The 72,089-nt window shown below is 41.7% G+C and overlaps 3 protein-coding genes across 4 annotated transcripts; all 3 read right to left on the reverse strand.

The window, feature by feature from the left end:
* Positions 1-23,952: 23,952 nt before the first annotated feature.
* Positions 23,953-27,991, reverse strand: morf4l1 (mortality factor 4 like 1). Its single transcript, XM_034141054.1, has 12 exons — positions 27,841-27,991; positions 26,960-27,006; positions 26,800-26,867; positions 26,620-26,706; positions 26,351-26,428; positions 26,206-26,231; positions 25,970-26,061; positions 25,762-25,863; positions 25,568-25,656; positions 25,266-25,438; positions 24,506-24,590; positions 23,953-24,419 (listed from the first exon to the last, which is right to left on the reverse strand). Exons 1-12 carry the CDS (start codon positions 27,878-27,880, stop codon positions 24,335-24,337), a joined length of 972 nt encoding a protein of 323 aa, XP_033996945.1. The 5' UTR covers positions 27,881-27,991; the 3' UTR covers positions 23,953-24,334.
* A 2,381-nt stretch (positions 27,992-30,372) lies between these two features.
* Positions 30,373-38,813, reverse strand: pias1b (protein inhibitor of activated STAT, 1b). 2 transcript variants are annotated; one of them, XM_034141798.1, is made up of 14 exons: positions 38,764-38,813; positions 36,611-37,043; positions 36,351-36,435; positions 36,096-36,143; positions 35,612-35,702; positions 35,371-35,505; positions 35,153-35,258; positions 34,781-34,854; positions 34,311-34,471; positions 33,806-33,939; positions 33,551-33,725; positions 33,299-33,438; positions 32,370-32,407; positions 30,373-32,271 (listed from the first exon to the last, which is right to left on the reverse strand). In XM_034141798.1, exons 1-14 carry the CDS (start codon positions 38,785-38,787, stop codon positions 31,933-31,935), a joined length of 1,983 nt encoding a protein of 660 aa, XP_033997689.1. In that variant the 5' UTR covers positions 38,788-38,813; the 3' UTR covers positions 30,373-31,932. The 2 variants fall into 2 exon arrangements, with proteins under 2 accessions (XP_033997689.1, XP_033997690.1); XM_034141799.1 differs by having other exon boundaries at positions 38,718-38,775.
* Positions 38,814-41,020: 2,207 nt separating this feature from the next.
* On the reverse strand, positions 41,021-47,018 carry skor1b (SKI family transcriptional corepressor 1b). Its single transcript, XM_034141967.1, has 7 exons — positions 45,294-47,018; positions 44,883-44,976; positions 44,683-44,787; positions 44,502-44,561; positions 44,052-44,126; positions 41,841-41,915; positions 41,021-41,134 (listed from the first exon to the last, which is right to left on the reverse strand). Exons 1-7 carry the CDS (start codon positions 47,016-47,018, stop codon positions 41,037-41,039), a joined length of 2,232 nt encoding a protein of 743 aa, XP_033997858.1. The 3' UTR covers positions 41,021-41,036.
* Between the last annotated feature and the right edge of the window lie 25,071 nt (positions 47,019-72,089).

The following is a 72,089-nucleotide window of genomic DNA, read 5'->3' on the forward strand; positions in this document are numbered from 1 at the left end:
CTTCAGTAGCTGTCCATCAAAGTTGATGAAAATTCAAATTGGGCTGCGAGCAGATGATTAGAAAGGCATTTGCCGTCCACGTAACACAAATGTCACAGCCTCGCTAGCATAACAATGACAGGGCACAGCCATCCGGACAAGCTAACGGAGAGTATTTTTTTAGTAAGTGAAGCTGTCGCCTCTCTGGGGCCTGTCAATGTCAGAGCCGGATAGATCGCATCATTTCTTGTGCCAGCAGGGTGAGCTGGCTGGGGACACCACAAGGTATCGATCTGTCTGTAATCACACCAGCAGGTTGGGATTCAGAAAAACTTCTTCCTCAAGTGTTTAGGATCCAATGTCCTTGCACAGAGCAGGAGAGACTGGAGGAAGGGGGGAGAGATATACAGTGTCAGTGATCTTTACTCCAGGCCAGAAACAGAAGAGCAGAGCGATATCGACAGCATGCTGTCCATCATCAGCCTTGGAGGTCTGACTCTGCGCCTGTAAGACCCACTGAGACCCTTTCCAATAACCAACCCTTACAGTTTGCTGCCAACAGATGGGCTTGGTTCGATCAGTATTTTCATAAAGCATCAGAGAGGCGGCAGATCTTTGATAAACAAGAATCCAGTCAGGAATGAGACGCCACATTCCTGAAATTCTCCGTCTCCTGTTTTCAAAGAGAGAGCATGCTTTCTGAATGTGCACTCATGCAGTTCTATTAACAAATGATCAGTGTAGCTGAACGGCTTTGGGAAAAATGTGAATACCTGTGAACATTTACGAAAGACACGACAGGCTTTCTGATGATGGAAATTTGAATAATTGTCTATTTTAGGAGCAGAAGAGGCGGTTTTGAGTAACAACGAATGGGTGAATGATCACACCTGCATCTTTGGATGAAGACACTGGAACCTCGACGGACAGAAAAGAGAAACCAGGAGTGAGAGAGCGAGGAAACAGGTGAAGAGGAGGTGTGAACTTATAACATGCTCCCAGGAGGTGTGTGATCATTTCTGCCTCTCATCTCACTTCTCTTTGAAGTATTCACATGAAAGTATCGCCAACGCAGACTCAGAATCTCATAAAGGTTTAAATATCTGAAAACTGATTGTGATTTTTTTTGCACTTTATTTGTGTTTATGCTGTCAAACAAATTGCAGCATTTCCAACAAGAAATCTGTTCACAAAGACTTTACAAGATGTTGTGTAGCAGCAGATGCAGAGGACTCTCCGCCTGGAGCCAGACACACAGTCTGCTGCTGTATGGCTGCTATCAAACAGCACACCATGACTCCTTCCAGCTTACAGCACGCTACCTGCATACATCCCCCCCAGTTGCCATGGTAATAGAGACCGGCGTAAGTAGTGACGGGGCCAACCGCAGACATCAGAGCGGCTCTTAGGCAGAAACATCACACGACTGCTGGCGGAGGTGATTTATTAAGCCTGTGTTCAAAGTCCATCCGAACCATAACAAGCCTATAAGCATGCAACGGATCGAATACATTACACTGGCTGAGAGAACCCTCTCCCTCTTCATTATGGTGTTCATATTACATTCCACCATGCATGAACGACTGAATGAAAGGACAAACAATAATCTGAATAAAAGATACTGGAGTGTGTTGAAAATCAAGCTCACAATCTTATTTGGAGCATATCATGTTTATGCACAGAGCGAGTCGTAATTTGCTGCTAAATAATTGACTTCTCCAGTGTTAAGATCTCAGGAGACCCTTTCCGTTTATTCATTGAATGGCCTTTGCAGCACGCGCAGCATATTAGCCTTTCAGAGACGTCTTGTCAGGCCTGCCAGCAGTACGTACGTAGACACTCTTCTCCTCAACGCCTTTCCCGGAATAATAACCTTCAACTAACCTTTAAACCACGGTGAATAATTTCAATCCTATTTTCATATCAATGGCTGACTCAGGCCAGGCAATTATCTTTTATCCGTATACTTTCTGTCAGTGGAGAGAATAATAAAGTTTTCCCTTGTGAGGAGCCGGAGAAGGAAGAAAAGAGAGGGAGCCAAAAGCAGAGCGAGATGCTGGAGATGCTATCTGAAGACATGAATGCAGCCATGAATTATTCAGTAATGACTACAAGATCTGTCATAAAAAAAAAGCTCTGCTAACATCTGCACTGTGTTCTGAGGGGGCTGAGCAGAGCAGGGCATTGACGCCAGAACGCCTCTGAAGATAAACATGACAAATTGGCAGATCATCTGTTCAATTAGGATAGCAGAGCAGGTGCGCCAGTAAGGCGCCTGTGCCACAGGATGACACAGTTACCAAGCCAAACCAGAGGCATGATGGGAAATACCTTGTTTGTGTGACAGTGATTTAGAGCGATGCACCAGAAGGATACCCCAAGAAAAAGGGAAAAAAAGGATATTCCCCTTGGTACTCATTAAAATTCGACTGCAGACGGCACCCTGCCCCTTTCCCCCCCTCTCCCCCCCTCTGTTTCATTGCTTCATCCTTCTGCTTTTGGCTCCTCAACTGCCTGACTGGACCTTCCAGGATCATTTCTTATTAATCCATAAAACATACCGCGCTGGTGATTGGATTGAAGGGAGCAGTGGAGCAGCAAAACATGAGATATGGAAAAAATATCACACATTTCGGGCGAGCAGGCAGGCAGGCTGGTTTGGGGGTGGGGGGGGTGTGTGTGGAGGGGAATAAGTGGTGAACAGGGAATGGGCTGTGTGTGTGTGTGTGTGTGTGTGTGTGTGTGTGTGTGTGTGTGTGTGTGTGTGAGAGATGATGTTGGGGGGGAGGGGGGAGAGGAGAATCATGGGGGCAAAGGAAGGAGGGGAGGTATGGAGAGAGGAAGGGGGGGTGCGAGAAAGAAACATGTTTTGAAATATTAATCCGTGGTTCTGGCCGTGGGCTGGAGCACAGAGATGAAAAACGGCAGGGGAACCTTTGAAGCGAGGGAATGTTCTCTGCATTGGTGAAGCAGACGGCCATGTTGGTGGAGAACAACTGGGGCAGGTGCAATGTTTCTCCCTCACATCCGAGAGCCCTCGCCTCCACTCTCCACCGTACGGCTCTGTTGGTGCAGCGTGTATTTAGAGTGCTGCTTCTTCCCCAGCCCTGACACAAATGAGATGAGTGTGGTACAGTATTTTAATCCCCAGTGCCTGGTAAAACCTTTGAAAGGAATACTTACTGCGGCATAAACTATCGTTCACAGTCTTACAGCAAGCACATGACGCTGTGTGCTCTGAGGGGAGGACAATATCCTGCACGCAGCATTCACTGGCTGCAGCATCATCCGATTTAGGTGGAGAGGAAAAGTGTATAACAGGATCTTATTGAACCTTAATGACCTGCTGAAACCCCGCTGAGGGACTAATGGATTCAGCACTCTGTTGTGACTGCCCCATGTGCCGGTTATAACCACGGCCTACTTACTCACAGCTCCGTGAGGCTGAGCGGCCAGCCAGCCACATCACCTCTCAGCCATCTCTCAGTGGTATCACACATGATCTCACTACACCCAAAACACCAACACTCCCTGCTCTGGACAATGGCTGTACAAGAGCCATGACCACAATGCACTTGGAGCAGCATGAATACGTCTGCATGAGCTGTGGTAAAACGAGAAGGCTCATTAAACATGAAAAAAAAAAACTCATTTAGGTGGATAACTTAATATGCAGTCCTCGAATTTACCACGGCAAACACATCCGCTATGAAGACAATACATTAAAACCCTTTGAAAAATCACATTGGGAAAAGTCATCATCATTAAAGCGTACTCAGGCTAAGTATCTTAGATGAATTATGCTCCCTGCATCAAAAGACAGCAGGAATAACATTGAGAGTGTCCTTTTCTCTTTTATTCTCTGGCAGCACCCTGCTGGGAAACTTGAAATTACCCTCTGTCTGGCTATTCTCCACTAATAATAATGATAAAAGTTTTTTCTCCCTAATTATGCAAAGAACTCTCAATTAGCATAACTCGTCCTCTGTGTCAGTACAAACAGTAGAACACCCCGCGGGCCCATGATGGTTTTATCCTCAGCCTGTTGTGTTTCTTCTTTCTCCGTGACTTCCTCTCGTGTGTTAATGAAGATGTATGTTAATAAAGACAACTGGTGGTTGTGTTGCAGGTGTAAAGGAGCTGCTGTAGGAGGTGGAGCTGTGTTTAGTATGCTGCCCTCTGCAGGCCCCCCAGAGAGGCTGCAGCACTGAAAAAGGCAGGCCTCCAGCCTCAGTGGAGAGGCAGTGACACACTCCCTCTCACACAGCCCGCAGCGAAGATTACAGATGTATGTTTAGGGCAGATCAAATAGAATGTAGAATCCACAGGCCCACAGAGAGAAAACAGCACATTAAAAATGATTTTTAAATAAAAGCCATGCATACTGTGTGCTAGACGCTTTGTCTGAGCCTGGAGTCGAGGCGGCTGATAACGTCCATCAAGCCTGCAATCATCAAAAGAAACAGGCATCGTGAAATCTGCTGCTACTGGCTGTGATTTGTGCATTTCAGGGACAATGCCTTCCTGAGGGGCGGAATGAAAGAAGCTGTGAACAACGTCTGCTGGTGCAGGACGCTCTTCATGTAAATGAGTGTATAATGAGTCTTTACGGTGACAGATAAGTGATACCTCAAAAGTGTGATATATAGTCGTAATGCAGTGTGAGTTTGAAAGTAAAGGGGAACAAAGCTTAGGAACACAGGCTGGGAAAGTACTATGTACTACTTAGTGCTGATGAAAGTGCCTGAAGTCCTTAAGGGTTTGGCAGTAAACACTACAAACAGACAATCCCCAGAGAGGCCTATCACCTCCCTCCTCCTCCTCCTCCTCCTCCCTGAGGAAGATCTCTTTGAGAGGAAACACTATTAACACCACACTGAGGGTAAAGACACAGCATTTCCTAAAAAAAAGTCAAACCCATATGCCAGGCCAGCAACCCTCGAATAGATCCACTGCTTCTGCTGACTTGTGCTCTCTCAAGTATCCTCAACACTGGAAAAAGTCACAGCTGAAGGTGTGAAGTGGACACGAAGCCACCACATGACACAGCGATATCCAATCAGTGGACAACGTTTTGACACATCAGCAGCACTCCAGAGGGCCTGTGTCGTCTCAAGTTTCCACATACCTTCTCAGTGTGGGCGCTCGGCCCGGCCAGGAACACACACACACACACACACACACACACACACACACACACACACACACACACACACACACACACACACACACACACACACACACACACACACACACACACACACACACACACACACACACACACACACACACACACACACACACACACACACACACACACACACACACACACACACACACACACACACACACACACACACACACACACACACACACACACACACACACACACACACACACACACACTGCACAGGGTGGAGCAATGTTTCCTGTGAGAAGTGGAGATGAAAGGTCGCATTATGGTGTCAGATTAGACATGGCTTTGAGTCCGGCCCTCTCGGAGTCTTGGGCAGACACATTAGAGGGACATGTTTTCCCATCGCCTCATTTGAGGTGCGCTTGTGAGCCTCGTGAAATCCTCTCCCCTCCTTACATCCCACTTCCACCGCCTCAGGCACTCACAGAGAAAGAGAGGCGAGAGTGCGAAAGAGAAAGAGTGTGTGTGTGAAAGAGAGCGAGGATTTCACGAATGCCTTCATCATTTAAACGGCTGTGCTGTCGCTGGAGCGCAGCATGAATAATTCAGTGAGACTGCTCCTTCTTCAAACAGACAAATAGAACAGGATTACGCCTCCACAAAGCAAACGGTAAACACCACAATCAAAACAACAGAATTAATTAGGTAATTAGGGAGACAAAATAAATGTGAAATAATGATAAACTCTTCTGAGACCACAGCTGCAACTCTGTTACAGTATGCAAATATGCAGATTCAAGAGTTCAGAATACATTACAGGCTCAGAGGATTGTTTCAAATGAATGGCACTGGCAACCAGTTTTTTAAAATGATGAGATTCAACACATAATCCACATCCCAACAGGATGGAGGAGGAATTTCTAAAGTGTATTTGAGAGACAGCCTTACACAAGTCTATGTGAAGCCAATCAAATCAATGGTGATGAATATTCAATGCCTTTCCCAGGAGATCATCAACAGAGAATGTATCGCCTACTTAATGTTTGTATTGCTTTAAAACCCTGTGCTAAACGGACTCATACTCTTTATTAATGCTTGTATTTGATAGTTGAAAGAGATTATAAACCGTGTCAGGCGAGAGTATATTTGTATATACACACTGACACCGTTGAGTAGGGTAAAAAAACAGATGGCGGCTTACATAATTGAAGAATGAAAGCAATCCAGCTCAAGGATTTGTAGTTCATTTGCAGTCTAGAGTTAAGGCATTTATCTCCTCCTTATTCCAGCTGGAGTATTTCACTGCTCTATAGCCGATTAAAAGTGTAAGCAAAGAGAATCCCTCTCATCTCTTGAGAAATTCAACCATGAAGAACAAGGGACAAAAGCGTGCGGAGTAGCGGGCCTACAGAGAATTTTGTTTGCCTTGTGATCTGGAAAGGTCAGGGCTAAACCTTCTGCTCGCAGCAATTAATGTCTTTGACTCAGAGTGCAGGAAGTATAGTGATCATCAGCCGACATCCTTCGCTTTCATCGCATGACAGAGACTCACACGGGGGGCTTAGGTGAATATGAGCTATCCATTTCAAGCAATATTTAAATCACATTTCCAATTTGCAGCCCTTGAACAGCAGTTAAGAGCGGAATGAGGAGGTTGAGGCATAATGACAGCTTCTCCGGGGTTTATTGAAAGTGATGAATGCTCCAAAGAGGGGATTGCTCCATGTGAATTCATGAATTTGAAAGAGATTATTTAAGCAGAGATCAATTTGAAAGTCCTACAGCTCAACATTGATGCAATGCTTCAAGAGCATGCAAAAAAATAAGAAATACTGAGCACGACCACGAGCACTGAGCCCTTTTGCCGCTGGAACAAATTAGCTTTCTAAATCTGATAATGCCTCCATCTTAACCAGTTTCATCAGAAATATCAGGGCAAGGCGGGGGGGGGGGGGCAGTACATGACACACTGGAGTGGAGAGACCCTATGCAGACTAATCTACCAATGGTATGCGGCAGCAGCGTCTAATGATGTATGAGCGAGAGGACGGAGAAAAAGCCTTGATGTCCACCGAAGCAGCAGGGGTCACAAAAATAAGGAACAATCAGTAGCTGTTATGGCTCAGATGTAGCACTAATTTACAGCCGAGCCGCCTCTAAACTGCTGGGCCTAACTGCATTAGCCATTGCTGAATACAAACCCCTGAAGACAGCATTAAAGGCTCAAGAAGACTACAGCGTAGCTATCAAAGGACCACAGAAACACATCCCCTGTGTCGGAGCAAAGAAAAGAAAATCACACATCACTAATAAATGAACATGAGATACAAAGTAAAAGGAAAATCTGGGACAAAAAGAACGAGGCGCACACATTTCGTGTGAATCCGGGAGTCAAATGGAATAACGAATGAGGAGCTGCTGCTGTCCTGCAGGGGCAGGGCGGCTGTTTTTCCACGGCAGCACATCCCCGTCTCTGCCAGCACTCATTTACTGATCTCATTAATATCCCCGCTCTGAGGAGGAGAGAGACAGCAGCCGTGAAACAGCCTCCCCCATCTCCTCCTCCCTCCATCCTCCATGTGCCTGTTCCACTGGGTCCCCCTCCCTCTCCTCTCATCTCCGCCTCTCTGTAGTTCAGTAATTGGGCTCAGCTCATTGTTATTCAAAACCCTGTAGAACCAATTAGCTGCAGACCTCCTGACCCTGGGTTGCTATGTAATGGTGCAAGCTAAAGACTCTAAGTGAGGAAGCCAAGAGCAAAGGTTTTAAATTCCTTTAGTTCCTGATTAATAATCCTGTCAGGGCGATCAGAGACATTAAGGAGAGACTCTGGTTAGGCTCCTGCTTTTATAGCTTCTCCCTCATTTCTAGGCTGTCCATTAAAGCTTAATGATGCCGGGGGTCGCTCGCTCTCCTCTGTCTTGTCAGATAAATGTACAGTTAACAGGATGATGAGGAATCCTGATCCTCCCGCTATCTGGGACAAAGCTGGGGGGGGGGGGGGGGAAGTAGGGCAGCAGGGGAAGAAGAGCGTGCAGGACAACAGAGGCAGTGGTGGCGCGGAGGGTGGACCGAGATGTCCGGCTGCCCTGGAGGATAGAGATGAAAGAGCGAGGGCCGATCCACCTGGGCTGGAAGGCAGAGATGAGAGGGATGCAGATAACACCTTATGCAACATTGATGAGGAGGCCGAAGGTAGAGGAAGAGTAGTGGAGGCTGCAGAGACGGGCTACAAGTGATTTGTTCAGCAGGGAGGGCAGATGTTGCAGTGCAGATAAGATGTTAATTTATCAGCTAGGAAGATTGTTTGTATACATCCAATTATGTTCACTTCTATGTAGTACCATATGTCCATAAATTGCTTTATTTTGCATGAGTTTGTCATATATTGAGGAAGTATCTATACTAAACAGCTCTCCAAGGCTTAATGCCGCTTTAGTTAGCATTTTCGCATATTAACGATGAATCACATTTCTACCGGCATGTTAAGGTCTCACTTATAATGATGAACCACCAGAGAAATATCATCTGGCTTCGCAGTTCTCCTTATTTCTAAGGAGCTGTACTGTTTAACGTCTTTATGCTTTTTGTTTCACAGCCGACAACTTAACTGCCTTATCTCAGTCTCACTGCTTTCATCAGCAACAATACATCACTGCACATTACCGGCCCAGCACCAAACTGCAGGCATACACCGTAAGCCACTAGCTTGTTATTTTAGTTGAGCATTTAGCAGATAAACTGGTCTTATATTTCACTAAGTTGGTAGCAAACTAAAACAGTGCTCCTAAGGAGAGTGAAGCAAATATTCAACCTTTATGGAATATCACTCATTCGCTCGCTCAAATAAGCAGCTAAAACAGGCATGTGGTTAGCTTAGCTTAGCTTAGCATGAAAACGAGGCAGCTACTGGCACATAGCTAAAAAATGTTTACCTTTGCTAAAAGCCAGGCTAGCTAGTCTGGAGTTTCATAAATCGCAGACAGTTATAAGCAAGGTATCAATCTTCTTATCTAACTCTAAGAAAGAAACTGAATAGGCATATTTGATCAATGTCAAACTATTTATTTAAAGAACACTGCTGAAATATCTAAGACGAATCTATTCGTTACACCAAAATGTAGCTATTGACTGTCGCTGTGGTTGTTAGTTTCAGTTCAGTACAGCGTGTAACTGTGTCAAATCCTCACGAGGGGCCAGAACCATCTTTTTCTAATCGATCCATATAAGGCCACTGACTTGTCTTGTTTGTGAATCATCTCTGCAGGCGATTACAACTTTTGAAGCACGAGGACGCCGAGTTAACACCTGTTTTCTGAAACCTGTTTGGAAAAGTTGTGATGTTTGCATTCCTAGAGCTGAAGTGCTTATTTGGTTCAGTCCTCCAGGCTTGGCCGAGAGTTGTGGGAGGGTTCACATGCGATGCTGTAAACACTGGCTGCTTTAAGCCCTCTGACACTGATGCATCGCCTCCGAGCTGCTATAAATCCTTTTACAACAAACTCCATAAAGCTCTTTGGTGCCTAAATATTTATGGTTGCCTGAGTTTCCCTCGAGGGTTGTTTTCTGTCAAAGTACCAACAGCACTAAGTCATGTGGAGCGATTCCAGACATCTTATCTGCGAGTCAGCATAGAGGGCCTGGTGGTCTGGACATTTCCACCAGAAGAGGAACACACAAGGAGGAAGGGCCGCTAATGAGTGCTTCTCCCTTCATCACTTCTCCTCGCCTGTTAGTGGAGTCAATTGACCCGGAAAACAAATACACTGCTGCGTGACCTCTGCTGACCAGACGGACACACAAACAAACTGCTCCATGTCTACGCCACCTAGCCAGCCCCTCCCAGGGACCACAACGCAGTCAATGTGGGACAAACTTGCTGGGAATATCGATTAATGGAAGACAATAACAGACAGATGGCTGTAACACGATCTGGCTGCTGGCTGCCTCATAGATCAGCAGGTCAAATGGTGTTATCTTTGGAGAACTATCAGTGTGTGGATAAGAGATGGTTGGAGAGTAAATACAGGTGTGCCAACGGTGGATTGCATAGGTGGATGCCTTCCTGTAACGTGTCATTTTGCCCATTGCAGTGTTGCTGTCAGCTGCTAAACAAGGTGGCTCCTTGAAACAAGTGTCTAAAAAAGCAGCAGCGTGCCTGATGAGTCCTCAAGCATCCTCCTGGCGCTGTGATTACTGACGTTTACCCTCTTTAATATGTGTAATTCCCATTTTCTCTGATTCATGAGTAAGGGCCCTCAGGGGGACCACAGTAAGTGGCAGTCTGCCAAAGCCCTCCTGTAGGAAAGGCTCGAAGTCACTTCTCCCTCAGCAGTTAGATACAGCGTGACAGTTACAGCGTGTCTCACTTTACCTTTATTATTGTTATTTGCATCTCAGAGCACTGATGATAGCTTGATTGTACAATGCCTAATGTTATGTGCTTCAAATGCAGGTGTGACACAATTGTGACAACACACCGAAAAATAGTATTATGATGTTTCACAAACATTGGCTATAAATGTAACGCAAATTGCTACCAATCGCACACTAGAGCCCATATAATGACCACTGCTGAGTACAGCCTGTTTGACTGACCACAGGAGACACCAAGACAGGTATTTTCTTAATCCATTTTCCAATACACTCATAAATAAAGACTTTAAGTCATAAAAACATGTGCAGTTGAATGCAATACACTACAACCTGACTGCACACATGTAAATATGCTGGAGATGTGTTATATATATTGAGACTGTAACAGAGAAGTGTTGATTTAACTGAATCTGAAGAATCAAACAAGACAATAAAAAATGAAATGTAGAAAAAACGTTGCATTCCAGTTCAGGTTCAGTCAGTTCCGAGGATGCTCCAACTCTGTTATCATTTATGAGGTTGTTTTTGCTAGAATGGAAAGCCTTATATTATCAGGTGTTCATGTTATTTTGTCTACACCCCTCTTGTATTTTAACTTTTGATGTTCAGCAGGAACCTGACCTCTTTTAAAAGTCTCGCACAGTAGCACTTCAGGTTGAATGGATCTACATACAAGCGAAGAAAAACAGCCTGTTGTCAAAATATGATTTCCAGCTTCAGTTTAACAGCTAGCCGAAATTCAGAGAGAAAGTCAATAAAATATTGGATTTCTCCCACTTCCTGGCAGGAGGTACTCTTCATCTCCACAAGCAGGGAGGATGTGAGAGGTAGTGGTTTCATGTAATGTCTAGTTAGTGTATTCTTTTCATCTCTGGGTTACAGAGTGTGCTACAGGCCAAACACAGAAGGCCCACTGTTGGAGAACTGCTACATGATGACAGACCCACCAAGAATGTTGCCCTGACCGCCATATGTAATACAGCACCAGAGTTCCCTTATTAAGGAGTGAAATAATTTCCACCAAAGTGGTTGGCGGTGCTGACAGCTCAGATTAATGCGCTCTGTAAAACAGCCAGAATAACAACTGCTCCTGCACGCATCGTGAAAACCAGTACGTTTGGCTGAGGGAAGCCTGCCAGCTCTACAAATTCATGCATATTTGGGGCTATGAACATCTGCCAGCGCAAATAATTTATGCTGTTCTCCCAGTTAAGAGGCAATGAATACCCTCTGAAAAGTTTTTCTCCAACTTCCACGGTAAGCCTGCAACCCCCCCCCTCCTCGCTGGTGTGAAGTGGTGCAGACACACGCTCCAACCACAGACCAGGCTGAATGAGGAGGATCCTGAGGCGTGTGGGAAAGTCCCAGGCACCACTTCAGTCGACCAAGAGCCAACTGTTTCCTGTCCCTCTTCAGGCCTCGGGGTTAGAGTGCTGTCAAGGCCATATCCATAACATCCTCCATGCTGCAGCATGAATGGAGCCTTGCCTTGGGTGGGATCTCCAACAGCAGCTCCAGACACAGAGCAGATATCTGAACGCACGCCTCTCTGTTGGGGCCCTGTAGACATGTTTCTCCACTGGGGCGGTGAATACCTTATGAGCATCAGAGAGGTGGATCAAAACATTTGAGCTCGCCGACACTACGGTACTTCCTAAAGCTCTGTTGTTGTGTTCCAACACAATGGTATCAGGCGATTAAACATCCGAGGGGAGTCGTATTGATATTCAAAACGCCACCACCGACAGATGGCATATTAATCATTAATTGATTCTCTGCCATTTCTGTTTGATCTACAGCACAAAATTCTGAGCTAATTTAGCTCCACTATGTGCTGCTCGGTGATGATAGTAGACTATTTATGAGCCTAGAGGGAACCTATCATTTTCTTCTAAAATCATAATAATACACTGCTCTCTGTTCCTGTAGTCAACACAGTTAGACACGAAGCCAGCTCATACTCCATTATATCAGCTTGCAAATCAAATAACAACACAATATGTTTGCCACTGACAACTAATTATAACTTGTAAAAAGTACCTGGAAGTAAAAAGAAAGTAGTAATTTAATAAATGAACACTTTGCCCTTTGACTCAGTTCAGCAGTGGAAATGTGTGGTAGGAAAGCAGAGAAAAAGCTCAGATTAACTCTGCCAAATGTATAAGGCAGGCAAAAAGCTGTCAAGAAACTCCCCTCCTCTCCTCATTACTCCCCTCGTCCTCACCCTCTCGCTAGTCCAAAGCTCTCCTCCTCTCCTGCTTAGACTGGCAGGAGGTCAGCAGCAGGCCGATCCCCAGCAGCCCCACAAGGGAGCTGCTGTCAACAAGCAGCACGGATAGTTTGAACACTGAGGGCAGCGCTGTGGCTCGCCGGGGTCAGGAGGAATCACTCAACCAGGAACTGACCAACAGCACAGTTGGAGGAGATGTAACTGTCAATGAGATATCACCATTGCAATCCGACCAATGTTAAGTATGCTGCTGCCTGTCCTATGGAGAAATTAATTTACAAATAGAGGGTTTTTGGAAAGTTGCTATGATGCTGTGCACTTTGTTCATTGTGTATTTTGCTGTTTTTTTATTCTATTTTGTTTTATCCAGAGTATGTGGAAACATTATATTGTTTCCTTGTTGCAACTACAAGTGCGCCTTGTCAAAATGAAAGCAGGCTAATGAACATTTCTGCATTAAATCCTACCTTTAATCATTTATATCCATTTGTTTAAACTGTTTTGGATGGGTGCTAATTCAAACAGTTGAATTTGTTTTGGGGCCTTTTGTGGTATCTTAAAATAAGAAATGTTTCTAATATTTTGTTACTAATACTGAAAATTGCACATTTCCAGATGGTAAGATTTTTAGCAGGGCTGTTGTATTAGACTACATTACCGGTAGTTCAAACTAGGTGTACCTGATAACTGAGTGTGGCTTCTGCTCCTCTCTGATCTGATGCCTATTTCTCAGCTGAGTCTGCCATCTGCAGGTTTAAAAAGGACAACTTTGCCTAAGTTTATTAAGAAAACTGATTAATTTGTATCATTAATAAGTTGAATAAATAAATACATCAACAAATCAACCAGACACTAAAATAACGTTTTGTAACATCAGTCAAAGGCCACTTATTCCAAATCATGTGACTGAAGTTAGAAACAGTAAAACACAGGTGTAAACAACAACAACAACAACACCTGCTCACACAGACGATCACCTCCACACCCCAGGGCTTTGTGGAATTGTCCAAAACGTCTGGTTGAAGGTCATGAATGATCAACATCAACATTCTCCACTTGAATATTCTTTGGACTGGAGCTCTGAGACATCTTTCTATCAAAAGTCACCATCAGCCTTTCCTTTTAAATGTTCCTAAGCAAAGTCAAGAAGACAATATATACCAAAAAACAATAATTACTTAAACCTGATGACAGATCACATTTGGAGAAACATACAGCACCAGGAAGTCCAAATCTAATCATCCATCCTGCCTCCAGACCTGCTATGAATTCTACTTTTTGTGCCACATATTCAGGGTAAAAATAGAAGTCCTGCTAGTTTTTGCAATATGTGTTAGTGTTTACATGACCATTATAAATGATGTCGTATTATGGAGATGGTACACATTTATTTCGATGTCATGTTGTGTTTCTAAATTATGATTTAAAAAAGAAAAAAACCTTACTTTACTTTTTAAACTGTTGATAAATGTGTGTGTGCACGATGCTTTCTGAGATCCAAGCCTTTTTAACACCACGAGGCTGCAAGATCCTGGGAAGAGGATCCAACCCTCTCAATTGTCAAAAGGTTAAATGACATATCTACCCTGCTTTTATTTTGTGAAGAGGGCTTTCAGAGGTGTCTTATCAGAGAATCTAAATCAACATAGAGACAAATCTACAGCTCAGAGGTGCAATCATACCCAGACACTCAGACGTGGATCAAAGCTGTGGGGAGGCACGAGGGAATAGCAGATGAAAGAGGAACACATTACGCTGTTTACTAAGGTGACATGAAAAGGTGTTTTAGCCCAGTATTCAGCCTAATGAGGGAGGGAGACAGAGGGTTATCTTATTAGATATTCAGAGCTGCCAGTTTGCAGCCTTTTACATCCCTTCTCGACATCAAAAGAAAACTCAATTTTCTGGCAAGGTGAAGTCTAATAATAGTGAGGTCCCTGTAGATTAAATTAACATTTAACTATTTCATTGAAGGGCTCACTTGCCCTCGGGCACTATCAAGCTGAGGTGAGGTCTCAACACTTTTGCATTAAGTGGTGTGTATTGTGAATCAAGGACACTGGTTGCTAAACTGGGGGTCGTGGCCCACACAAAGGGTCACAAGATAAACTTGAGGGGTCTGCAGATAATTGACATAGTAGAAAGAAATAATATCTTTATCAGGGTTTTGTCTAAACCGGGTAACAGGGGCGCTGCACCCTCTTACCAAAATGCCAATTTCCCCCCTAAAATGTTGCCATTCAAGTGATGCCAGAACCCAATATTTCTGTTAATCAAAAACAGTATAATTAGTAAAAAAATATGAAAATGTGTTAAATAGACCACCAGACCGCATAGACAGCTATGTTTTTACGGAGCGCCGACGCCGCGTTGTTGTTAAAGGCGGCGCCATTTTGTATACAAGTGTCATGTTCTTGAGATAATTGATATATCTTATAAACAAGATCAAGGCCACAGTATTGCCCTCATACCATATTTTTCTAGAAAAAACCCTGTTTATAGAGTAGCCATGTTTGTGGTAATGTCGGTCAGTCTTTCCACCACTTTGATCCAGACTGAAACACAATGAAATCTTGTACGGACATACGTGTTCTTTGGAGGTCGAATCCTGACTTTGGTGATCATGAGGTTGAGCTTTTTGGTTAATTAAAATCTCAAGTGCAATGAAATATACAAACATTCATGTTCCCTTAAGATTAGATTGTTAAATTCCCCTTAAAAACACTTAAATGTGGTGTAGTAGAAGTATGAAGTAGCATTCAATGCAATTACAAATGTACTTTCCACCCCAGTTCTGTGGTGGTGTCTGTTTCAGTGTACATGATAAAGTCTGAGTGTAAATTGAGCCCCTTCATGCTCGGAAGCCTTCACAATTTCTTAGTCTCCCACTGAGTTGAGATCCTGTGCGCAAAACCACTACTACGCTGCATTGGAAACAGATGGATCATGCAGTCCTTCCCCTTCACTTGGACTTCTCTCTGTTATTGGAAAGAATTTCAGTAAGAATTACCAAATCTGGCCGTCTTTCAGGAAAACAAATGGACACAGATGTAGTTTTCCATTTTACAGGCTGTTTATGTCTTGCAAATTCCTTCTCCAGAAGAGCGGGGTATGTTCTTTCATGTTTTAATGGCTCAGAGTGACCGCAGCCCTTTGTGGCAAATGCACTTTTCCAATACTAATGACATACAGTCACACAAGGCTCTGGCAGCAGTGTGCTCCCGGGGCTGCGTGCCCACTGTGTAATTAGTCTACCACTAACTCCTAGTCTGGGGAAACATTCACAACCACATTAAACACTGACGGTTTTTCACCTCAGAGAGTCTTAAGCAGATGGATACGCTCTGGAGGAATCATATAGAGCACAAATGTCTTTCATCTGTCAGTTAAACTGATACTATATGGGAGGGGGGGATGTCAGCGGACCCCCTTGAGGAGTTTGTCTTAGATTTAAAAGACTCTGTAGGGCCAAGAGGGATTGAATGACAATCTTTTCATTGTGGTTACTATTTCTTATGTGTTCCTGGTGGATGAAACAAATCTCTGTAAAAATCTAAATAAGGAAAGAGTGTCACATCTGACAGTAATATCACGATTGTACTTAAATGTGTACATTTTGGGGAGGCCCAACTGTGTGGCTTTATAATTGTTCTGTCCAATCCTGCCATCTGGTGGCTTTCACACAATATTACACCAAATTAAGCATCTTTTTTTTTTTGTGGTCGAAGAAAAAGAACACTGTTAATTAAAAAGGTTGTGATTAATCTCTTCAGTGAAAATCTCTTAAAGCCCAGTGTACTCGACTTAGTAGTTAGCGATTACCTAGTGCACCATTTATTTCCACAGCCATATATTATTACTATTATGATAATGGTCGACAAAAACATTTGTCATGTGGCCAGAAACACAAATGGAGGATAGTGTTCGAACTTCTCCATAACTTCTGTGTTAATAAGCAATTGTTCATTACAAAGGTGATGTCAGCGTTGTGTTCACATCTTCTCTTCGCTTTCCTGAACAGGCCAAAACAATAACAACGACAACAACAACAACAAAAAGATTACTGCAGGTTGAATGGAAAGGAATTTTGGAAAATATGCTTATTCACATTATATGAGGGTGTACCAGACTATTTCCTGTTCAGGGGTCAGCATCGGACGGAGGGTCCAAGAAGATAGCCTACTGGTCCCAGTCAAAGATAGCCAACTGGGCACATAGATGTTAGACAGTTACGGCATACGTCATTTACCACTTAAAACCGAAGAGTAGTTGAGTGATTTACCGTTTGATCACTGTAAACATAGACCCAAACGCTTATTTGCTCTAATATATAAAACAGATCCATACATAGATGTTAAAATATTCAGTAAAATCCTATGATCATCCCCGAAGGACTATGAACTCAAGACATTTCTGATCCAAGCAGTCCCTGCAGACCCGTCTGAACTGTGTCTTTTGGCTGGCGTACCAGTACAGACCAATGGGGACAGAAACCTGGTGAAACCATCATTCAGACTGGAAGCAGCCTCATTAGTTGTGGCTGTATCATGCATATGTCTCTCTCATCTATGGAGTAATGACAGCACTGAGGCTCTGTGTCACCAGGGTCACATGAAAGCCCTCACACCAGAGAAAGGCCTTGTGGTGACCCAGCCTGTAGAGCCCGGTGTTGAGTGTTAATCGCAGCAGTGAGAGGAGCCAACAAAGGAGCAGGCACCGAGCTGTCCCCCTGATCGGATCTGCAGAGGAGTCCAGTGCGTGTCAGTCTTTCTGATGTGCTGTTAAAAGCCATCAGGGCACTGTGATCTAAGAGCACACTCCAGTGAAAACACATATGGTCCTGGTTAAGGTTTGGGGGAAATTGGATTAAAGAAATTCTTCTTCAAACAATCTGAATTGTTCTTGCCATAACATCTGCGAGGAGCTGACAGACAAAACCACAAATCAGTCTGAAACTAATATTATGCTTCTCCAGCAAGGAACAACAGAGGAAAAGGGGGAGTGAGAGGTGGGGGTGGTGGGATTCTGCTGAACACATTTTCAGAGAATGAGGTGAAGTGGAGAAGGGGGTTTGGCCTGGTTTCAATTGCCTATTACATTTCTTTCCTCAACAAAACTCAGACTGCACCACATGCTTTCCATCACCAGGATGTTATTCCACCGCTGGCAGCAGGAGACCCTCGGTGAATCCACACCGTCAGAGCAGGAAAATCATCTCAGACAATGTGTGAGGAAAAAGCTCACAGGTGTCTATGTTTATCACATTTACCACTTGAAATTTTCTTTTAAATGGAGTAATAAAACCTTTGCGTAAGAACTACAGCATAGGCCCAAGGACATTTCTTTTAAGTGAGTAAATTAAGACCACATTTCCAATTTATAGTAAGTAAAACATTAGTTTTATGTCCTGGATTAAAAAAGGACGGAATGTTGGCTGCAGTCACAGAGCTTCAGACTCCGTTTACACGGAAACGAAACGGAGAACGAACCGAAAACCAAAAAAAGTCTTCCGTTCACACGGAATCCGCTCAAGAAACGTGTCCGTTCACACGAAACCGCTCGACCCGCTGGAGACGCTGGAGTACATATGCCGGGCCTGTAAGTGGCGCTGTACTTCCGCCACAAAATACACCAAAAGCAGCGAAGAAGACCCCCCTGAGCATGGTTGCCCTTCTGTTTATGCTCCGCGGTTGATTTAGCAACATGTAGTTCATGTAGTTCTCCATGTCCACTTGGTGCTGATGGTTGTGGTAGAGGAGCTGTAGATTTTGCACTAACATCTGTAGCATGGTCAGTAGCAGTAGCAGTAGCTACTGACAGTAGCTACTGACCATGCTACAGCAGTGAGCAGCAGAGGTGGGGAGAGGCGGGGCTATGGCTTCATCGTTATCAGGAAATGATCGTATAGGTACACACGGAGCCGTTTGGCCCCCCAGAGTGTTCCGTCCGCAGATCTACCCACCTTGGGACCCGTTATCGTTTGAGGGGTCCGTTTCCGCGGTTCCGTGAGTTTTCAGTCTGCGCCGGAAGATGTGTAGGCTTTCTGCTGTCCTGATGTCAATGGGGAGCTCATTCCACAATTTTGGAGCCAGGATAGCAAACCGACGTGTTTTTGCTGATGGGAACTGCTGATGTTTTAAAGAGTGTATCTGCAGCAGCGGGTTGTTGCAGCGATGTTTGCGGTGAAGGACAGGTTGTTATCTAGGGTCACAGCCAGATTCCTTGCAGTCTGAGTCGGGGAAACAACAGAGGGGCCGATGTTGATTGTTAGGTCAAGAGTGGGACAATCTTTTCCAGGAAGAAAAAGCAGTTCAGTCTTGTCAAGGTTGAGCTTGAGGTGGTGAGCAGACATCCACTGAGAGATGTCTGCTAGACAAGCAGAGATGCGTGCGACGACCTGTGTTTCTGAACGGGGAAAAGACAGAATTAATTGGGTGTCGTCAGCGTAGCAGTGGTATGAAAAACCATGCGGGCTAATGACTGATCCGAGCGAGTTTGTGTACAGAGAGAAGAGGAGGGGACCAAGGACAGAGCCCTGAGGGACCCCTGTAGTTAATTGACAAGGGTCAGACTCGGACCCTCTCCAAGTTACCCTGTAGGTGCGGTCTTTGAGGTATGAGGTGAGGAGGGAAAGTGCAGAACCTGAAACTACAAGTTCTTGGAGAGTGCGAAGGAGGATCTGATGGTTCACCGTGTCGAATGCAGCAGACAGGTCCAAAAGGATGATGACAGAGGAGAGGGAGGCTGCTTTAGCCGTGTGCAGTTCCTCAGAGACAGCAAGGAGAGCAGTTTATGTGGAGTGACCTGCCTTGAAACCAGACTGGTGCAGATCCAGAAGGTTGTTCTGATGGAGATAACAGGAGAGTTGTTTAAAGACAGCGCATTCAAGTGTTTTAGACAGGAATGGGAGGAGAGAGACAGGCCTGTAGTTTATAACATCGGACGGGTTGAGAGTGGGTTTCTTTAGGAGAGGGTTTACTCTTGCCTCCTGAGACTGTTTGGAAAGTGACCAGAAGTTAGAGAAGTATTGATGAAATGGGTGAGAAATGGTAGAATATCAGGAGCGATAGTCTGAAAGAGGTTTGAGGGGATAGGGTCCAGAGGACAGGTGGTAGGACGGGCAGAGGTAATGAGGGTAAGAACCTCACTTGGAAAGAGAGGGGAAAAGGAGGTTAGTGTGTGGGTGAACGGTGGGACTGGTGACCCAGCGGTGACTAATGGTGAGTCGGAAAAAGAAGAGCGAATATCATCAACCTTTTTTGCAAAGTAGTTAACAAAGTCGCTTGGAAGAAGGGAGGACGGGGAAGGGGCTTTGGGGGGTTCGAGGAGGGTGGAGAAGATAGAAAATAGTTTTTTGGGATTGGAATAGGAAGAATGGATCTTATCTTGAAAGAAAATGCTTTTTGCCTGAGATATAGAAGAGGAGAAAGAGGAGAGGAGAGCCTGATAGGTTAGGAGGTCGTCAGGGTGTTTGGATTTCCACCATTTCCGCTCAGCTGCCCGAAGGATGGTTCTATTAGCATGCAGTGCGTCATTTAGCCAGGGAGCAGGAGGGGACTGACGAGCCTGCCGAGATGTGAGAGGACAGAGGGAGTCCAGAGAGGATGAAAGAGTCAAGAGGAGAATTTCTGCAGCAGAGTTTGGAGGCAGGAGTTGGAACGAGTCAGAGGAAGGGAGGGCTGAGAGCACCGATGAGGTAAGAGTAGAGAGGGAGAGGGAACGAACGTTACGGCGGACAGGTGCAGAATTAGAAGAGATTAGTTTGTTATGTTTGGAAAGGGGTAGAGAGAATGAAATAAAAAAGTGATCCGAGGTGTGAAGCGGGTTTACAGAGAGGTTAGACGTAGTGCAGTTCCTTGAGAATATGAGATCAAGGACATTGCCAGCTTTATGAGTTGGTGGGAATGGAGACAGTGAGAAAGCAAAGGCGGTTAAAAGAGATGTTAGTTCAGATATCTTCCCTGTCTGGAGGTTGAAGTCTCCGAGAAGTACAGTGGGAGGGCCAGTTTCAGGGATGTGTGAGAGGAGATTATCTAATTCCTCCAAGAAGTCTCCCAAGGCGCCTGGTGGACGGTAGAGAACAACAATGGCTAATTGTATAGGATGGGTTACAGTAACGGCATGGAATTCAAAGGTGGAAGGAGAGAGGTTTGGTAGTTGGTAGAGGGAAAAGCTCCATTTGGGAGAGAGCAGGAGACCAGTGCCACCTCCTCTGCCAGTGGGTCTGGGTGTATGGGTGAAGGAATATGCTGTGGAGAGAGCTGCTGGGGTGGCTGTGTTGGATGGAGTAATCCAGGTCTCAGTGAGAGCAAGGAAATCCAGAGACTGCAGGGAAGCGTAGCCAGAAATGAAGTCAGCCTTAGGAACAGCTGACTGGCAGTTCCACAGGTCACCTGTAACTAGATGTTGGATCTCAGTGGAGCATGTGGGATGGACGAGAGCAGGCCGGTTACAATGATTAGGAGATGCACAGGGCCAGTAATAATTGCGAGAGGACACATGAAGAGCAATGGAGAATACACACATGTTTTAGCATGAGGGGCTAGAAAAACACCATCGATACTTAGCTCAGTCAAAGTAGGATTTGCCTCCTCTTTGCATCCCTCGTGACTCCCGCAGGACTCTATTGTCTTCGTCTGTCTGACGCTGAAGCTGACGCTCCAGGAAAGTGCTGCCTAAAATGGACACCAGTCCTGATTGCTGAGTTGTCACAGACAGGTTTCTGAATCAGCAGTGAGTCCTATCTGGTCGAGATTGCACACTGAATTCTTTAGATTTCAGTGTCGCGTAAGTACTGTATTGGTGGGGGGAGTGGCCTCTCAGCAGAAACTCTGTCACTTCACAGAATCAGTTGAGCCTTCAGGCCTATTGTAATGCACTTTTTACAGACAAATGTCAGAATAAACCCTTGTTACAGAGGTTTTAAGTTAACCCTACTACAATTACCCCTAGTAAAGCTCTTAGTATTATAGTAGTATACTCAAACATCCCATGTTAACTAAACAAAGCAACTCAAGTGACAGATCAAGTCCCTTTTAATCCCAGCAGAGCCATGAGAGATTGGATAAACAGGCCAACAGCAGGATAGTAAAATGAAAGATCTTCATCTAAAACAACTTTTAAATCAGTGATTTGGAATAATTTGAAAGGCCTACTGTGTAGTATTTAGGGGAGTCTTTTAGTAGAAATGAAATATAACATGGTTGCACCGCCATCATATGAAAGCTATTGAAAGGTGCAATAGTTAATCAATTAAATATCTTCATATAAAAGAGGCATGTGTAATAAAGTAATACTATGCGGCATTTATCACATGACATGGAAGCTATTGAACAAAAACTGAAATGAATTCCTATTAAACGATAATAACACAGTAATTAAAAGTGGTGTGCTACATAAGACTACGTTTTTATATTTTTTAGCAACATTTTTAATAATATGGTCAGGGCATTTTTCAGTCATTTAAATGGTAATATTTTTGAGCTAACCTTTCTGTCTTTGAAACTGAGTTCGAAAATGCCTTAAAGCTAATAATAATAACTTGTTTTTACATTGCTGAATTAAATTGGGATATTTATGGTCACTTACCTTAGATCGGAGATGTTGTACTGTCACAAATTCAACCTAAAACCTGCAGCACAGAGTGGAGTGGACCTGTCAGACATTAGCATAGTGAAAGTTTGTCAGGGCAGACATGGTAGAAAACATAGACTGTATTTATAGAAGTGTTTGGAATATACACTGAACCTTTGAGCTGCCTTTTACTTTTTACCAAAAACCCTTAAAGACAACATCGTATTTATTTCACAGCCGCTAACAGTTGATACTAGCTACCAAGCTAGCATAAACATTCACAAAAAAGAGATGCTAACTAGACTTACCGATCAGATATGTCTGCAAGTTGCCCATTTTGGGTTAAAAAAAACATGCCTCATTTCAGAGTCAAACATAAATGGGGAAATCTCTGTATGGTGCACACTTAAAATATTTTCTTTTGCCAAATACACCAGAAACTGAATCACGTCAGAGCTGCCAGTTGCTGCGCGAGCTGTGAGCGCCATTACAGGTGGGCGGGGCGAGGGGAGATCCAGACCCTTTTCAGTTAAAAAACTTTTATACGTGAAACCAATTTTAAACATTAAGCAGAAAATATTTGCATTCTATAAAACATTCCCAGGTGTAGACTTGTGATTCTTTTTTTTTTTTTTACATTTAAACCATTTTATTAGCATTGGTCCATTTTGGGATTTGTCACTTATCCAATTTTCAAAAGGTTTATAAAATGAATGGGTTCATAATTGTTTATTTATTCTTACCAGATTAAGCATTTAATCGGGTATTGATTGTTTGATGAGCATTTCTTGAATTATCCCTTTCATGCATGAATTATGAAAACCTCAGTCAGGATTTTTTTACCAAGTGTTTTTATTGCTCTTGGGGCATGACAAACAAGATTTTAACTTTGGTTTCTTTTTATCTAGTTTTTTCAAATTTAGAAAAACATTTTTTTTTTATGTCCACTCAGGTGGACAGTATGCGTTAAAGTTTGAACTGAAGACATGTCAATTTGGAAAAAATTATAAAGATGTGCAAACTTAAAATTACATAATAACATAAGTATATTGATTTACGGCCCAAAAAGATATTGCAAATAAAGTATTTTCAAGAACAACAGTAGCAGTAACAGTATGAATAGTAGTTGAAATATAGCCAGTGATGCATGACGTCCACTTTACTGGACAGGTGATTAATCATAATTTCCTGCAAACATAAAATCAATACTTTGACAATTTATGAATGATATGATTCCTTAGTTGTTACTTGATGTCACCAACATTGTTATACCTGCAGGGGGCGCTTTCCATAAAAGGCAAGATATCGACGAGTGATTCGGTCCATCTGGCTTTCTGTCGTCCATAATTGGTTTAGAGAAATGTATCAGGCACTTACACTGACTTTCCACTGAGTGGCAGTGTATGGGATGATGCAATAGGGTCCTATGTAGTGGCTGATGGTGCAACCATGCCATCACCGGGTCTGCTTAAATAATAAGAGCATTAAAGATTTTAAAATCCAATGTGTCCGAGTTCATAAAGACAAAGTCCTTCAATCAGTATTAGTAACAACATTAAAAAGCACCTTACTCCGCCTGTAGATAAAGAGAAGGACAACACATCCTACCTTGACCTAACTGCAATACAAAGGCTTAAAAAACAAGATGAACCAAACATTTGAGAATTAGATTTTTATTAGAAAATGATGACAGCCTACAAGACAAATTTAGCCAGCATCTGAACCGAGACAGATAACAAAAACATATCACGATGAAATTCCTTTTCAAAAGAGCTTGGTGACAAAACAAGTATCATAGAAACTAAAAAGTGGTACTCAAAAACATACCAATACAGGAAGAGCGTACTCAGCAGCTTTCCACATGAAAGAAAATGAATTTGTCCAGGGATTAGTGTGATCTTGCCGATTCTTCCTTAATAAATCAAAAGATCTCGCACAATCCATTCTCCAAAGGCTTTTTGTGAAATCACATCCTTTTCGACAGGTAAGAATGTCGTCTCCGAACTTCAACACACAAAGGCTTCAGATCCCAAAGAACCTTAAACTGCCTTGCGGTGGTACTCTGGAGGGGCAACTTCATAGTCACTTGCATTGAAGAGCGATGCTGAGTTCTTCACAAGATACCTGGAATAGAGTTACATTTGATTTATTAAAAAAAGTGCAGATTTATCACTATGAGTCTTATTAATAACAATGTTGTGACTACTCACTTGAGGAAGTCTTGTAGATAACTGAGCAGCAGGGCAAGGCTCTTCTCATCCAGGGGAGTGTACGCCAGCATAGCTCCAATTCTCACTTGGAAAACCAAACAAAGAAAGGATTTATTATTTTATTTATTATAACCACCACATTGCCTGTGTCAAAAAAGATATATTCAAAAGAAGCAGGCTGCACTCTTATTTCTAATATCCATGTGCAGATTGAGTTGATGTGGTTTACCTGAGTATTTGTTTTTGTAATGCTCAAGAGAATAACATATAAGCAGGTTAGGGCTGTTTTAATGTTCCGAGTAGAAAACCACCTGTCCATAATTTTAGACGAAGTTGTGATTTTAATTATCAGGATTTTCAAGTCAAAACTCAAAAGAGTCAGAGAGAAGTGACTCAGCCATGGAGAATTTTTAAAGGATTAGACACAAACGTATTTTTTTATTTTTGGTAGTTAAAGAGCTACACATTGGGGTCGCATGTATTCTTTTTAATATAGCCAGACTTGTCTTTGAGGATAATAAGAATATTGACTTTTTAAGGGGTTAATAATGATAATGGCGGAGCAAAATTAAAAACCAAAACTTCGGGGCCGTGCCTCAAAAGTTGTGAGTCCATGGGAGAATAATTAGATCCCTAATTTGGACAGTTTTACTTTGACTGGGATCACTTCTACATTCAGATTGCTGCACTAATTCCACTGCATAAAATCGGATTTCTGTAATAAATACTACAGCAGGTAATGTTGTACAGGTGCTTTTACCAAAGAGTCTGAGTAGGTGAGGGGCGCCATAGATTTGAGACATAGATGTATCCGGATGGTTGGCCAGGATGTCTGCATACTGCGGCCTTTCAAATTTGTAGAGAAGTTGTGTGCCCAGCATGACACTGAAATATTCCTTGATACCAGCAACCACCTCGTTCACAGCAAACTCCCTGAGCAGGGGAGGAAAAAACGAGTTACATATAACAATGACACAAAGCAAGTCATGTTTTTGCACTGCCTGGTGATCTACAACAGCTAAGTAAGTAAATACTGTAAGTAGTAACAATGTGTGCATTTACTTGCTGTCAGAGTTTCCTCTGGATTTCTTGTAGTTTGCATAATCTTCCAGGACTGAATCAACGTTCTTCTTGGCAGGTAGGTGGAAAAGCTGAAATCATGAAACAAAAAAGAACAATGCTGATAAATAACTTTGGAAATGATATAATGCAAATACATGGGATTTTAATCAATAAAATGCTGTGCGGTTAATAACCTGTTTTTGTCGTGTAATCAGGTCCCAGTCATCAACAAGCCATGGTTTCAGTTCCTCAGGGATTTTTACTTTCACCTCCACTCGATTTATGAAGGTCTCCTCCTGAAAAAACAGGAACCAATGTCAGAAAAGCCACAAAATGAAGCTTATAGCACAATGTTTACACAGGTAATGCCTCAAAAGCAACTTGGTAGATGTATTAACTCACACTTTCAACAGTTGGGTCGACGCGTGCCCTCTTCTTTCGTGGAGGGTGGGTAGGGTCTCCTCCTGAACTAGTTCCTTCACCGGCACCAGGAGCTGCACATTCAGAAACATAACTATGTGTTATTTTATCCATAAAAACAATGACGGTGGAAACACACTTGCAAAAACCTGATGATTTGTATTTTAGAGAGCATGCATGTACACTAATATGTAAATACACAAATATGATGGACTTACTCTTTTGTTTGTTCTTTTTGGTTTTCCTACAACAACAACAAAAAGGTGTAAACATGTGTTTTTTTTAAAACATTGTCCTTATAAAAAGCTTGGCAGGAAACATCAAATCAGCTGACAGGTAGAATAAAGAATGACATCAACTCACACATCATTTTTCTGCGGGGGAGCAGGTATTTTCTTATTTGGCGCAGCACCCCTCATTCTCCCTTCTACATAATGGTCTCTAAATTAAGAGAACAAAACATGTTCAATACTTAATATATCATTCGCTTTCAGGAGATTAGAGGACACAGACAGTGGTGTTTTTATAAGGCTCTTTTTGTGGACCTTGGCCATAAAGAACTCAATATATTTACATTTTAAACATTAAAATTAGTAAATACAAAGATGTAAAACACGGGACGATAGACTTACTGATTGGCCCTCTGAAGCTCTTTCTGTTTCTGCAGATTACTGTCCACATACTTTAGCACTCTGCTTTCAGGAACCCATTCGTCCCAGCTGAAAGACAAAACACCATGAAATGAATTAATCACATTGAAACCCTATACCGTACAATTCTTAAAAATGTCATTTATTTTAGCAAACACTTACTTCTTATTCCAACCACTGTAATGAATAAAGTATTTGATATGTTTGTCCTTGATGTTTATCTTAACACACTGCAAAGAAAGACATACGTTATTGTCAAAAATGTACCAGACACAGGGAAGGACCACATGATCAGAGAAACAGGCTAACTAGGACAGCCTACCTTAGCTTCGTAGAGCAATGGCCCATGAAAACACAGCACTCTTTCACCTGAACAGAGTGTCGGTCAATTAAAATCAGCATGAGATCAGTTCGAGTGAATCACGATGAAAATGTAAGGCTGACTAAACTACTGACACACACACAAACAATTATTACACCTTACATTTTAATTATTCAACAAATGTCTGATGGCCGAGAACAATCATTACATCAAGGGGTAACACATTTGTTTAAACTGCACAAGTGGGACTCATCAGTCAGGCTAGTGTCAAGTGTTTCATTTAGTAGCAGACTTGGTTTGATCTATGTGTAAAGCCTAAAACGTAATCAGTTATTTGCAGAAATAGTTGACCAATATTTTTTTTATATATTAGCAAGTAGCTACACATCAACTAATCCTAAATTACTTTCGATGCACGAAGCTTTTTGCATTTCTCTGAGAGCAGCAGAAAAAACACAATATGACAGCAGAAGTTAGCCAGTTAGATCTCAGATCACAGTTCTACATTAAACGGTATGTAAAAATAATACAGTCTATGGGGAGAACAGAAAAGTGGGCGGTGAAATCAATGGGAGCTAACGCTGCATGAATGAAGCTACCGCTTATAGTCAGAAAATCCCAATAACGCTAACATTAAAACCATATATTTTGCAGGTATGCTCTTGCTAATATAACACGATGTTGAAAAGAAAATCAGGTAGTGATAGTTCACTAAAGCGGAGGATAAAAACGATCAAACCTGTTTAGTGAAACAACAATAGAGGCTAACAGAGATAGCGGTTCGTGCTAATGCTAGCTAACACACACCGGACATTTCCGAAGGTCCCAGCCCTCACCGAAACCATAAACCTCTCGGAAAATATAACAAGACAGTGTATTACCTTCTTGAAATTTAGGTTTCGGGTCCTGTTTCGGCGCCATTCACGGATTAAACTAACAAAATATGGGGAAAATTGCTAGCTTCCATTCCAGTCTGAAACGGTGCCGCTCTCTACATACGTCATAATCAACGCGATGACGCAATAATACCGCGACCAAAGATGTGGCTCACGATGAAATGCCAAATTTTAATTTATGCAGAGTGAAAAAAGTAAACGTGTTTTTGAACGTCTGTGTCCTATATTTTTCTCTCTACATTTGTATTCCGGTTTTTTAAAATGATAATAAAAAGTATATTATTTGTATATTTATATTGCTGTTCCTGTAAGGTCCACAAAATGTACCACATACCACATTTTTAGTATATGAAAAAACAGAACAGAAACATAAGTAATTGTGGCACCTATAGTCATCATTCTGAAGCTAAACAAATATATAGGGATCAGCTGAGACTTAATTTAGGAGTTTTATGAGAAAATAGTAAATTTATACAGATTAGGGCGTTACTTGGTTCTGTATCACCCTGATTCAGTATAGGGTTTCACACAAAGCATTAAAAGCTGCTTTGGTTTTCTTCCGACAGCTCTCCGGCGAAACAGACCCTGGTGCAGCTTTATTTGTGCCAGTTTTTGGCTCTTATGTGCAGATTGGTTTGGCTCACTGACAAAACCTAAATGCAACTGAGCCTTGTGTTGCTATTGGTTACACCTAACCAAAATGTGTGCTCAAATTGTGATTTAAGGCAATGTGTTATGAAGCCAGAGGTGTGCCACTGGCATAATTACAAAGAGAATTAAATTAAAATAAATGGATAGTTTTACTATCAACTGATACATTAAAGTATCATTTGAATGTTAATAAACTCACTTATTAATAAAACGATTATTCAATGAATGAGTCTAGAGTATTTTGTTGTTTGTCTATTGTGACAAATGAATAATTCAATTTAAAAAGGAAATTAAATGAATGAAATGTATTTATAAAAGAAATTTCTCCTTTTGCTACATATTCGTGATTCACATACACCACCAGGAGCCTTTCCACTGTGACATTTCAAAATGTCTTTGATAATGTTCATTATAACTAAACACAGCAAACTCTACACTTCTGTGTCTCACGTTAGGCCACCAACAACCTCATTGCTCCCTCTAAACACAGGCCATGTGAATAAAAGTAATATGAAAGCAAGTTTCTGAACAAGGACATTTAAAGCTTGATCTTACCCTGAACTGTGTTAACTGTAGCTGAAATACAATAAGCAGTCTATGACACATTGCTTAGGCCCCCTCACCACACCAAGGTCCCTGTCAAATCTCAAAACCTATTGATCCATGACTAGTAAATCAATAACTGAGAACTCAGCGTAAGTGCATCTGTTTCCTATTCAGTTTAAAAATAGGCGGAGCAGGGTGGGAAATATATTCAACAATACAGATGGAGCAACTTTTTTTTCCGACCAAATACCAAGAAAGCTAATGTCACTTCCAGCCTCAAATGCATTTTATGTTTAGTGAGTTAACATGAACACATACTACTGACTTTTTTCTTCATCAAATCTTTGTAATTCAAAGCTACTAAATTGGCCTCTGATTTAAGGGTATGCTTTTTGTGTTTCAAAAGTTTGATTAAAGGTCACCCATTATATAATAATAGAATAGAATAATTAGTCTTTGTAGTTTTGCCCACACGTTGCCTGGACAAAAAAACTCTGATATCAATCAATTCTGTAAAGCATAACCTCTGTGAACCTCTAAAATGGAAAGCAACATGAAGGCTTGTCGGTGGTTGTATAGGTCTATACAGTTATCATTTTGGTGATGATGAATGTCTAGTTTGTTATGAATAATGGGATATTCTGGCACTTGCTGTCTTTCATTGCACTTGAATTTGTCTTCTTTTTTTTTTGTTTCAGAATCAGGCTTTACAATTAAAGTATTTAAAACACACACAGAAGTATTAAAGGTCACCTATTATGCAAAATCCACTTGTTCCTGTCTTTTATATATAAACATGTGTGAAAAAATATTTGCTCACTTTTTGTCCTGATCCATTTATATAAAAACCTGTCTGAAAATGAGCTGATCAGATTTTGGCCACTTTATGATGTCATAACGATGTTTTGGCTTGTGTAACCATTAGCCAATAACCAACCAAGGTAACCCCCCCCCCACCCACCTTATCACCTGAATCTCCTCCTAGAGCACCATTGTGTTCTTTTGAACCTAATATCTCTCAGAGGGGCGTGGGGAGTGGCTCCTTATTTTCATCTAAAGTAACAGACAGAGGATCAGCACTTTTGAAACAGGGCGGAAACAGAGGGGTTTATGGGATGCTTCAATGATCTGTTTGGTATTACGAGCCAAACACGTCAGAGACATGTTTTGTATATATCTGAGACCGATAATATATTGATGAAAAACAGTATAATAGGGGACCTTTAAGTTTAGGATTTTCACCAAGCAACTAACTGGATTAGAAGACGTCTCAGTAACAAAACACATGCAGCTGAACAAAGACTGTCACCAGAGACACTCCAAATGTGCACTTTCTTCTGTTTAATTCTTACAAATATCAAACAGCACAGTAGACCTTGTAGCGGTTCAAAATGATCAAAGCCTCTATTGAGTTATCGACATCTGATAGTAAAACAAAAGAAAATGTTACAATGCATGTCAAGCAACTATGACATTTTTAAATAGCATTAATTATATAATTACAAAAGAAATATCACATACAATGACAGCAATGTATATTCACGAATCAAATGAATGCTTAAAATATATATGATAATAAATAATCCTAATTGTAAGCATAAGTCAAGAAAAATAAAGGGAGGGGATGCGTCCGTAATAACTTCAATGGTTTTAACTTCTGGGCCAAAATGCATGTTGTGAAACACTCGAAGACTAAGCTATCACAGCTCTCTAAAAGGCGTCTGCAAATACACTTAAGAAAGAAAGGCTCTGCATCCTGAGGCCTCGCCGCAGAACAGCTCGCTCAGGAGTCAGGACGAGCTTTAGAGCGTTCAGGTCATTCGCAGAGACATGCAAAGCGGCAAACGACTAAGTGTGAATGCCTCACTGCTCCATACAGCCTTTATGTAAAGAAGCAAGTGCTAAAATCAAACATAAAGACATCATGAAATGTTAAATAAAGAATGAAGTGGATCGGAAGCTAGCTCCGTCTTGAAAGAGGTCAACCTGTCACGTTTCTGTAGTTTCCTGCGTATATTTTCAAAATAAAATAGACGTACTTTAAAAGAAAAGTACACAACAAAAAGGCTGCTTGCTGGACTAGTGCCATTCATTCACACCGTGTAAAAGCCTGGTCTTACAATACTGACTTACTTCTTATTTATATGTATTTTAGGTACAGTCTAAACTATACACTATTGTTCATATTTGACTGAAACAGGCGAAGAGTGCAGTTATGACAACAGAAGGATCTAGCGTTTGCAATTCTAGTGGCAACAGTTCCTAGAGGCATGAGGAATGCTTCTTTAAAAAACCGCATACATCCAACATAACTTACATCATAAATAATTTCTTAAAAATAATATGACCACAGCATGAGTGTCTCACAGAAAAATCTACAGTGATGGCTAAAATGGCCAGATCTTTCTGCTGTCAAAACATTTTTGACAGATATGATGCCATTTAGAAAATAAAGAAAAGTTTTACATTTTCCTGTTTTGCTCTGACTTGCCTTTTTTTACATCTATAACAATGCCCATTTTCTTTATATTCTAAATATCATGTTACATAAGGTACGACCTCATTGGGTTCTGTGCACATAACATTATACTGAAATAATGCCATCAACATGGAATATCGAAACAAAACTGTAAAAACCAGGTACAAAAGGTACAATATAATCAAAGGACCACATGAAGGGGTGTGAAAAAGTCTTCAGTATTCACAGAAAAATATCAACTGAAGTAACTCACCGGACAAGAAGCGTCCTAAGTTTATATACATATGATAAGTAAAATTGAAAATAGATTTTCCTCTCTGTACATAGCACTGTATTCTTTCATCTTCTTCCTTATTTACAAAGACCTCCCGGTCTCCCTTGTCTGTTAGTTCTGTGTGGATCTAGTCAAGAGAGATAACGTCAGATATGGAGCCATAAATGGCCGCCGCCGCCGCTGCAGCTTCCACCGAGGACCTGGACAGTCCTGAGAGGTTGTCCCTGTCCCTGTCCCGCTCTCTGTCTTTATCGTGGTCCCGCAGGCTGCTGGAGGACACCAAGCTGCTGGTGCTGCCACTGTTGCTGCCCCCGTTGGTGGCGGCCAGCGTGCTGCTCCCCGGGGTGCCCGACTGCTCCCGCAGCATCTGAGAGGGATAGGGCAGGAAGCGGTTCAGGAGCAGGTCGTGGTCCTCTGAGGCGGACGCTGAGGCTGCTGCTGCGGCGGCCATCACCATGTTGTAATGCTAACAGGACAGAGAAGAGTTACCATTAACATGAAACTACCAGACATAAACAAGGGCAGTATGATTCTGCTGAAGGTCAGGTGTTGCAGTGAATATACCTGATTGTCGCCTTGGAGGAAGGAGAAGAAATTTAAATCTGTAAGAGAAGACACAAGACTCAACAACAAGGAACAAACATTTGTTTACAAATAGGTGCGCCTTTTTAACTATGTTTCAATGTATAAAACATGCATTGCTTCAACATATTGAAACAAAGAACAATGGGCTGCTGTAGTGTCCCACCCACACTTGCTGTGAGGCTATACATCTCCTTGAGCAGATGGAGCTGCAGCAAGGACCCTAACACCTAAGGTAAGCTTCTTTACAGAAATTGCAGTAGATTGACAGGAATTGTGCAAAAGAATAACACGAAAAAAAACGTGCTTCTCATAACTCCAGAAGCCTTTTTTTTCATAATCAAAGTAAGTGATTGTGTTGTCTGTAGATATTTGAGGAAATTGCAAACAGGAACAGCCAATACCTAATTCACCAAGTAGTGGCTATTTAAAAAAAACATAGACAAATATAACTGTATTAAAAAAAATGTAATAGCACGATTATCCCTTATGTTACGGTTAATCAAATATTAAAATGACTACTGGTAGTTCAAATAGCAATGATCATAGTAATGGCAGTTGCAGTGTGTAAGGGGTGCACAAAACAATCAGTTTTGTCTGAGCACACTTTAAAGAGATGGGGCCTTTATCCACAGGCGTGATTCAAAGCCAAAACTAGTCTTCATCTTGGTAGAAATGCGATCACCCGACTATCAGGACATATCGCTCTACCACTACTCAGCAAGTAAACACAGCTCAGCTTTGAGCTTTTCAGCTTTCATCAGCTTTGGATGAACCTTAGAAGACATATTCCTTCTCCAACAGTATGGACTGAACAAATGAATACTGTTGCCAATAATATTTCGATCATACATATGTGTTTATTGTATAAAGACAGACTCGGCTAAAGTTTATTGTAGTGACAGTCGTACCTGGCAGGTCACTAGTTGTGTGATAATAGTGGCGATAGTCCTGGATGAGGGGAGGGGGGGGAGGAATGTAGCTGCTCTCCACAGGGGGCATGCTGGGATCTCTGCTCACTGGAGAGTCCTGGGTGTGTAGGTTCAGTACTCTGAGAGGAAACACAGCGACATCACATTAGTCGAACAAAGGAAGTAACACACCAGAGCGGAGCACAAAGTTTACCGTTATCTAACTTCCTGTTTTTTGGTTTTGAGACTCACCCCTTGCTCGGAGGCGGAGAGACGGGGGACAGCGAGGGACAGGGTCTTTTGAGAGGCGGCTCGTCGTCCAGCTCCTCCTCTGAAGAGCTGTCGAGTGTCAGGTCGATCACATCCACTTTCTTGTTGTTGTCGTTTGATCCCCGCCTGTGCTCCTGCGGGTTGGTCTGAGACGAGTCTAAAAAAGGAACAGTTACCTCACACTGTGCTCAATGCACCGGAAACACAGGAAGACTCTGAAATGCACACGTTACATACCGCTGTCTACGCCGTTGTACGAAGCGGACACCTCCTGCACCTCTCTCTTCGACCTCATGGGATGCCAGTTTCCATCTTCTTTGAACTGGATTTCATCGCAGTCAGAACAGCTATTCAGGATTTCCATGAACAACCTGAGAAAAACAGCAGGACAGTTCAAACAGTTGAGCACCTTTGCAACCAGTACAACACGAGCTTCAGTAGGTCTTCATCCTTTAACACTGATCATTTGGAAATACAGTATTGTTGGAAATTAAAGCTGCAAATTATATCTGGGTTTTTAGGCAGTTATATAAAAGGTTGCTTTGGTGCAGGCTTCAGGTACAAATGAGATAATAACATATAAAGCAGGCTGGTCAAGTAAAGCAACAATTCCATTATTTTGACTCCAAAGCACTCCTTAGATTGTTTTAACACAATGAAGAGGGATTATTATGTAAGGCAAATTGCATTATGATCATGTCAGACAGTAAGCTAGCAGGAACGTGTGCCGTGTTGTGCTCACCCGTCGATAATGAGGTGTTCGTACGGTGCCTTCTTGTCGCAGACTGGACACACCCAGGTCGGCTTCTTCTCGTTCATTTGGATGTAAAGTGTAGCATCGAAGCACTGAAGGTGAGAACACGTGAGCGCTCTGCACGGGATGGTCAGCCTCATCTTCCCCAGCTAAAAGAGAAAACACAAAATAAATGTTACTTCTTTAAATCATGTATGCACCATTTCGTTTGATTGGACATAATATAATAATAGGGCAAAGCAAAAAATGTCCTTTTAGTATCGAGTATGTGCTTTTTGTCTCCCAACCAATTAAAATACAGTCTTTGTCATTTGAATTCCTAATTAAAGTTTGTTGATCTATGAATAGGCGGATTGACAAACTGGTTCTGCAACTATTATGAAGGCTACTCAAATATTTCTCACAACAATCTAAAATACATTTTCTTTAAAAGGAGCAGTGTGTAGTGGAGTATTTACAGGACACAGGAGAGAGACTCGTAGACTGGTGGTGGCGATCTCACTCTCTGGATCAGCTGTTAACTTCTCTTTAACTGTCAGAGAGAAAAGACAAACACAAAGATTAAATGAGTGTGTTTCATTCAAGTGGATTCTGTCAATTTGATCAATACACACTAAATAAAACAAGAGAACATGGAATAACCTCGATGGAAGAATGTTGTTACATGCAAAAACTGAACAATGAAACAATTAAGGAACTTAAACTTTGTTCCCTTTTTGGCTCCTATCTTTACTTCCCGGATTTCCGTGTCGTTGTCACAAAACAGTTGTGACAATATGAAAGTTAATTTATATGATTGTCTTTGACTTACAGATGTAGTGGAAACTTACTCAGAGCTCTTGAGTGGTCCGGGTTTCTTATTCCTTTGGCCCGTAGTCTTTGCAACAACACTACAGAGGACTGCTGTCTTACCAGATACACAGCCATGGAAAAACTCTGACAGAAAAAAGACAGAAATAATGAGCGAGTGAGTTACACTGACATATCTAATGTCCTTTTTAATGGGCTATGCAGATTGAATCCCAACGCTTTGCAAACGTCTTCTTACCCTCCCAATTTCTGAAGTCCATGACACCACAATTGTGTTGGGTACTGTGGTGGACAGTCGGACCAGAGAGGTGATGTTGATGGAGCGACTGGGCCTTTTTGGTTCAACTCCATTTTTGGTTGGAGGAAGATATCCCTGCAGAGAAAACATCCAACATCAGTGACCTCGATTCTCAGAAATTGGTGTCGTGTTACACAGAAAGTATGATAAAATAATCCAACTACAAACTGTCGGGACTCACCGGGAGATTACAGGGTTTGCCGTTCACCTTCACACACAGATTAGGGGGGAAATGATCCTCCTGGGGACAGCTGGTCTCTGATAAACAAAATCTGAAAAGGAAGAAAATAAATGACAGAAGCTCTAATGTGAAGGACAAATGTAAAAAACTAATGTAAGCGCTTTGAGCACCAGGAAAAGCGCTATATATATGTAATGTATTATTAATGTGTTTCTCATGCTAATCTAAAAACTTCCCATCTTTTTTTATTGAACATGCCTTAAACTGTCAAATAAAGAACATAGTTAAGGTTGAAGTTAAAACTTGGGTGAGGGTTAAAATGCTTTCATCTGAATCTGAAAAAGATAGACATAAATGACAAAAACTGTACAAATGCCAACTATTTCTGGAAACTTCTCAAAACTGAGAGAGGCTAACAGAGCCCCAAAATTCACTGAATGCAAATGTACTTATTGGTAAAAAGAGAAATGTATGTTCAACATACCTTAACTGTACTTGAACAGCAAAGTCACATTTGGTCCCAGATATGTCCCTAAAGAAGTGAAAAGAGTCAGAAGTCAAATGAGGCTGGCCCAAAGTAAAACAGCATTTAAAACACATCAGTTTACTACGATTGCTTGCTGTGTCAGATATAACAGCTGCATTCTAAATCATGTAAACAGTACATTGAAAATAGTTTGGTAGTAACATTGTGTTTTTTCTTCCTTCTCGTCTCTTACCAGAGAGCTTTCTCACTTACATGGAGCTGCTGATCTGTGTAACTTGGTGCGGTGTTAATGCAAAGGCATAACATGCTTCCTGGAACCGCTGACTGTTGTCTGAGGCTACAAAAAAGAAACCACAACACAGCATGACACTCAGAGGGGAAACCTTCAGCATTTCCTAGGCACTAATGGCAACTCATATTGAACTTTAACCAAGCACGGTTTTGAAAAGTCATGTTACAGATATCTGTGGTCACAATGCTCCATCACCCACAGCAGGAAGTGGTGGACTCACCCAAGCTGGTTGGCTTAATGAGCTCATCCAGAACGTCGTAGAATGGCAGTCTCTGGAGCTTGACATCGGGGTGAACAGGGTGCAGGGCGGAGGGGAGGTGGGACAGATTCAGCTCATGCTTTGGCCCGAGTAAAGAGACCGGCAGCAGAGGCGAGGGGGAACCGTGGCTGTCAAACCCCAGCTGGGCGAGGCCAGCAGGCAGGCTGGAGGCCGAATGAACGCCAGGCAGAGCCAGGTCCACCGGCGAAACCATTTTGGTTGGGAAGCGCCGTCTGTAGAGCTCTTTGATCTTCATCTGCACTGCCGGACTGCACCCAGCCTTCAGTAGGTGGAGAGCTTTGGTCAAAAGTTCGTGTTTGCGGCCGTGCTTATTCCGTCCTGCATACCCCAACAACACCTGGAGCTCCGAAACTCGAAGGCTCATTACCATTTGCTGGGAAAAAAAGAAAAGTGGCCAAAATGGTCAATTATTACAATATTATTATCACAAACAAGTCTCATTTTCTCGTTTAGACTTTACCACTTAAAGCATAACTATTAAATCATGTCTGATTTATATATTTCAAATCATGCTTGGAGAAGTACGATTTATAGAGTTTCTTTGGACTTTGTCTGGGTACAATAAAACCACACAATAAAAGCAGACACAGTATATTTAACAAACAAAGCCACTAACATAATTTATACTTCATCAACTAATAGCTGTAATGCATAAAGCATCACTGCACATGCTGGAAGTAATAATACAGGGGGGGAAACAATAGCATGAATATCTGCACAAAATAATGGAATATAATACAGCAGAGACTGCGTCTTGAGACAGTGTCAGAGAGGTGTCAATTCAAACTTTGAAAAGTAGCTTGTGATGATGTATTAGCCTGCATTATACCATGCAGTGGTCGTTTTTGTTTTGCTTTAGGATATTTATATTTCCAACAAATACATTCTATAGTGTATAATGCAGTCCATCAAAGCAAAAGGTAATGTTACCTGATGTTACATTAAAAAGGTACTCATGTTTTCATGTCCACCATATGTATAGTACTCTCATGAACTACGATGTTTAAAACGTGCAATGTTGCTCTACACACCATTACAACACATAATGTTTGCATTAAAAGACAACCTGTCATTATGAAGAGCATATGCACATGTAACTTTCAACCCACTTGATCAATCAAAGTCATCTGCATGTTAATTGACAATCCCAATAAGCTCTCAATGCTGGACTGGAAAAGCTGAATATTTTAGTAACCGTAAACATACCAATAATGCTTAATATCTGGCTGCTTAATACAACATGTTGTGCCAGATGCACTCACTAAATGTAAATTATATACAAATGTATGTTAAATGACTTGTATACAGTATAGATTTAATAAGGCTAATACGAGATTAATGAGTTGAGGCAACAGTGTAGAAATTCGTTAAGGACGTGAGGAGATGAAAACAAACCGTTTCACAGTTTTATTTCAAATATGAATTACGTTCTAATATAAGAGGGTAGAAGAAGGTTGAGGGACACATTTAGCATAGGCTAGCTAACAGCGCCTGTGTGATACCGGTGTAATCTGACTGAAACATAACCTAAAGACACAGTATTTCGTTTATCTCGTCTGTTCAAACAACAATCGCCACATAAACAACATTACAGTAGACAAGACTGTGGATAGTGAACATATTTCGTGGACTGGTCCTTCACATCAAATACAAAATAACGCCAATGGAAGCTACATTGCGCTTGTCTTCCAGGGAATAGACAGAGCCCATTATAAAACAGATATTGCAGTTCACCTGATGCTCTACTGATAATGTCAGTTACCTAACACCACAGTGCCGTCGGGTACAACACGTAGAAATGAATGTTGTTTTAGTATTTGTCTATAAGCGATATATGGCCTTATCTGCAGGTGAGCCGCTCAGCGGAGGCAGCCTAACGGAACGTCGGCAACAATAACAAAGCTAATGCTAAAGAGCTAGCCAGACAGCTAACAGCTGGTCCGGTCTTCACTGCTGTTGTTTTGGTATTAAATGCTTTAAAAGCAACACACATCGGGTCTTTATTTTCAAATAACAATGGTGCTATGATTTGAAATTCAAATCTTACTGTATGAACTGCTTATTTGTCAAGCTAATGAAGGGGCTCGCTTTACCTTCAGTTCCGCACTCTCCGCCATCTTGTTACATTATCTGCGCATGCGCAACGGCCATCCTCAAGGGACAGCGAAATTCAAAATTGAGTGTCGCTTCCTGACCTCATACAGCAGGGGGCGCTACCGCAGCATAGAAAAACTGTGTTGTAAGTAGATTTACTCAAGTACTGTACTTTAATACACTTTTAAGGGACTTGTACTTTACTTGAGTATTTAAATGTTTTCTTACTTTGTACTTCCTACCCACTAGCCTACGATTTACCTAAATTGGTAAATGGTGTGCATTAATGCATTACCTTTAGTGAAGATTTGGATCAATTAAGTGACATATAAAACACTTAAATAAGACTTTAATCACACCTGGAGTCACATTCACAAGATAACCTGCAGCATACAAGGTAATTAAAAATATCTGCACATTTATAAGGTTTAATAAACACTTAAATTATCATCAACACATTATATTATAGGAAAATGGGCCAATCTGCCTTAGAGTAGTATATTTTGATGCTAATACTTTTACACGTTTTAAATGCAGGACTTTTAACAGAGTATTATGGTGGTACTTAAGTATATCCAAGTACTTCTCTCCCATTAAATAGCCTATCTGAAGAACTGTATTCTGCTCGTAAAAGAGTGCATATGGTCCGGTTAGTATGTTTCTTCCCTTTTATTCAATTTACAGCCTGCATATTTTTATCTTTAAGGATTAATCGATTATTTAAGTTATCATTGACAGAAATAAATGATTACCATATTAATAATCAATTAAAGGTAGGGTATATGTAAGTTTGAGAAACCGGCTCGAGATACACTTTTTGTTATATTCCATGGAATGCTCTTAACATCCCGATAGCAATGAATATATTAAGTGCTTTGACAAAAAATCCATAAAAAAATGCCATCTGTGGAAGCCGTAGTACTGTAAAAAGCACGACCAATCATTTTAGCCGGCCCGGCTAAAATAACTGGATGGCCTACCTGCCTGTCAGCCTTCCATCTGTGCACAAACTTATCTCGTGCCCTCATTGGTCATGTGCGCGTTCGTGTGTGTTGGAGGAGGGGCTCTATAAGGAAGTGGCAGATTTTCTCCGGTCGTGTATTTTCAAATTCTAGCGATCTCGAGCCGGTTTCATAAACGTACATACCCTACCTTTAATCGTGTAAACCATGTTCCAAGCACAAATGATGAACAACATAAAAGTAAATAAAGATTTTCTCCGCTTTGGATCACTGACAAATAAACACATGATATTTTGATTTAGACTGTTGGTCCGACAAAAACTTGAGGACGTCACCTTCAGCTCTGGGAAATTGTATTTAGCGACTATTTACTGCAATGGCTATATATTTCTATATGTGGAAAATCAATTCATTGATCAAATACAATTAGGCTAAAAGTTGCATTCATACAGCATTTCTAAGAAACATAAAATATGTTTTCTTATAAGTTCCTCTTTTGGCGATCCATCAAGGGGCTACCACATAAAGATCATTTGAAAACACACACACAAAGGTCAAAGTTGCACATGAATCAAAAGCAGAACAACCTATGGCTTCTTAATTTAAGCGTTAGGCTATGGCCTAAATTCCTTTAATTCAAGTTGACAACAATGGGCATGATTCCACATTTGTTTTCATAAAATGATTTATTCATCAACGACAAAAACAAATATTACATGAACAAATAGGCTACTCTTAGAATATGTTGCAATACTTACAAGGTCGCAGTGTACAAATGTAGCCTATGACTTCTGTAAAGTCTTCAGAAACAGTTAGGCATGGTTTGACGCATCAAATAATTATATTGCAGGCCGATTTCAATGCACAATATTTTTTATAGAAATGACCATAATTTGTTTAAAGTGCATAACATCCAAATGAAGCTATTGGCCTGCAAAGAAGAACATAGAAAATGTATTAGGTTTATGCACAATACTGAGAGGATAAAGAGCAATGAATTGGCTATTAAAAGCCTCCATTATTGACAAAAAAAGAGGAAATAACAACCTATGACTATTACAGTATACACACATTGTCATTGCACTTTGCCACAAATAATAAATATCATCAATGGTATCATTTCAGAAAAACAAATTACACTGTATGCAAGATGGTTACATAAATACTGAGGGTGTATACACATTTCAATTCAATATATTACAAGTAATTACAAGTTAGTCTTCTTTAGACTGGATGCCTCAGAGGTTTTTCATGGTTTGACAGAAGATGTGTCCTTTGTGTCCCTTTTCTTTCATAAAATGTCATCTGGTTCAGGGTGGGAGGAGAGGAGATTTGAAGGAGCAGGATCCGCTGCAGTGGCGAGGAGTCAACATCTTACACGAGAAATGGTGTAAAGCGTCGTGAGCTTCTAAGAAGAAGGAGATGAAAGATCAATAGTGTACGAGCACGGGAGGGTAAATCGCATGCATTGAGAATGATGTTAAAGTATAACACAGAATAGACGTATATGTATCAGGCTTTTGGGAGTAAAACTCGATTGGTTGGTTGATTCAAGGGGCATGCTCTAAAAATGTTTGGATGTTTTGGATGTCAGTGTTGGGTGAAGTAGTATTGCCTGTCTTTGAGCATTGAGGTGCAAACATAATCTGCATATCTTCTTAACTGTAATTCACCCTGAATGTACAACAATTAGCATAACATTTCATCTGAATAGCCTCAAGAGTTTATTTGTCTTGGTCCAAATAGCTGCACAAAGCGTCTAAGCTATGAGCCCAAGTCATCATTTTAAAAACTAGGAAGACATATATATATTTTTTTTTATTCAACAGGTTATAGCTGTATGTATTTTTTTTTAAATTCATATTTTAAAATAAAATATTAACAATATAAATTGTGAGAAAAATCATGAAGTGTCTACCACATCCTTTCAAGTAATTTGCGTGATTTGAGCAGGCTACACTTTGCGCATCACAACCGTAAGAGTCAACACACGCAAATCCTTGATATCCCGTTTACATAAAGCATCTGAGTTTATATGATGTCATCAATCACGTTGCCAGAGTAAATCTGTAATTCCGCTGCTTTATCCGTTCCCTCTGCTTTATGTCTCTCACCTCTGACGATGTGCAGCTGCTGAACCATCTCCTCCCTGTACGACAGTTCCCTTTTCATTTGATCCTGAAAATTATCTGAGGAACAAAAGGCAGACACAGATTATAGTCAGTGATGTGCAGTAAGCTTCCTTAAAAAAACACATCCATTAAAACCGAATTCACAGACACAAAAAGCGTTCAATTAGCCACTATGCCTCTTATGCGTCACATATTCACGATAACGTAACAATGAAACAAAAAGGTAAATATTAATTTAGTTGGATAAGGGCTCGCGATAGTTTCTTTCTGGTAGGAAGTGGATAATATTCACTTGCATTAAATACACCTGAGAACTAGAATGCTTTAACTGGTCCGGCCCGACTCACAGCCTCTAGAGGGCGCTGACATCAAGATCAAGCGAAAACCCGGCCTTATAAGGGTCCAAAATGTACACTTCACATGCTGTGGTACAAATACTTAAATTACTTTTCATAATAAAAAGAAAAAAAAGTATTTTGAAAAATAATTCAGTAAACATTCATTATATTCATTTAAAAATGCAACTTCATTGCTGGATTTCTGAAAATGTTGGGTTCATGCAGCAAATACACAATAACTCATGTGTAAATGGTAAAACAGGTTGCAAAAGTCTCATCTCCTTTTATTCAAACTAGGCTACCTAAAACAAATCTTAAATGGGCAATGCAAGGAACTGTTTAGATATTTTGTGTTGACTTTAATTGTGCCTTGTTTGCAGACCCATGACAGCCCTCCTTATAAGCAATTAGGTGCAGATGGAATAAAAGTAGGTATAAATGTATAACAGAGGCATTTGCACCAAGTGTAGTAAACCAATAATGTAATACAATGCATAAATGCATAAAGAAAAACAAATGCAGAAATGAGTAAGGTCTACCACACTGCTTTAAATCAATGTTAAGTAAGACGCATCATTGGACACTTATATGACATTTGTTGGAAGGTGGAAGATGATGGAACAATACAATCCAGAACCCCAAAATATACCCTAAAGAGTCTGAGGTGAATATACAGAAAACCCAATTTACATTCATTTATAGACATCCTACTGACTTTGACATAATGTGTTTTTGCATAAAGGTGAGAGCAAAGAAATATAAATTCAATAAACCACAGGTTTTGTCCTAGATGTCTTTGCTGGTAAAATACTGCAGATTAGTGGTTATTTACACCCACAACTGATGGACACTGATCTTGATTAAATACACTGATCTTAAAATTAAACAATTTTCATGAAGACGTTATAATGTCTTTGTACAACATTCGCCTATTGCACATCTGAAATGTTGCTAAATGTAATTTCATATCTGGACATGTATGAGATAGACTAATGTTGATATTTGCCCCGCAGAGCATCAAGTCTCCAGTTTTCTGGGATTCAAAACAGAGCACCAAAAGAGTAAATGAGATGTTTTCAAGCATTTGTGAGCGAAGGAGAAACTCTGAACACTGCAGCAGTGAGAGTATGAGAGATATTGTGTCCTGCAATTCTCCTAAGATTTACATGAAGCATATCAGAGCTTATTCTGGGCGTAGATACCTTTTTTAAGATTAAGAATTTGGATATTTTTTCCACCTGCAGAGTTTAAAGTAAAGCCACAAAAGTCAATAACATATTTTGTTGTCATTCATAGCGGCTGAAAATCAATTTTGATATTTAATTTGAATCAAATTGACACTCTCCTCAGCTTTTACATGTTTTTCTTGTTAATAGCTTAATATCTTTTAGTGTCCAATTATATTCAAAACAAGCTATTTGTACTCACTATATTCATTTTTATATCATTTTCATTAAGCCCCTAACTATCTGCACCTGCTTCCCTTCAGAGAAGTATTTTCTAAGGGAGCAGGGATGTGTTTTGGACAAAAGGTTAAAATCACAAGCCTCTGAAATCTTTATTAAATGTGGCTTTGAAAGAACCTCTTCCCATCAGGAGTGTGGCCCTGAACCACTTAGGATTTTTGGAAAAATGGTGCCCTATAAGAGATTTTGGCTCCAGAGCCCAGGTGTGCCTCTGTTGATGTGGATTTGGTCGTGCCATGGCAAAGGTTCATGTTTTGGCCTGAATCAGAAACATGACAGGAGAGCAACACTCAACATGCACCAGAAAGACTTTTGACTCTCTCTCTGTCACTTCTGTGGTAATAAAAGCCCAACAAGTGGGGAAAGCACTGCTGCAGAATTTAGCTTACCTTTCAAGTTTTGAAATTCACGTTCCAGCTTTTTCCTCAGTTCAACTTGCTCTAACAGCTGCTTCTGTAGTTCTTCTAAAAAGCAGACAAAAAATAGAGGACGTTGGAGGAGCAAAGGTACAGCAGGCGTTTGTATCATCTTCCTTCTAGGACAATTTTCTATTTATAATGACAGTGATGAGGACACCATCATCATTTACACAGCCTATTCAGGGCAGGTCTTGCTGGGTCTACATTAAAAAATACATATTTTGGGACAAATGCCAAAGAAGCTGGCTCATTGCAAAAACTGAGAAATAACAATAATGAACGTCCAATTTATTTTGAGTTTTGTAAAAAAAACATTTGTTCATATTGTTGTATTAGTTGTATTATAAGATGATTATAAATCATTGTTAAGTGTCTTGTTGACTGTTAATCATTGTATCTAACAGTAAGACATGGTCTTACCTTTTGCCAGACTTTCTATGGCTCTTTGTGCTGGAGGAGCTCTGGCTGGCGCAGCCTCGTCTGAGCACACAGAACATAAATTAAATTCCTGATATTTGCAAAAAATTAAAAAACCTGTATCTCTTAAAACTTAGATTTAATAATAAATAAAATCCTACTGTCTGACCTCGGTGCAACTTACCCTCATCCGGCTCCCGCTGGTTCTCCTCGCTGCTTTGTTCATCACAAGATTTCGTTTCGACCTCCTCCACTGTGGAAGACGGCTCCTCTTTACTTGCACCCTCATCTTAAGAGAAAATAAATCGATGTGATTTTCACCGCCAATTCTTTTTTTTCAAACAGCGATTTTTCTTTACAAAAAGCAGTAAAAGAAAGTCTAACCATTTGATGTAAGTACTCCAATCTTGTAATTCGCAGGTCTGAACTGATACGGACTGCTCCTTTGTTGCAGCTCAGCCCTCTCCGGTGTGTACACCTACAGAAGACACAATCACCACTTATTTTAACTCTTAAAATTACAAGACGTTTTACAAACGAATAATAATCAATTAAAATAAAATCTTAATAAAAATGGTACTCTAAGTTGAAGTGTATATCTTTTTTATTTAAAGTTTTTTTTCTTAAATGTTGTGGACATGCTGCTGCTTTTACACAGTTTTATCATAAAATACACCGTTTTTTTAAAAACAAGAACACACATATTTTTCTCTCTGAAAATACACACACAAGTCAAGGAAAGAAGCCCACTTTAGAGAAATGTTACAGCCTGTGTTTATCGCCAGTGTCACTCACTTCATTAAAAGACGCAGCTATGTGGGTCTCTGACAGCTGCTTGTTCTGCAGCTCTCTGTCAGAGGACTGGGCCACATGCAGGCTCACTTTCTGGGAGTTCACCGCCTCCTGCAGGCTCCTGGAGTCTGAGTTGGATGGGGAGACACTGTGAGCCCGAGGGGGAGTCCGAGGACACACCGAGGACAGAGGCCGGGAGTCCTCCTCCTCCTCCTTTTCCTCTTCCTCTGGTGTTTTATTAGTCTCTACATCCACGTCCGGCTCGCCCTCACTGTCCACGCAGGGGGACATGGACCGGTAGCTTGAGCTCTCACTTAAAAAATCGGGCGATAAATAGCCAGTGCGACCCCCGTTGAAAGCGCCCCTGTTGCCGTACAGCTTGGCGATGCAGTCCGCGTCTTTAATGACGGGCCTGAAGGCGGACACGTAGCTGATTTTCCGGGAGGCCAGGGTCATCCCCTCCAGAGGCCTCGCCTCGTCCCCGGACTTATCGTCCTCATTACGCGTGGACTGAGTGCTGGAGCACCGGTCGTTTTCTACCATGCTGTCTTTTGAGGTATTGGTGCTCCGGTCGCTGTGCTCGGAGAGCTCCATGTCAGTCTGCCTGGGGGGACACAGCAGCTCTGGCGGGGGTTTGTGCTGAGTCTGGGGGTACGGGGGCATGGGCAGCGCGCCGGCCGCGGGCCAGAACATGGGGAAGGAGGGGTAGGCGCTGTCCTTGGTACCCGGCCACAGGACACCCGGCAGGCCCGCTTTGCTCTGGTCTCCCATCAGGATGTCGTCTTTCTTTTGACACAGGCCGAAAGCTTGAAACCCGTACGGGTGAGGGAAGAGCGGCGGAGGGATCTTTGGCAGCATCCCGAAGCCTTTACTGGGCACGGGGATGACCGGGTAGCTGCGCGTGCTCGACATCCCAACCAGGTTGTCCTCGCGGCTGATGATTTTTGCGGGTATGTCGGGTGATTCTCGGGGACGGGAGTGTCCATGTGATTTTAAGGAAGAGCTGGAATCTGACCCGTAGCCTGGCAGCGTCCTCTTGCGACTGCCCCCATTGAACATGGCCTTCACGTCTTCCCACGCGTGCATCACATCTTGCTGGCTACCTTTATCTGAAAGTTGAAGATGTCGTCTCCAAGAATTAAAGTTAGCCGCGTCCGGCTGCGTGTACTTGGACTCTGGCGTGCGATGAGAGTGAAATATAAATTTATTTGGAGAGAAATACATGTTGCAGAAGGAGCACTTGATGCACTTGGCCCTGGAGCTGTTGTAGCGCGCCGGGATGAAGTTGCCTCGACTCCCCCACGCGCACTCGTGAGAAACATCAAAAGCGAAATTCTCTGGAAGTTTAGGAGGCGCGTGAGCTCCTAGGAATGACTTACAGAGTCTCTCGGCCTCGCGCTTTGTGATCATCCCGCAGCGCCTGGAGGAGATGGGCATGGCCCCGGCTCTGCGCAGGATCTCCAGCTGCACGGGGGTGCACTGCACGCAGGTGATGCCCAGTGCCACGCGCCGGTTGTGTATCTCATTATAGCTGTAAGTCTTCAACAGCGTGTTGGATATTTGTGCGAGGCATAGTCTCTCCTGGCCATCTATCACCAAAGACACGATCGGTACTCCGTACAGCACCGTATGTCCCACCTGGTTGGGCTTCAGGTTCTTGGAGTAGGAAAGTTCTTGTTTCGAGGTTGGCGAGGAGCTGGAGTCTCGTCCAGCAGGTATGGAGTCCATCCTTGAAGGCCTGGCAGCTGCAGAGAGGAGGATTGACATTAAGATGTGGGTTTTGTCTCTTTAAAGGAAAATTCTAGTTCATTATTTAAAAACAGGTATTACATTTTCTAAAGATGAAACATCTAGGACATACTATTACCGGCCTCCAATTTAATAAAGTTTGCATGAAGGGATTTTATTCAATATTTAATCTAAACACATTTATAAGATGTCCATACATTCCTGACTTATCACTCCACTTAAATTGCATTGGCCTGAAACGTTAACATATTCTCACGATTAGGCCTAGGTGAAATTCGGAATAAAATGTCATCATACTAATCTTAAAATATTCTTATAGATGGATTGAAGACATGATCAAACACTAACATCAAAAGCATATACTCTCGAAATCAGTTGCTCAAACTCACCTTAAATGTTCACGCAGTGTCGTTATTTAGAAAGCTGTGATCAAGTGTAGGTCAGAGAGATGAGAAGTATACTCTCTGTTGGATGTAAAGATGCTTTCTTTAGGAGTGGGACGCAGTTGTCCGTGCAGCACCGCCTCCCTCCTGCTCGCTGTCCTCCTCTCTCTGCTCCGCGGTCGGTGTGTGCATACAGTCTGTGTTGCAGCAGCAGCAGTGTGCACATGGCAGGCAGACTCTGGTACAGCCCCCTCTACGACACACACGGCAATCAAGTGACGGCAAAACTTAAGGTGAGGCACTCCCACTCCCACAGACAGCATGCATTAACCATGGTTTCATGACCAATGATGGTTGGAGTGTTGGTCCATGGTTGATGCATATGGATGATGTCTACAATTATCAAATAAAACATGTTATAGCCTATTTTGTCTAAATGCAATACAAAAATAAACATTATTTGTCATTACACTGTAGGCTGTTGTGTCGAACAATGCATTTTAATTAATCGTTTTTCTATTGCATCTTAGAAAACGCTATGTTATTAACATTATGCACGGTGGGATTTGGCATTGCGCTTAAAAACAGCAGGGACACATTGTGGTGAGCGTGAAGAGAGGGCCCGCTGCTGAATGAGGGTGCAGGCCCTCAACATGTGCTGGTTCCCACGGATTCATCGTTTACCAGCCACACTTCGCCTACATGCGTTTTGACAATAACCAGCTGCTCCAAAGGTCACTCTCTGTGATCTGCGCTTTGTTTTTGCTTTTCCCCCCTTTGGGCTGAAAGGATAAAAGATCAGACAGAGGAACAATGCGCGCAGACTCTCACCATAAACGACGCACGTTTAACTTTTTAAAGTCAATAAAGCTTTGGGTGAATCATCTTCATCAGGCACACGCCGCGCCAAGCACTGATGTAATATTGATGAAGAAACAGGACACGTTCCTGTTGGTCCTATTGACTTCAGTGCGAGAGAGCTGGATGGCCATGACAATTTGTCTATAATTATTCTCTAATTTCAAGAGAGGAAAGATGCTTTGTTAATTTAAACATGGGCAGTTTTCAAATACGAGTTAATGAAATATAAAACAAATATGGTCTATTTATACAATAATTGGATCGTAAAACAGTCACCATTTTTTGTTCTTACATTTCTTTTATCGCATCGTTTAAAATTAAAATTGGGAACCATCACATAAAACTGAATTAATTCCCACATTTTAATTTGTTTTTCATATCTGGAGAAGAACAAAATAATATAACGAAAATATGATATATTATAATATTGCAAAATCGTATTTATTTTACAATCACTACCCATTTGCGTTTGGGATTAAACACGTTTTATAACTGGATAATTCTAAAGGAAAATGCAAACCAATTTGGGGCATTAAAGAAAATTCAAATTAAGCAGCCATCTCCTCCATCTGCTAATCTATTGATTATTGAACGGATAGGGCCTGTTAAACATCGACTGTCATCAACACAAACATCTTAAGTAAAAGTCATTGTTGCCATCAGATAAATCCAAGGCTTTGTTTACAGTGTGAACTCAACTGGAATGAAATGGCCTAAAAATCCTGTTCAACTAAATGGACACCAAATAATCCCCCCAAAACTCACCACAACAGATTAACATGAAATCTATATTTTAAAACTAAATGTAACATTCACAGACTCATTCACTAGAAAGTGACGTTGTATAATTGCCTGTGAAAGAAAATGAAAAAAGTAAGCCAAAAAGTCAGTAAGGTCATAATCAGGCTCGTGCTTATTCTACCTTTTTGTGCACGAGAGAACAGCTCATTTAAAAGTGTGTCTGCATTAATCACAGTGCTGCATCAAAGTATGATAATCACCTGAACACTCTATTAAAATAAAAGTCCCAGCCCGGGGGAAATCTTACCTTACTCTTTAATTGTTTTGAGGCTTTGATAGGCTTTTTAATCTAAGATTAATTTATGCATTCTTAAATAACTCTACATATGATTAATAAGCTTGAAAATTAAAAGGAGACTGAAGCAATTATAACAAGTGGTTGGTCATCACCTCATTAGATGGTATTAGAAAGATGCAGCTTGTGTGTATGTGTGTGTATGTGTGTGTGTGTGTGTGTGTGTGTGTGTGTGTGTGTGTGTGTGTGTGTGTGTGTGTGAGATTGGTTATCACAAAAAATAACACTAGAAGGGTAAGAGCAAAATATGGAGAGACAGTTTGATGACAATTACAGGCGAAATTGCTGCCGGCTAATTATTATTCCGTATCTTTCCAATATACTGGACGAGCCACAATCATGTAAGCAAGATTAAATGATAGACAACTTATTTCTACTGGCTTGTTGTCAGTTATAGCGGCACAGATCCTAATCGGGATCAACTCAGACTGTTCACATCATTCACTGTGTTGATCCTGACAGGATTGTGAGCTGCTAAGACAACAAAAGACAAAGATCAGCTGTTGGAGAAGCCACCGGAGAGACGCAGTGAAAACAGTGAGACTTGCTAAATGGTTCCTAATGTGTAAAGAAGACATCACTCCTCTCCTGCTCGGATGTTTATTTGTCTCCTAAAAGCCCACCCCTGGGTCCTGACCCCCACATCCTCCACCGCTAAACGGAACATTTCTTCTCACAGGAGGAGGTTTCAGTATGTGTGTGTGTGCACTATGTGTGTGTGAAGGGGGGGGGGGGGTTCATCACTGCATCAAATGAGGCTGAGCGCAGGGACCCTTTTGTCACAGGCAGGGACTCATCTGCCAATAGTAAGCTGTGAGGTCCTAGGGGAAGGCTGGAACAAAGGTGCTAAAAGGCTGTGTGACAATGAGGGTGCTCCGAGGAGAGCCTTCAAGTGCGGGACGCAGGCTGCACGGGACAAGCTGTGCCAATCACTCCGCAATTACTTTTTTGTGTCAATCCAGAGGCCTTGTGTGGGCATTCATGAGGAGACGCAAGGACACGAGCAGCCACGGCCAGGTCCCTGTCTCTCTGCTGCTTACAGAGAGCTGACCCAAAGCCTCATGGCATACTTGTGTAGCAAATCACCTGCTCTTCTGAAACCTGACAAGAAAACCTCTGACACATTCAGCCTCTTTTCACTGTGGACCCTGCACCCATTAGAGGAGAACATAACATTTTAAGCCAGAAGGTTTATCTTTCAAATGTAGACAAGATTTGTGTAGAACACATTTTGAATACAAATATAAAAGCATAAAATAGGACAACCTTATTGGAGATATTGATAGAAGTGGATTTCTTTCACACAGATTTTTTACCAGATTACATGATTCTGATCCCTGTAGCCTCCTCTTATCTCTCTGTGCTAAAACATTGTATTACAACTGTTGTTAAAGTATTTAGCTTTAATCTGAGATCTGGTTTATTATCTTCCATTTGACACTAGGTCTTGGCAATAAAGCCATAGTCTATATTACAGTAATGATGACGACATATCTTGCTTGTACAAAATGGCAATTATTTTCTAAAGTACAAAGAAAATAATGTAATTCGTATTAAATGCATTTCACATTAAGTGTCACACGGTTTTAGATGAGACAAAAGTGTATATGTATAAAAGCTTTGAGGTTCATTCTTGAACTTGGAAAAAGCGGTTGACGATAAATCTCGCCGCAAAGTCCATAGTCAACTCATTTAGTTAATTTTACATTTATTGAAATGAGTAATTGCAAATAAAAACCTAGATTTGTAAAACTCACACGACATAATGATATTGACTATCATTAAGTCCTGTCTACAACAAATAAGCACAAATACAATAACAAAAACAGGCCTCTACTGCTGATTCATAATGACCTTAAGTTTAATTGTCATTAAACCGACTGCCTCTGTGTTTATTTGGAGAGTTTAAGTTTTGTGTTTCAACACTGTATGCTACAGTGTAATAAAGAAAGATGCAAGAATTTGTCTATATCCAACCCCGAGCAGTTTTCAATGGTGTAATGAGGAGTCAAGTGAGAATGGGAATTATCGTAATGATAACAAAGGTCTATGCACCATAGCTTGGGGCTATATTGCAGGGCATTACCATAAAGATGCGATGTGCTTGTATTGCAGGGTTTTTGTGAGGGAACAGGCCAAAGAGATAATAACTATTAGTAGATGACAGTGCTTTGTGGGATTCCAGCTGTGGAGCCCAAATTTCCATACAGATAGAATGGCTCTGGGTGGATGATATGTGTGTGTGTGTGGGGGGGAAGGGCTGGGCGACTCAGTGGACGACACACACACACACACACACACACACACACACACACACACACACACACACACACACACACACACACACACACACACAACACACACACACACACACACACACACACAACATCACACACACACACACACACACACACACACACACACACACACACACAACACACACACACACACACACACACACACACACACACACACACACACACACACACACACACACACACACACACACACACACACACACACACACACACACACACACACACACACACACACACACACACACACACACACACACACCTCAGTGTTGGACTCAGTCCTGGTGTCCCCAGTCAGACTTTGGGGCGAGGTGAGAGCCTCGGGTTTGAACACTCTGCAGGTCTCTGTGGAGGAACTGTCCAGAGTCCTGAAGCAACACTGCTCTATGCTGACAGCTTTCAAAGTCAGGAAGTGCAAATAGCTAGGGCTTTCTGTGTGTGTTTGTGGGGTGTGTGTGAACAGAGGACCAGAGATTTCCATCAAGATCACATGCAGGTGAGAGGGTGTGCAACATACTTGTCAGCACCAGGGATTGGGGGAAACCTTGCCTTACAAACAAGTAAAAGCCCTCCTCCAAAATAAATCTGCCCTTTCAAGGACTAACAGTTTCAAAAGCACACACGTCCCAAAAATATACATCCAACATGTATGGGGGTAATGTTGTAGCCAATACTTTTAAGGAATAACTCAACATAATCAGAAAGACAACACAACATAATTCAAACATAGAACATGTATCAACATTTCTGTGTTGACCACAGAAAACTTTTTTTTTTTTAAGGTTACAAAGGATACACTTTAGTAGGAATAGATATTAGATAATTAAGTTGTTTAATAGTATTACTTGCTTTCATAAACGTTGTTGCATTTCTCACATTTCATCTTCTTTTAATATGGGATTTTTTTGACAACAAATTATAAAAGCGAATGACCAAATAACGGTTCATTAAGATATAGTTTGATGTTCTTGCTGTATATTTTTATTATTCTTATTGGTTGAGTCGATTTTCTATATGGATTACCTGAACTACAGACCCCATTTACACGGGAACGCAAACGAAAACGCAAACGAACCGAATTCTATATAAAAAAAGTCTTCCGTTCACACGGATACGGCTCAATAAACGTGTCCGTTCACACGAGACCGCTCGACCCGCTGCAGACGCTGTAGTACATATGCCGGGCCTGTAAGTGGCGATGTACTTCCGCCACAAAATACACCAAAAGCAGCGAGGAAGACCCCAGAGCATGGTTGCCATGGTTGCCTGGTTGCCCTTCTGTTTATTCTCCGCGGTGGATTTAGCAACATGTAGTTCATGTAGTTCTCCATGTCCACTTGTTGCTGATGGTTGTGGTAGAGGAGCTGTAGATTTTGCACTAACATCTGTAGCATGGTCAGTAGCTACTGACAGTAGCTACTGACCATGCTACAGCAGTGAGCAGCAGAGGTGGGGAGAGGCGGGGCTATGGCTTCATCGTTATCAGGAAAATGATCGTATAGGACGTACACACGGAGCCGTTTGGCCCCCCAGAGGGCTCCGTCCGCAGATCTATCCACCTTGGGACCCGTTATCGTTTTAGGGGTCCGTTTCCGCGGTTCCGTTACGGCCTCGTGTGAACGAACGGGCTATACGAAAGAGAAAAGTAGCGGATACAACCCGTTTCGTTCCCGTGTAAACAGCACATAAGATAGCAATGCCCACAGGAAAACATCTACCTTTTGCTGTCTTCATGGTCACGTGAATTTGCCTTGCAGGTGAAGTGGTCCAATGGAAGTATCCCGACAGGAAGTGGAAGGAAGCAGCTACCCTGACTCTGTCCACACAAAAAATTAGCAGCTTGTTTGTTTGTTTGTTCAGGCTAAATATATAGCTTCATATTTAAAGCACAGACATCCTAACTCAAGAAAGCAAATGTGGATATTTCCCATCATTTCCGGCTATTCCTTTAAAAAGGTCAAAACTGAAACTGGTATTACAAAGTTATTAATTAAACTGGTGTCATTGTGACCCAGAAAGGACACGTAGATGAGAGGATTCAGGGCTGAGTGAGACAGGAAAAGTGTGAGGTAACTGGGATGAACTATCTATGCTATCTAGGGTTAGGTTAATAATAGCAGTAGATGTGCTGATGGAGAATTAAAGTCTGCTGTCTCCTGAGCTCCAGTCAATCCGCTGGTGTAAATAAATCCACAAACATCTGTAAACAATGGTGCGCATGTTTTCTATTAAACACACACAGCTGTTTAAAACGGGGCCCCGGAGATCGAGCAGGTAAGAGGGCCGGGATCCCGGCACTGAGCAGCTTTTTTTGGTCGACTTCCAATGCCATGGCATGCTGTGTGCGTTTATGTAAGGACAAGGCTAACAGAGAGGAGACAAAGATAGTGAGAGCAGAGAGCGTGAGGAAACCAATCACCCTGTAATTATCCCCCCGGTGTGTGAACTGCCCAACTCTCCGTCCTTGATAGATTCACCTGACCCAATAACACAACAGCCACAATGGACTGGAGGCGGGATAAAGACAACACCATAGATCAGCCGGGGATCAGCAATGAGACAAAGACCTAACATCTGGGAGCTGCGGTGAAATTAAAGAACTGAAAGAGCCAACCAATCCTTTTACAGCTTTCCATTAATAGCCTGGGAGCTGCTTGAGAAACGAGGTAAGTGAGGTAACGCGGGATTCAATTTCATTTGATATTAAAGAAACACCCCTTGGCATCTCTCTCCCGCTCCTTCTCATACTCTCTCCCCCTCTGCTGCTCACACATCACTCTGTTACCTTAGAGTGATGTATTAGGGCATTTAAATTAACAATGAAATGACTTATTCTAATACGGCCGTCCTGAGGAGGGTCTGGGATGCTCGGTGTAGAGGGACCTCATCACCACCTCTAAACCTCAGGCTGGGCAGCGAGGCATGTCCTCTTTCAGATAGCCCAAACAATCTGGCCAGCACTCCATCCAAAAAGCAGACATTCATGCGGTCATTATGATGCGGAGAGGCGGAATAACACAAAGCCTGTCATTACTGGACCCTGAAAACGACATCTCCCAAAGACGAGTAAATACATGTCGTTCCTGTGGTGGGATTGAGAGAAAAAGAACCAGTAAATACACCAAAGTCCTATGAAGAAAATTACTGCTTTTTTGGAGTTTGAGGCAGCGAAGCAGAACCTGGAGTGTTTATGAACTTCAGCAGCAGCTTGTAAAATCTCATTTTACCCCCTCTTATGTAGTCTTTTTCTGATAAAGACTTCTAAATCATTTATTTGAAGGCCTTGGTCAGCTGAATACAAATGAGGATACAGTGGGTGCCTCGCCTGTCCCTGAGGGGGGGAACAGAAATAGATCTGAGAAAAGCACGGTTTGATTGATGCAGCTACACTCTGAATAATGATCGGTTCAGAGGTCAAACTACTTCAGTGGCATGCATTATATCATTAATTACAGACATCAATAAACAATAAGACAATGTCCATATGTTCTAAGTGCTTATGCCTCCTCTCCTCCCTGCTGGATGATTTCACAATTAATAACCGTTACACAATGACCTTAAGAACACCGAAAAAAGGCACTCATCAGCTATTGATTGCATTCTCACAGTATCACAGTAGAAAAATGTGCTGTAGTAATTACACGTGATGAGAGAAGCACATTTCGATCTCACAGTTACATATGCAATTAAAATATTATTCATTACCTCTTAAATAAAAGCCTGGTTCTGAAATCCCATTAAATTTGGGATAATTGTGTGTGTTTAATTATAAGGCGTAGCAGGAAGCAAGGAAGGAAGACAGGAAGTTTCGGAGAAAGTAACAGAATGTGCTTTGACCTAGATAGCGCAGGAGACATTTTGTTTTAAAAATGACCTTGCTGTGAAACGTCAGATCAGAATAGCTCGGATAGTTTTCTGTGCACAGACCTATTACTTCATGTTCTGTTTGAACAGACCTTTAAGCATCAAATCCTCACATTTTTGTGCTGATTAACAGATTTTTAGAACATAATAAGGCACTGTAATTCTCTGATATAGATGCCACTACAGAGAACGACAGAAAACAAATGCTTCTAGTAGAATATTAAATAGAACTGGTCCTTTTTTTTCTCAGTGGAGGTATTAATAAGTACATTAACTCAAGTACAGGTACATGTTCTACCTGTATTGGACAAAAGACTGATATACTTACTTGTGTAATTCTCAATTAATAAATTATGTTTTTTACTCCACTACATTTTTCTGACAGCTATTCATTACTTTGCACATAGAAGTAATAATTCAACATTTTTTGGAAATATACCAAAAGTGATCACTCTTGTATCTGCAACGTTAGCTTAGCATTAGGACTAAAAACAGCCTAGCACGCTCTCAAGGTGAGACCACAACTTGAACAATTCAATAAAAGTCTTTATGTTAAGCTAAGCTACGCTAATCAACTACTGGCCAATTAGCTGTAGCTTCAAATGTACCATGCAGACATGAAAGTGATAGTTCTTCTTATTAAACTATTGGAAAAAGAGTAAATAAGCATATATCCGTAAATGACGGATGAATTATTTAACAGAAAAGAACACAACATATGGTTCATTGTTACTCATCAAACTACCCAAAGTATTTAATTTAGCTAAAATAAGCGCCCTTTCACCGAACTACATACAAATATATTATGTCATTTAGAGTGGCTCGTCACCTGCATAAAGGGTACATTTTGATACTTTAAGTACTTTTATCTGATAATACATGTGCACTTATACTTTTTTTTTTTTAATGCAGGACTTTTAATTCATTGAATATTCTTAAAGTGTTGCATTGCTACATTCACTAGGTAAACCGAGCACATACCTCCTGTACTTCTGAATATATCACTGCATGTATTGATGTCCACAGATTTGCCTGTGTATGGGTTCCTGTGTGAACCGTCTGCTGCCCGGCCCCCCCGTCCCCTGCCCCGGCCCCCCGTCCCCTGCTGGCTCCTCAAAGCAGCTCGGCTCGGGCCGGTGGCTCCAACCTGCAGGCAGCCAGAGGACAGCCCAAGCGGAGCTGTCTGCCACTCCTGTGCTTCATTAGGAAACAAAATATAAGGTTTCCAGTCCATTAGGAATGACTTTAGGAGTGAAAGCACATAAGACGCCGACTCACCTCATCAACAATGCATTGCAATAACGGCTGAGGATGAATGAGAGCGAGCAGAGAGGGGAGAGAGGAAACAGCATTAGCCTGTATACAATGTCTTTACAGCAGAGTGGAAAGGAAAAAAAATCATTAATGCAATAAAATGTGGTCAGATTAATCAAACGCCTCAAACTCTTATGAAAATATTACAGGCAGAGAATTTTCTATTACATCTAATGGTATCTAATCTAATACTGGCAGTTAAAGGCTTGGGCATCTATTTATTGTGAAACACAATTTAGGAAGTTTAAAGGGAAGCAGTGAAGCATGCGTGCCACATCGCCGTCAGGAACATAGACAGAGATCTTTTATTTTCTTTCCTCTAACTCATAAAAGCTTACCATTAAAGACTGTAGGTCTCTGAGTTTGGGGGGGGGGGGGGGAAGGCAATATGTAATTAGCGTGTCATAATCAAAATGACCCACTCGGACACTTTATGATCAGCAAGACAAAATTACTGCACCGCTGGTGGCAATCTGTGGGCATGTGTTAACACCATTAACATAATGAAAATACACACATGTTAATAGCCCGCCTCTACATTTTGACGAGGAGCTGAAGCATAATGTTAATTTCACAGAGCATTTTCACTAACCTGCAGGTTGTGGGGAAACAGCGGGCTGAGAAAACATACAATCTTTTATAAATGGCTTGGAAGAAGGAAAAAAAAGTCTCCTTGTCTCTTAAAACAATCGGTGAAAAGTATCATTCCCCTGCCGCACATCTCCAGTGAGAGACTCTATGGAAGATCTCATTTTCAATTAAAATCTCATTTGCTTGGAAGTTGAAATGAAATCATGTTGTGAATTAGCACATGAATTTACATACTGGGATGGCTGCCAGTTTGCATGGAGAGTAATTTACCTTAAAGATTGATCTAAAAAAAAGGATCTCGGTGATGGCGTGAGAGCAATGATGCATAAGTGAGATCTGAGAACACATTTACCAACATCCAGCAGCAACGAAGAACTGGATTGTAAGATGTAACTAGTGGGGAAAAGCCAATTCTGTCTCTACTGATGCACAGACGAGGAGCTTCTCTGAGGAGAGGGAAATATTTTTTGTGAAGTTACAAACAGTGAAAAACTTTTAAAAGCTTCTACACATTAATCAAAAGGTTTTATGTTTTTTTTTATCTTTTAAAGGTCTACTACATCCAAATGGATCACTTGAAAATAGCAAGGACATGCACAAGAGAGAAAGTCTGATGAGGAGAAAAGACGGTGTATTTAATTACTTACCTCGGATGCTAACCGTGCATGGAAGTGCTTATCGTCATTATTTTATTCCATTTTTAACATACCCTCTTGCATTAAGCTACAGCTGATGGTCTAACACCCAGAATGCACTCCTTCAATCAGCTCTCCACTAGGCCTCGGATTGTCCACAGTAAATTACTTGCTCATTTTGCAAGGCCTTCTCTGACAAAGGGCTACAGCTGTTATTGATTAATTCTTTCAATTAAATAAAGCTTTGCTCTCTCCACTCCTTGTAAATACCTAGAGACCCCCTATCCAACACAATATCCATTCTTCTTACACTGGTAACATTATCAGTCTGCACGCAAAATTAATTCCCCCACTATTGCTGAAATAACTATAATTGCAAACTACGCAGAGAGAGAAATTGGAAAGGGGTTTTTAATATACATTTCCAGGTGTATTCTCCATTTGTTCAAGTCAATAACATTTTTCATTAACATTTGTAATAAAAAAGAGCAAGTTCTGTCCCCTGCTCATTTCCTTTTTAATTCAGAGATTAATTCACGGCACACTTTCTAAACTGCTTCGTGCTTTAATTTGGTTTAAGACATCCAAATGAGATTAATGTTGGCTATCAACTATAAAACATTTTTAATTTACATATTTATCAGTTGAATGAGCCATGACTCACAATAGGTAAGATGTATTAACATGATTGCATGTTGATGCAACACTTTAATATAATGGAAAATCAATATGTGGATGATAATGGATAGCAACTGTAAGAGTGTAATTCTTGTCATTTTTGTTATTTATCGAGTTATTTCTTTGAAGTATTTGTAAGGATGCCTTGAACATTCCATTTGCTCCTTCAAAAGCAGCATGCTGTTATTCAAACAGCTATATTCTTTCTGGGGGGAAATGAAGAAAAGCAGGGAGACGGACAGCGTACAAGGACATTCAGATGTCTCCATAGACAGGGCCAGAAGAAAGGAAGAGAGACCCCCTCCTGTCCCCTCGCCTCCATTGTTATCCCACTGTCGCTCCTGCAGGTGGGCAGGAATCAGTGCGGCTTGGCCTCAGCTGTACTGAGGTCAGCTCTCTGCTCGTCTGCACTGGAATTATGGGCTAGACTTTTGCTCGCGGCGCACAGATTTAGCCGTGACCCTGAACACGGCCTCCCCCAGAGGTTGACAAATTTTATCACCACATTTTCCCAACTTTGCTCAGAAAAACCAACCCTGATGCACCAACCCACAGCCAATCCAGCCCATCAGAAGCAGCCCCTAACCTCCTATCTCATCTCAGAAATAATGGGAAATCAGACCTTTGTGAGCAAGAATCCTTTAAGATTCATGGAAAACAAGGGCACGAGCTTAGAGGAAGAGGGACAGTGAGTGCTCACAGCCTTTAGTGTAGTCATATTTTCAAAAAAGACTCAAATAATTCAGGTTGTTATTATCAAGGTTGCAGTTGTACTGTACGTAGTAAGAAGTTTTCTTATTTTCACAAAACTAAAATCTAAAATCGACCTATTTCTTAAATCTTGCAATAGAAATATGGTTCAAATGAATACACTCTTCAAAATAACCTGCATTTTTCTTAATTCCACACTGAATAATAAGTTGAGCTGAACCAAAGGGTGAATATAAGATGACAGAAAACCAAAAATGTCTCAGTTTTGGATGTAAATCTAGTTTAATTAATAACACCCATGACCAACATCTTTGGAGTCTTAGCAATGTAAGCACCTCTCCTTTGTGCAAACCATTTAAAATCACAAAGTCCTACACCAAGACAAGGAAGAGGGGAAAAATTAGCTAACACAAGAGACATAATAAATCAGAAAGCTCTTTGCTAGCGGCTGCATGCACATTAGACCACATCTTCAAGATTTTCAGAGCAAACCGTAGAGCAAAACTTCATTACCTCCTGACACAGAATGCAAATGAATCACAACATGGGGTGGGATGGAATTAAAGACCCTTCTCTAATCAATGACAAGCCAGGATGAAACCCTCTCTTCCATGCCTCTGCCATAGGCAAACTTCAAGCCCCCTGAAAACACACACACACACACACACACACACACACACACACACACACACACACACACACACACACACACACACACACACACACACACACACACACACACACACACACACACACACACACACACACACACACACACACACACACACACACACACACACACACACACACACACACACACACACAACACCACACACACACACGGCAAGATGTCTCTGGCTATTTTCCAAACTGGTATTGAGGACGTAATGCTTTTGCATGAAGGTGTTATCATATTCTGCTTTTAAATTCTGCCGTATTTCATTATATATCCATTTTTGTCAGGTGGATGATGCCGGACTCAGGCTGTGAGGTGAAGGGAAGCGCTGTCTCTGTTCCGGTGTGTTCGGCTCTGCTCAGACAGATGCACAGGCCTGTGTAAATGACAGCCTGAGCCCGAGGATGTCTGCTGGCTGCCGATCGGCCTGCTACAGCCTGCAGGTGAAGTGTCTGTGGCGCCATATGGAGCAGGGAAAATTAACAACGAGAGGAAATTCTCCAGAACAGCGGGAGGCCTTGCTAGTCTCTCCTCCAAACAAAATTTAAAGACGTAGAGAAACAAGAGAGGGGGAGTGATCAAATTAATGGGGTTCAACATTTTAACACAACACCGACGGCAATGTTTGCACAGAAAAACAAGAATTCCCTTTACAGTTTAGTCACATTGCTCTCCTGCATTATAAATCAGTGCTTGGCTTAAGTAGTTTGACCTGTTCTATAAATGAACATTAACCCTGCTGGTGCTCCCTCCCAGGTTCTAACAACCAGCCCAGCGCAGTGGCTGTTAGTGCAGGTGAGCTGCCTGCTTCCCTGGTGGCTCCTTACGCTCGCTGCCATCATAGCAGAGCCCCCCCCGTGGAGCCTCTCTTGGTTTGGGTCATTGATTACAAAGAGCCTCCTGGTTTTGTCTGACAGATGTGAATCCATGCTATTTAATTTGGAGAGTTACCCTCAAAGGGACCACCATTAGCTATCCAATCTGACCACAAATAGTGTTTCATTAAGCAAAGAGTTTGAGAAGCTCTGGTGGTGTGTCTCCTGACAGCATGGAGGAAGCCTGGGCATATTACACTGAATGTTAAATGCTTGGTTGTTTAAACAAAAGGGAGATCTTACTTTAAAGAACGTCTTTGTTTTAGAGATACATAAAGACTCCCCTCAGCGGGATTCTTCAGGCATATTAGAGCTGAAACTGTCCTTGTTTAGTGTCTAAAGAGGGTGGGGTTGGTAGTTAAAATGTTAATAAGTGCAATTCAGTTTTAATTTAACAGCCCTCTGCATTCCTAATTACTCCACTAGCTGTGAATAAATGAGGAAGAAAGCTCTTGCCCTCTGCTTTCAACACAAAACACATTCTTACCATTTCCGATATGCCGCTTAAGAGGACTGTGAGGAAAGTGATCTCAACTCACAGTCTCTTCATGAACAAAGCAGCATGGCTCAGTCGGCGATTCCAGCTATTATTTTCTCAGTATGGCAGAGGCCCGCAAATCTTTCTAACAGCTTTTACCGATTTTGTTGATAAAGTAAGACAAGTGTGGAAAGTGCGAGAAGCCTAACCAGACAAGATTCGAATAGGAAAAGATAATAAAAGGAAAGTGATGATCATAAAATCTTCTTTTTAAAACATTCAACAATGGCAGCACGCATCCCTGTGCAGCCATGGAATAGAAGTGTGCATAAATTACTTTATGTAATCATACAATGTAGATTAGCATGATAATGGTGGGTGTTAATAGATGCCAGGAAGCAGGGAGTGACAGCACTTTGAAATGAGACATGCTTGGGGCAGTGGGCTCACACACACTCATGCATACACACAGCGTTTGGGAATAGCCAGTGAGGCTCTCGTGCCATTACGACAAATGTGAGTGACGGGGAAGAAAGCCACATCTAGCCAGCTGCCTGAAGGCTGCTTCAGTATTTCCACAAGTCTATGGGCTCCTGGTCTCGTGGGGAGCTCTATTAATTGTGAGCAAAATGGTCCTCCATTAGATGTAATGCTTTAAGAGACCAAAGGACACCACAGCCAGCCACAAGGGCCAGATTCAAAAGCTTGCTGAAATAATGCCAACTTATATTAGCCAAACATTTAATTTCCCTGCAATGTTTCATCTTTTCTCCAGAAACAATATAAAACCTGCAGGCCAAATACATTTTCAGTGGAGATTTCCTTTACACTTTGTTCTAATCTAGTTAAAAATACCATACGATATAAGTAATACAAGTAAGAAGGATGTGATCAAACCCCATCTTGTGAAGCCATAAGTGAGATTTAAGTGAGCAGATCAGGTGGACTGCAGTCTAATCTCCTCCTATAACGCCAAAAGAAGAGCAAACTGCATGATGGCAAGGCTTTGAAAAACACCCCAAAACAACACCCCAAAGAAATACTCATTTCTAAAAACATTGTAGCCATTAGTTAATCAGACTAAATTTAGCTCCCTACGGAGATGAGAGAGGGGGCAACAAGAAGCCTAGGATAAACCTTGGAATAGGTCAAGGGCACTTATTTAAAAAGCCCCCTTGAACACAGTTGGCAAAAATTACAAGTCCCACTTCTTTTCATCCTCCAAAAGCCCCCGCAGATCACACAGCCCGGTGGGGGTGCCAGGTGGAAACATAAGGACCTATAGATTTACAGACCAAGCGGGTGTGACCACTCCTGTGGATTAATCCAAATCAGAAGGGCTTTAAGACAACAGCAATTTGATCAACTCTGATCCGGCTTATTCACAGGCCGGCGGATTTGGACTCATGCGTTGCAGGCGAGAGCGACACTAAACTCCTCACTGTCTTAATGCTACTTGAGGATGTGCCAACACGTTACAACCTTTTAAAGCTTAATGGGTTATTTTCTTTGACAGTTTGGTCAATAACTAGTACAAGACAATTAGAATGGCCGTCGACAAAATAAGGGTCACATCCTACTGGACAGGCTTCGATATTCTCAATCAATACTGTTTTTATGTTTAGTATGCTCCTAAACAAGTCAGACTGAACTGCTGTTTCCTTACCGACCCCTGTCACATGCACTTCCTGGTCAGGACAAAGCCTCCTGAGTCCAGTCGTACAGAAAGGGGTCTCCTGCACTGCTGACCTTCTGACAGCCCGGGCTGAGGAGAAAGCTACATTCATGAAGCAGATCTGGGGGGTCAACGTCACCACACAGGCACTCCAAGGAGAGCCGAGTGAAAATTAATTAAAAACGCTAGTGTGCGGTGAATGACAGGCTTTGTTGGTCGCCTGCATTGACGGAGGAGGCAGGACGGTCCCGTGTCCCTGGTTGCTGGCGAGCCCCTGGTGGCCTCAGCCATTGTCTCGCTGCCAAGCTCTTGCCTTATCAGCGGCAGCATATCAATGAAGCGGCTGTCTTGTTTTTCGCAAATGTTAATTACAACATCCACATTTTTGTGCATTAAAACAATTAGATCTTAGTCAGGAGTAAGGAGTGTTGGAGGGAAATGGTGGACGTTCACAGAGACCTGAGGGATGATGTGCCGAGGTAAACAAAGAAATCTCATCTCTGTTTCCACCCATGCATTCAATACACAAATAAATAGACACATGTTGGCGATGAGTGTTGATCCACTACCTGATAGGCTATACAGTTCAAATGACAATCCAACAATCTCATGGATAAATCTTCTACAGTGTGTGGTCTTCTCACAGTGATATAGCGGAAAAGATTTAGAGTGTAAAAGCATTTAAGCAGGATGAAGCTCAGAGTTTAATGTGCTCCATCAATCCCATTCACACAGGGCTGCAGACCCTACATCTGTCCTGTGAGACCATCAGAGTAGTTTAGTGGCATGTTGTGGTTTAAAGGTGCAACACAAGAGTCAGGTAACAAGAGACAAAATAGTCTCGCCAACTCTCAGTTTTAACTACCCAGGTTCCCTTTTGCCCACACTCATTAAACGCAGAATGCATTTGTCCTTGTAGCTTTTCACACACACGGCGCACTCACACATACATTGTTGTTCACAACTCACCACATTCAAAGGCGATGGCCATTAGGTGCAAATGGATGGTGTTCTGCCCAAGTCTCTGCAGAGCACATGTTGCCAGAGCAAAGAAAATGCAAAGGCCAACAGATCCATTAAACTCCATCCAATAACACAGGGAACTGTCTTCAACACAAAGGAAAACACTTTGGAGGAATAACACCATGAGCATCAGGCTACGGCAAAATACCATATAACAGATGGAGGGAAATGGTTTGGTAACCCTCTGAATGAACTATTATTATTTTATCATGAACTATTTTTACTAAACAGGAAGAGGCATCTGGACTGAAGAAGGTGTTCTTTATTGTGTAGACTGAGTAATGTAGTATACTTACAAAATAGAATATTGTTTTCACTGTGGAGACGAAATAAACATATCATTTGATTGGCAGAAAGTGAATCACCAAATATTTTCTCAAATGTTATTTTAATATTGGCAAGGTGGCAAGTGATCATTTCCAACCCTGTTGCAAAGAGCACTGGAGAGTGACCATTACCCAGCATGCATTTTGGCAGTGTAACAGTTAATAGCGATCTGCTCTTAATACACTACACAATCTGTACATTACACACTGCTTATAAATAAGTTCTGCAGATGCCAAGATGTCACAGTCGGCACTGCACATCCTCCAGTCCTCAGCAATACATCCATAAAGCGTGAAGTCAATTAGATAAACTGTTGTCAGGAAAATTCGAAGGAGAGACTTCTTTCATTTTATCGAAAACTACTTGTAGTATAAAGAACAGAATGTATTGTGAGCCTCCATCAAGGTCATCTTGATCTGTTTCTGGAGTTTTAACCTCTTCAGACTTTGCCCTTTCTATGAACCTTGAAAGATAGTGAAATTGTGCCAAACTCCCTTCTGTGGTTAAACAAAACGTGGCATTGCAGAGATTAAACACTTCACTTCACTTCAAATCAATTATATTATTTTTTACTCTGATGCACCTGGCGTCCAAAAGTTAGTCCTTCAAAAATGTTTGAATCCTGAAGTCCATGTGATCCAGAAAACGCTGGACCAAAACTCCGAGGTCTCTCCTGATTGGAAAATATTACTTTGGCTTTTGGGAAATCATGGCAAGCATTTTCACGTCAGATGTATTCATTATAACATGAATAGTTAGTTGCAGCTCATTTTCTCTGTGCAACTTATATTTCTATTGTACACATAAGGTAAGAGAGGACAAAGGAAACTGGATTGATACATTATTTAGCAAGACATTAAATAGGGCGATTAGTCCCCAGCGCCAAAGAGAACATCAATAAGTTAAGATGTATAAACAGAGAACTTTCCAGAAATATTGCAGAAAGAGTGAATAATTTCCACAAGTAAACTGGACAACTTGCAGTAGACTATCCAATGGATACATTATATTCAATATTAGGTAATAGGACTTGCTTGACTTGACTTAATGGTTCAAAGACAACGATAACTGACTGATTTTAAAGAGTTATTCTCATGAAGAATCGTGTAGCACTTGTAGATCTAAGGCTAAAGACCTGTGAAAATCTAATGAAAAGCTATATTTATACCTTTTGGATAGCACAATAATAAACACAGGAGGAAGGAGAGTACTCTGCTGTCGAGTCCAGGCAAGGCTACAGGGTCAAAAGAGCGGTGGTAAGCTCTATATCCACAGTCAAGCGACTCAATTACCACATTTGCTCTTTGTGTTGACCCCTCAATTAGTGTGGAACTGTAACAATCTGCCCACCAAATACAGTCATTCATCACCAACTGCCCAAACCACCGGCGCGCTCCTGCAAGCCACCTCACTCGACGAGAGGGCAGGCAGAGGTCAAATTAAAGTCTGGCCTTTGTGACTACCCCCCTTAATATCCTCTGTTCTACAGGATAAGCTCTGATAGCTCCACAGTCATTACACATGCAGTGCAACAAGCCACTGGGCATTAGAGCAGCATGGAGGAGACATGGCTGCAGGAACAGTGGTGTGTTTGGAAGGGTGGGGATTTATCTGATGGCAACGTAAAGGCTTATATAGGTTTAATAATGTAAACGTAAGCTGCAGGTTAATAACTAGATTTGCGCCCTCCCTCTCAAAGGTAATGAAGAATGTTTCAAAGGAGCGCGGTAAGTAAGGGTATTATAGGAGTAACTAAGAGAGCGATAGCACAGATATCCAGATAAGGTCTAAGCGGGTGTTAGGTGGGTGGATGTTGCCCCACTAGCTCATGCCATGCCGAGCCATTCACAGAGGCCCTGGGCTCCTGGTTGGACTGTCATCACCGGCCCAGCAGAGCCCCGCTCCTCTTACCCCCCCCCCTGCTGTGGTTAGTGTTGCAGGCACAGTAAAAGCGAAGCACTGATGATTTAATTATGAAACTGGTTCATTCAGTCACCGAGGTTAGGTTTCCAGTCAAGGGTGAACTGATATGAGCTAAGTTTGGTTTATGTTTACAGAAGCACATGTTGGACCTCAAGCAGATAACATTTAATCTCCCTGGAAGGCCAGCCAGAGGGTGCCGGGTCCGCGGGGGCAAATGTCCCATCGGGCTCGGAGCCTCTCTGCTCTCAGAGGCCTAGTTTATTCATGATATATAACTATCCACTGTCCTGCTACCTGCACCGCCTCATCTCCTGTGAGTGACGCACCTCAGTCTGGGGGATTCAGTTACTCTGAAAAATGCTTCAGTTACTCTGAAAGATGCTTCAGAGTTTCCTGAATGAGTGCTTTGATTAATGGCCAGCGTCTGAACCTGAATGGTAACTATCATCATTTATATTTAACTCAAGCCGTATGCCTACAATGCTTAAATAACCCTTCTTTTTATGAAAGATACAGCAATTTATCTTTTGTTTCCCCGAGCCAATCCCCCCCCCATACAACTGTTCAGTCTTTTATGACTGCAGGGCCCTCTCTTCACTTTTTGGTTTGATGGCTTCCTTTAAACCACGATCAATAGACTTACCTTGTAAGCAAAAATTGCATTTCTTAATTAAAGCAAGAAGGAGTTATCAATCTGGAGCCATTATGCACCGTGCCTTATGTTGTCTGACATTTAGTTGTGATTACAGCAGTGCCTGTATACTGTCATGGAAGTCATTAGACTGCTGTCATCTCAACATGTTTTCCTGGCCTCATTAACACTGCTTTCATATTGCAACGTGAAGACTGCTACCTATAATCTAAAACTTGTGTGGTTACTTTTTCTATTAGCATTTTTAATGAGAAGTTATTTTTGATCTTGTAAGCCCTGCCCAGGATGGGGTTGAAATACATTTTGTGTAGATATTTATAGTCTCCACAGGATGCATCCTTATGCGTTTAATAATCCTGCATCTTCCCTCTAGCCCATTATTAGGTCAACGTATAACTGTGTTCTATAATACTTTGATCTTATGACCAAATACATTCAAAACAAATGACCTTCCTCTCAGACATTACATTAAATCCAAAAGGTCCAGTTTAAGTTATGGATCTGGATGTTTAAACGAAGAAAACAAAACACTGCACAGTAGCTAATCTGAGTCTTGTCACGCAGGGTTACTGTTTTGCTCCTCAGGAATTGTGCAAATAGCAAGACAAAGTGAACTGGAGCTGTAGTGAGCCTGACCCTTGAAATGGTGTCCCAGTCACCTGCGTCTTATTTACATTGAAGTCTGGGCTGCAGCGTCATCAACTATTCATGCTGCTTTCCAAAGCGGCCATCAGATGACAGGCATGACCCCGGTGAAAAAACAAGGAGCTATGTTACAAATACTGACGTCTCATTTTAATGGCCTCAAGAACAACATATTCATTTAATTGACGTCTTCATACTTTTTAATTGAAAAGTTTTCTTTACATAGCCACCATTTTCCTCGTTTTTATGTGCAACCCTTTGAGTAATGCTTCGCAATATTGGGCTATAAATAAATAAACCCTGACTTGCCTTTAGTGGGAATGAACACCATCTGCTGAGCATTTAAAGACCACACACTATTCTGTTTAACTCCACTTCCCTAAAAGCTGTCTCCTTCTAACCTGTGATAGAGGAAACAAAGAACATACATCAAGAGCTTGACACAAGTGCCAGACTGGGAAATTATTTTTAAGTATCAGTGTGGTACCTGAATGATTGAATTTACGTTAACACTGATAAAATGTTCTGCTGAAACGGGCTTGTAAAATAGAAAGCCACATATTTCTTTCATCATCTAAGGTGCAGACGCAACACTACATATTCTTTAGCCAGCACAAGTGCTCCCTTAGCTGTTTTCTGTTGTTGTTTTAATTAAAAAGACAGATGGGTGAGTAAAAAAAAACAGGCTGTATTTGTGTGTATTCAAACTGTTCTCTTTCTCTGTGTAACTGCATGCGATCCTGCCTGACAGATACACGGAGAAAAGCCCAATAGACCACCTGGCAGAATTATTTTCCTGGGAAAGCAATCTAATGTAATATCCCCCATGACCTGCTCCACACAAATAACCCAGGCGTAGCGGTCAGCCTGGTTGGGTTTTTACAGGAGTCGCTGCATGTACATGAGGTGAAGCACAAAACAAATTACAAAGCAGGTAAATGGCCACGAGGCTTGGCCGTACTGAACACAATGTCGCACACCGGCTGCACGCGGATACATCCCACACAACTCTGTGGAGGCCGCAGGAAGCTAAATGATATTGCTGGTGTTAATAATCAATTCTGTGGGATTAGTTAAAAGTGGAAGTCAAAACACTAACAAATCACAGGGCTTCTTTCGAAAACAGCACCATAAAGACATAGAGCAGCAGAGCATATATAGATTTTCCACGGGGCTCAATTGTGTGAGGAGTTGTTGGGCTTGCATTATTGACTTTCTCAGTATGGTGGAACCGTGGTAGTTAGGTGCCTTTCCTCAACTCTAATTATGGCGTCATAAACAGGAGAGACCATTAATGAAACCCACTCATGGCTTTAAAACAGCAGATAGGATTTGGAGAGGAGAGGAGGGGGGGGCTAAAAGCGGTCTTAGAGGAGTCATGGTATCAATCACAGCAAACTACTCCTCTGTTGAGTAACGAGCATGAGAGCTGGTCAATAAGTCAGCCAAAGAGCCAACAGACTGTAATGGAGACACAGCGGAGGATGGGAGACAGAGGTATTTGACCTGAGACTGCCTGTCATGTTCACGAGGCCGCAGTCGTGCATCATACAGGAGAAAAAGTCACTGTGCCTGTCTGAAAAAAATCAATATCATACAATAAGACTGCGTGTCATGTGTTTCCTGCAACATCGCGATCAGAAAGTACGTCTCTGAATGATCTGCTTTTTAGTTTTCCTTTGTAAAGTATTGAGCTTACAAGCCTTCTTCTCTAAATCCACTCTTACAGAAATGAGATGAAACACAAGGAAAGGACATTTGCAAAGGTCAAGCTGTATGCCAGGGACATGTCTCTCAAAAACATCCGAGCAGCAAAGCAGGTCACTTCAAGTTCAGCTGCTGCGAGAGCAGGAAGGTCAATATAACATTTGCCGTACAATAAAACCATAACACCAGAGAGAAGCAGCTGATGGACAATCTTGTGACAAATGAGTTTGGTTAGAGATGTTGCATCTAATTTTGATACAAGCTGCCAGCAAAAGCCCCTATACTAGCCTTATCGGACAAACAAATACTTTAAAATAGTTTTGAGATTATTTATTTGACTAGTATCGTTAAAGGAAGTGTCCTTGGTGATGAAATACCTCTCTGTAAAAACTATTTTATAATAAAATAGTAATCACTCTCTTGGCCTTTGACAAAGCAATGGCAGGTGTGAGTGTACTTTGTCTTTTGCACTTATGAAGGAAGATAATACAATCACCAATAAAACATGGCCATTTCCACAATTGTATGCCTACATTTGCACATATTATACAACAACAAAACAATTTGAAGGAAGAAACTTGTCAATAGTAACCAAAGTGCATTTGCTCAAGTTCTAAACTTAAATTCCTTTTGTAAGGTATGGTAACACGTCATGGAGCTTTTAGTGGATGCAATGCAGGACTATTACATGTATTTACTCTCACATTTCCTCAAGGAGCATCTAGTTTTACTTATGTAAAAGGTTTGAGTACCTTCTCCACTGATGGTGAGACACGTAGCGCGTCTACATGCATTTACAATATGATGGCCGCAGTAAAGCCATTTTGATTTTCTAGAGTGAGAGGCAATAAAATGTAATTACAACATGTTTTACTATTGACTTCAAGACAGAGTCGCAACAGCCGAAGCAATTTCATGCTGCCTGTAAAAACAGAATCCAACAAGAGGGAAAGGCAGAGTCATGGTTGAGTGGCGTAGGAGAGAGAGCGAGGCATTGATGGCCCTCAGAGGACCAACATAGTCCAGAGCAGACACACGCACTGTACACCTCAACTAGACAAATCTATTTCAGACACATATTAGATAAATATTTATACACCATAAACTGTATCAATAAATCCCTCGGGGAAGGGAAGCTATTCCACAGCATGTCAATAACTGATTTCACCAGCAGATAATCATTTTTCTCTCCATGGAGGAGCTTGATATGACGTCGATACGACCTGTCAGAGTTCATTTGTTCAATTTTGGCTGGAGCAGTTAGAGCGGGCGTCACTGAGAGGATATGGCACCCTTCTATTCAGGGTTATTGATTGGGAGGCAGTGTGTTAGTGGGGGGAGAGGAGCTGGCTGTCATGTCTTATGTCGTGAACTGTAGGAAGGTCTGCAGCTCCATTTGACCGCAGTGTTTCAGGGGACACAGGGGACTCCGGGCCTGTTAATTGTCTCATTGAGACTTGGCTGCGTACAAGTAGCCCTGATACACAGGAGGAGGGGGAGAGCAGAAGAGGGTTCATGGGTCTAAAATGCGCAACACTCCTCTGATACGATGAACATATACAATCAGTCAGGATAAAGATCTCACCCTTGGCGGCATGAAAGGGGGAAGTGAGCAGCTCTCAGGAAAAATCAATACGGAACCGCTCATTTTGGAGGGACATGTGTGTCACAGTCAATAGGAGTTAATAGGCTGGGTTGTTCAGTGAAGACAGGCGGCTTGGGAGAGCAGCCCACTCTGACAGCTTAATACATACTGAATGGCAAGCTGCTTGCATATAACAGTCACTGTGGACACATCAAGTGTGGAATGGAGCCTGATGGGCGCAGGCAAAAGTTAATTATAGAATAGAGCTGAAGGTGTTACGCACAGAAGTACAGAATTAACCATCCAGTAATCAGAACAGAGACATGCTGCTGACCCACAATACACACACACACACACACACACACACACACACACACCTTTATTCATATTATATTGTATTGAGAGATGGCGCCGTGCTAGGTGGCAGCTTGGTGCAGCAGCTCCCGGTGTGTTTAATGTTTTTTCGTCTTTTTACCACTTTATTTTCACGTTTTCTTTCGATTATGGTGTATGAACAACAATGGTTTTGTTTCAAAAGGCTTACACTATGCTTCTATGTTTCTGTCCCTTAAGTAGATTGGTATATTACAGAGTATTCTAATCTATTCTATAGATTTTATAGTGTCTAGATACTCTTCTGAATATGTCTTTTCTACTGCAAATATGTAGATTTTGTGTTAATATGTTTATTTTATTGGTATTTTATTCTATTTTTAAGAGATTTTGTAATTATTATATATTGACTGTCAAAATGCTGCTGTGACAAAACAATTTACCAACTTTGGATGAATAAAGTATCCATCTATCTATCTATCTATCTATCTATATATCTATCATCAACTCAATGACTTTAATATTCACAGTGAAGGAAAGTATGTTTAAAGCTGCCCTTCTGACTGATGTTTCGGAGCATGACCTGCATCACACTGTGTGGATGACAAGTCACTGTGTAGGTCCTCGTGTTGCAGTGCACACATGAGGGAACAAAGGCAACAGATAACGGCTAAATACTATGTTGTGCTCACCTAAGGGCTTC

Source organism: Trematomus bernacchii, unplaced genomic scaffold (assembly GCF_902827165.1).
Source record: "Trematomus bernacchii unplaced genomic scaffold, fTreBer1.1, whole genome shotgun sequence".
In the NCBI taxonomy this organism is placed as follows: domain Eukaryota; kingdom Metazoa; phylum Chordata; class Actinopteri; order Perciformes; family Nototheniidae; genus Trematomus; species Trematomus bernacchii.

Coding starts and splice junctions, on each gene's coding strand:
- morf4l1 (XM_034141054.1), bottom strand. CDS start 27,880: ATGGCGCCGAAACAGGACCCGAAACCTAAATTTCAAGAAG. Junction 27,007..27,840: donor GAAACCTAAATTTCAAGAAG/GTAATACACTGT, acceptor CACTCTGTTCAG/GTGAAAGAGTGCTGTGTTTT. Junction 25,864..25,969: donor TCGACCCAACTGTTGAAAGT/GTGAGTTAATAC, acceptor CTGTTTTTTCAG/GAGGAGACCTTCATAAATCG.
- skor1b (XM_034141967.1), bottom strand. CDS start 47,018: ATGGACTCCATACCTGCTGGACGAGACTCCAGCTCCTCGCCAACCTCG. Junction 44,788..44,882: donor TGGAGTACTTACATCAAATG/GTTAGACTTTCT, acceptor TTTTCTCTTAAG/ATGAGGGTGCAAGTAAAGAG. Junction 44,127..44,501: donor CATAGAAAGTCTGGCAAAAG/GTAAGACCATGT, acceptor TCTGCTTTTTAG/AAGAACTACAGAAGCAGCTG.
- pias1b (XM_034141798.1), bottom strand. CDS start 38,787: ATGGCGGAGAGTGCGGAACTGAAG. Junction 35,703..36,095: donor GCTGTTCAAGTACAGTTAAG/GTATGTTGAACA, acceptor CTTCCTTTTCAG/ATTTTGTTTATCAGAGACCA. Junction 33,726..33,805: donor GTACAACGGCGTAGACAGCG/GTATGTAACGTG, acceptor TTCCTTTTTTAG/ACTCGTCTCAGACCAACCCG.